The 72,089-nt window shown below is 40.1% G+C and overlaps 1 protein-coding gene across 1 annotated transcript; it reads left to right on the top strand.

The window, feature by feature from the left end:
• The first annotated feature begins 21,591 nt into the window (after positions 1 to 21,591).
• chodl.L (chondrolectin L homeolog) lies at positions 21,592 to 69,731 on the top strand. The gene is made up of 7 exons (XM_018245969.2): positions 21,592 to 21,941; positions 55,238 to 55,550; positions 57,579 to 57,736; positions 63,206 to 63,253; positions 63,606 to 63,692; positions 64,053 to 64,155; positions 69,216 to 69,731. The coding sequence occupies exons 1-7, from the start codon at positions 21,851 to 21,853 to the stop codon at positions 69,298 to 69,300; spliced, it is 885 nt and encodes a 294-aa protein (XP_018101458.1). The 5' UTR covers positions 21,592 to 21,850; the 3' UTR covers positions 69,301 to 69,731.
• Positions 69,732 to 72,089: the final 2,358 nt, after the last annotated feature.

Below are 72,089 nucleotides of genomic sequence, written 5' to 3'. Positions count from 1 at the left end.
AGAGCATTTATAATGGGCACTAATAGGCATAACCTCTAATCCTCTTGCACTTGCATCTGAGGTCTCAGTAACTTATCCCTTTAATGACAGAAAAGGAAAAATGTAGCCATATGTTCATCCTCCGCTATTCTAGGACAAAAGTGTTATTTTTTAAATGGCAAATTGACATCCATTTCAACTCTAGAGCACAAGCCCCCCAGCTCCCTCCTCAACCACATCACTGCCGATCCTACAGTCCTAACCCAGTGCTTATTGGATAGAAACTTTAATATCTGTAAGTGTGAGCAGATGTACTAACAGCAGATGTAATGTATTTCTATTCATTATTTAGTCAACTTGTGATCGTGGAGCTAGAGAGAACATAATGTAACAGACTGGGCTAAACTGCCCGCTGCTGATTTATACATTTCTGACAATTTTACGCCGATCAAGCTCCCATCCAAGTGGGCCGAGCAGAAACAAATATAATGGGAGCTAAATCTATGTTGCAGAAGCAGGGAAACTTGGCAGGTATTTAATGTACAGTATGAAACGGTTTATGTTGAGGATATTTGGAAATGTTTTTTTATTGTCCATGGTGAAAGGCAGCGATTGCTAATGAGTACATATTGTTGCACTGGGGAAGTATTACATTGTTTTATTCATTTTTTTGTTTAAAGCACTTTTCTGGGTTTGTAATTTGTTTTTGCCATTAAGTGTTTTAGCCGTGATTTGTACTGTATTTCCTGTAAACAGACAAGAAGATGTTGTTCAGCTCCAGACCTTTCTGCCTCCTGTTTAGAGTTACGCCACTAACTAATTGCCGCCCAGGCTAATTATTCACGCCACTGTCTTCAGCCTTTGTGCCCGAGACGTTCCCCCATTCTGATAGCAGATGATAAAACCATATAATAAAGAGCTTTAGTGACCCATCTAACAGAGAGGCCTTGCAGCAAATTGCAGGAACGAGCAGAATCGTTCTTGAATCTAGTTAAAAACTCTTGCTCGGATAGAGGGATCTAGAGCGGCGGTTTAATTGAACTTCTCCGGTATGATAACCAGTTCAGTAAATCTGGAATGAGGCCACTTAGTAATTTCACATAGTTCATTGATCAGCTGTCAGATGCTAATGATATCCAGTCAGTACAGTGCAGAGTCAGACAGAAAGCAAGCACTTACAGTTAAAAGCTCTATATCCTTCTGCCAATTACTCAACTATTCTCTCCTCTGCTTAGTTTAAGTGAGGGAGAAAAAAAAAAAAAACTCATTGCACCTAATCTCTCCAATACTTGGCGCATTCGTTTTTTACCTTAATACATCCATCGGAATGAACTATGAATTGTGAAATTTATACAAGATATAAAAAAGAGAAAAAAAAGATTCTGATGTTGCATTTTTATCATGCACTTAAAAAGAACTAAAGCCTATAAATAAAGAATGCACCAGATCCGCTATCTTTCATGAAACCAAAGTCCAAACTGTAATACAGGCCAGGACTGGCAATCTGTGGGTTCTGGCAAATGCCAGAGGGGCTGCTATAAGGTCCCATAGAAAGTCAGTATTTAGTGGGCTGGTGGGGGATGATTGGGCCTCTGTGTACCTGAAATGCCAGGGCCTATTTTAATTCTCAGTCCGGACCTGCTGTAATATACGTATACAAATTAGGATAATGAAGGGTTAAAAATGTGCACAGACAAAAAAGATTTTCCTTGTTCACATGACACAAATCACATGATTTTAAAGGAGTATGAAAGCTCCAATAGATGGGGGGTGCCAAATGTTAGGTTACCACCCAGGTATTGTAATAACTTACCTGATACTTGTATACTTAAATTAATTGCGCAAGGTGTCTCTCCAATTTGAAATGGCCTAATTGGAGGTGTCCACATATACTTTCCAATATCTCAACAAACCAGATGGGACTTATCTTCTGTCTGCGCACTTAGGTTCCCAAAGTAGGGGAGCAGGGGGGAGCAGGGTATCCCAAATAACTCCGTGTCAGCGCTGTGCCTCGACAGCTGTTTCGCCACTCAACGTGGCTTTGTCAAGAGGAGTCCTCTTTACAAGTGGTTATTTGGGGTTAAAGGGATCCCTAAACCCAGCGCAGCGCTGTTTATTTATTCATTTTAAATGGTTTTAAGTATCTGTGGCATGGTAGTTAATAAATATTGCCTTTTATCTTTATTCCTTAATACGATTATGCGTGTATTTTGTAATAAGTGGGCCCAAACTATTGGGGGATAAGTCCCATCTGGTTTGTTGAGAACTTACCTGATACCTCCCCCCCGGTTCTCTTGTTAGCCCAAAACTGCACATGCTCGTGCACATGCTCGGGGCACTATCGAGCAAACAACTTAAAAGCCAGACTTCAACAAAAAAGCCAGCTTTTCCGCTCTACTGTGCGTGTGTTGGCTGCTGAATTCAGAAGAAGGATGGAAGGAAGGAAGGAAGGAAAGAACAGGATTGATAGGGCCCCCAGGCTGGTGCAGTTTTTTGGAGGACAGGCCTTGGGTATCAGGTAAGTCATTACAATCCTTCATGGGTGCCCTCATTTTTGGCACTCCCATCAATTGGAGCTTTCATTCTCCTTGGATTTGGTCCAGCTAGACCCTTTGATTCAGCCGAATCCTGCTGACCAAATCCCCAATTGAATCCTGGATTCAATGAATCCCTTCTAAAAATTAAGTCACAGTCCAGAAATTTATTTTATATATCGAACTTACTGTAGCAGTCCAGAGGTTCAGCAGTCCTATAATAGTAATGTATAGCAGGCCTTACAGTGGATCTTGTTAGTCCATCTTTTGAGTGTCAGTGGCACTGCACATGCTCAGTGTGCTCTGAGCTGCTGTTAAGAAGCTAAGCTTAGGGGTCATGGGATAAAAATCAAGCAGCAAATGAGGCTTCTCTGTCATGGAAGCTTGTGGGTGCTCTAAAATGGATGCAATGGAGAAATAATATTGCTGTAATTCATTAAAGGGGTTGTTCACCTTCCAAACACTTTTTCAGTTCAGTTGTTCAAAGATTGTTCGCCAGAACCGTTTTTCCAAAATCTAAGATTAGAGGTTAATGTTCCTGTCTCTGATGTTTCATTTTGGCAGCTCAGTTATTCAGGTGAAGATTCTGAACTGTTACAGTTTTGCAACATTTAGGGTCAGTGCTGTTTCTTCTTTGGGTGACTAATCTCCCCGAACTGCCTTCCCGCTGGCTAGAATGTAAATTGCCAGTGGGATGGCAGTCGCATCTCTTCGGCTTGCCGAAGTTTCCTTGTGATGCAACTTCGGGCGACTTCGGAAAACTTAGCGCTCCGAGTGCCATCCCGCTGGTGATTTAGATTCTAGCTGGCGGGAAGGCAGTTTGGGGAGATTTCCCTTTGAAATTGGGGAGTCCTGGAGGTCCTGTTACCTTGAAACTGGGGGTAGCTTCACAGTTCCCACTGCGGGCTGCATCACTAGTCACACCAGACTTGTGGCAAGTTAATCAAATGCAAACACAGAAGTAAAGGACCCCTCATTGATAATGCTAAATAGAACATGCAAGCAATTTGCAAAATACGAGCAACGTTGCTTCATTTTTTAAGCATCAGGTGCATTAGCGGCAGATACAATTTGTACTTTGCACATTGAACTTGCACCCTTAAGCTTTAACATATCTAGCCCACCCCTTTGCCATGCTTTACTTCTCCTTTAAATGAGGTTCATGTGTGTTGGCTCTTTCACTTCACAAGAGAGAATAAAGATATTCTATTTTGCAACACTTAGAAATTACAAAGCACTGCATATCCCTCTGGCTATAACACTCTAGTTACATTTAATCACATTAAGACAAAAATTTTGTGGTTTCTTATCTAATATTTGTAAATCAAACGAAAGCTAAATGAATGTATGTGTATCCTAATAAGCAGCAAATTACTCTGATCAAAGCAAACGCATGCTTGGGTTAACTCTTGTTCTTTGTGTTTACTAATGTGCAAATATACTAAAGTCCAATGTAACTGGCACTTATCCTCTTAGGTAGAAGCAAAGTGATCAAATATCTTCCTATTCATTAAAATGAGATACACATTGTGTACAGATACCCTGGCGGGCAGAGAAAAACGCTGATATTTCGGGAGATTAGTAGCCCAATCGACAAACCACTTCTTTGGGCGACTAATCTCCCCACACTGGCTAGACTGTAAATCGCTGCCAGGATGCCATTAGGAATGCTTCGTTTTCCAAAGTCGCCCGAAGGTAAAGCGATCCGAGTGCCATCCCACCAGCGATCTACATTCTAGCTGGCAGAAAGGCAGTTCGGGGAGATTAGTCACCCGATGAAGAAGCGATTTGTAGCTGGGCGACTAATCTCCCGAAATTGCAGCATGTGTCTCTGCCCTAAGAGGGGATCCGAGGGAACAAGTTAAATTCCATAAAATACACAAGTTAGTCAACAACGTCCATTCTACTGTCCTCATCTGTATGTTTCAGGGCACTTGCTGCTAACAATCTCAGTAGACTGCATTGTGAATTTCATTATGAAGCATCTGTACTTGAATCAGGCAAAAAGGATTCCCAATGTAAGATTTGTCAAGAGGAGATTAACTCCTAGTATAAAATATGAGGTGTTTGAAGGGTGGTTGATAGATAACTTTGTTGATTTCTAACCCAATCCAAAAAAAGACTTGTATAATAGAACCTCTCAGGATACTCAGACAGGATCTCAGGACTGGATTCCACTCAGGAGACTTGGTCATGGAAAAGAGCTCAAACACACAGCACAGGGTAGAGGAGGAGGAAGGCTTAACTAGCCCCTTAACTGGGCAACTGCCTACAGCTGGATCCCAATAACGTCAGGTGTCAACCAGCTGAAACAGAGGCGGAGAAAGGCCATTGACAAAACCACCAGGTTAAAACCACACTTTCTCCTGTCTCCCAGCTTGGAGAAGCAGCCACACCAGGTCCCTGGTTCTAGACCAGAGAGTTCCTGACACACACTATAAGTTAAAATTATATATTTTCTAGTTGTTCTATTTATTGACAGAGCAGGAACTTCATAATGGAGTGCATGAAGTAATGATTCCTAGACTGTCTAGCCAAAAGTCTTGTGAAACAAACACTGGAGATGGAATTCCTGCCATTAAGGGATTATATCAAGTTTATTTTGGTCTTTTAAGAACATCTGCTAACTGTACAAAGCCCAATAAAATATATAAAATACATTTACTCTATAAACATTTTTTACTCCATTGTTTCAGGAATCAGAACCAGGACTGCCAAGAACACAAACAACCAGACAGATACTGAATTCTATAGAATCTCCTGCATCTGATCCAGGCTGGGATTTGTGGAAAAGCCACGATGGCCCAGGCCTAGGGCAGCAGGATTTTAGGGGGTGGCATTCTCCCCAACCACATATCAATATAAATAACAACTTAACTGTTACAATGTACATGCACATGTTGAGGTAGAAACTTGACCCTTCCTCAGGTGGGAAGTGAATTGAGGCATGGGCATGCTTCCACCTAAACCTGTCTGTACAACTACTTCTGCTGAATAAAGCTCATGAGTTGTCAGGTCTACTGAATGTTCCTGGTGTTTGTTGTTCAACAACAAAATGCCCACTGGAATATAAGCATCTCTTATTGTTCCTCGTCATAGCTTCATAGCTTGATTTGGTGTCTTACATGTTCCTGAACTGTAGTTAAAATGAAGAGGACATTGTCGCTGCATCTCATGAATGTGGCACCTCTAGAATTTATTTCATACGTTACCATGAGTTCCTGCATTGGCAGTTTTTCAAAGTTCAATGAGTTCTCCTTAAAATTATAGGGACCCCTAAAAATAGCTACTGTATATTGTGATAGGAATGCAGTCGTAGACGCAACCAGGGATTCTTTACAGCTTTGAATTTGGAACATGCCCAATACACTGTACATAGATCAGCAGTCCCTAACCTTTTATATACATGAGCCACATTCAAATGTAAAATGAGTTGGGGAGCAACACAAGCATGAAAAAAAGTTCCTGTGGGTGCTAAATACAGGCTGTGATTGGTTATTTGAAGGCCTTTAAATGGACAGGCAGCCTACATGAGGTTCTGTTTGGATGAACAATTGTTTTTTATACAACCAAGCCAGGAATTAGAACTAAGCACCTGCTCTGAGGCCACTGGGAGCAACATTCAACGAGTTGGTGATGAATATGTTACTCACAAGCACCTTGTTGGGGATAACTGACATAGATGAACACTCCCAACATATTGTACATAGAAAACTGAACTGAAAACTAATGGACTAAGGTAGTAGAGGAGGATTTCCCTGGTCTTGTAACCCATAGCAACACATAAGTAAGATGTTTGCTTTCAAACAGGAGGCCAATAAATGCTACTGCTGGTTGTTTTGAGTTGATACATCTGGAGAAAATCTACCCCCAATGATGTTTTATTTCAATGAACCTGCGCTTAATATGAACAGGGCAAAAGCTATGGCAGTACGTCATGGTCCCTCTGTACATGTGTATAGTGAGATATTCAGATGCCTGTTACTAATTCTATTGTACACATACCATTGAGTCCTGGAAAGCAGGTCAGGGGTACTTCTTAAATGGCCAAAAAATGGAGGCTATTTTATATGCAAAACAAAATCTATATGCTGTAAACATTGCCAGCTCTCCATTTGCCTTAAAGGTTCCTTGAAATGGAAGAACAGTGCGAGGGGTGGAGGTTGTGACACTTATTAGCAACAATGATCTCCCGCACGCCTCTTTATTGACTTGTTATGTCTTTAACTATAATGAATCACTGCAATGAATCACAAAGGACAAACACATGGACGGGATGCCTTGCATCCACATCTCTTTCATTAATAACAGATGGGCACTCACAGGGAATGTGTCTCTTGGCTTGTTATTGGATGGATGCTGCACATTATGTTAGGTGTGTGTGTGTGCATCTACTCCTCTCCCATTTAAAATATAAAGGGAAAGTAAGATGGCTTTTAATTACTACAAATTTTCTAAATGTAGCTTTCCATTTTCGATGGCAGTTTATGATGATCTTACCTGTGCATACCTTACTTTTTTCTAATTTTTGCAGCGTGGTCTATAAAAGCACATTTATGCACATAAGGGCTCACATTCTGGCACACTGGTAGCAGCCTCCAGGAGGTATGTTGTAGCTCTAACTTTTCTATTTAGATGGCCTTGAACATCTGGACCATGTTTTATAAGACCTGTGCAGCCCTACCTACACAAATAGCCTTCACATTCTTACAGTAGGGCACACTTATCACACAATGGGTCAGATTGAATTCAATGAGAAAAAGTTTTATCCCGTGAAAACTCATGGACAGGATTCAATTTGAGATGCGATTCAAGAAAAACATCTCACTGTTTATCATGTGAAAACTCTTTTGCCGTCTATGGGAAAAAAAACTGAAACTGAATTAGGAGAAAAGTTTTTTCTCCTCTAATTGAATGTCATCCATGAGTTTTCACATGATAAACCATGAGATAACATTTTCTCACTGAATTTAATCTGGCCTATTTTATCCCGTGGTTCCTAACTGGAGTGTAAGCATTAATGCTCCAGGGCAGTCCATATGACCTGATTTTGCTAGTCCCACCCAAGCATTACTACAATGTAGTTTGCTCCAGTAAGGATGGTGGAGCATTGAGTTAATGTTGTCCTGGCAGGCCCAAATTTACACATTGGGTGCCCATAGACTGGCACCACTCATCATACCTCCCTTCCCCTTCCCAGGCCACTTTCCTGTCCCCTTGTGCTCACACACGGACACATGCACAAGTCCTATATGGCACACAGGAGATTTAAAGAGCTACCTAATCTCCCACATGTCTCAAGTGTTTAGAATGCATTCAAATGCCTTTGTGGCTTTCCCACAAATCCAATCCTGGTCTCAGAAAATTAATTTTCAAGCCAACAGCTCTTCAGCCGCAGCATATTTGTAGTTCAACAGCTGCTAGAGGGTTGATAAGGGAAAGCCCTAAGTAAATATTGTCACACCCATCTGACCACTACAGGTCACATCATTCCAGCACCTAATCCAGAAGCCCAAAATAGCGAGCCTGGGACAGGTGGAGCGGAAGGGGCACATGACTGAGGGGAGAGTAGAGGAAATAAAGGAGTTGTGGGGACAGGCATTATGGGAATTGTAGTAGGGAGTAAAGGGGGCTGGGCTTAACCTTTAAATAAGGGTAAAAGTGCGGGAAATCACCTTACCTGTAGTGGGCACAGGAGAGTCAACGTCATGGCGCAGGCGTCCGGTTCCGAGGTGCTGGAGGGGCTCAGGTTGGCGCTATCGGGCCACGATGGGGAGCGGATTCGACGGGAGCTGTTGTCCCTGCTCGGCCCCTCGCAGGGGAGGGCTGCACCGGAGGCAGAGGCGGGAGCCGGTCGGAGGAGGCCGCAACGCAGGGCCAGGCCGCCTGAACGCCTTAGCCCTGACGGTGGGAGTGGGAGACGGCGGCGGAGCTTATCCCCTGCAGCGGGGACGTCCAATCTGCAGGAGCCGCGGAGTGAGGGGAGACGGAGCGCACGTGTGCGCGCTGGCAGGCAAGTGGCGTGTGGGGAGACTGGGCCTCAGGCGGTGCGGCGGAGCAGCAGGGGGAGGCGCACGTCCGTGCGATCCGGCGGCCGGGTGGGGACTGCGGCCTCGGGCCCCGGTGCTTCAGGTAAGGCACCGGCAGGCTCCGGGGGCGGGGCCGGGACAAGGGACGGGACCCAGGGGCCTCAGGCAGCCATGGCTCAACGGAGCATGGTGCGCAGGCAGGCTCAGCTGGACGCTGGCGGCACCCCCTTGGGGGGGGTAGGAGCAAGGGAGGCAGAAGGGGTCGGCAGGGCTGCTGCAGGTTCTGTTGTGGCTAGGACTGGAGTGGCAGCCGCGGGTTCGGTGTCCGTGGAGGAGCTGACGGATGCCACTGGGGGCACTGTAGGGGCTGAGGTGCCTGTCCGGATGGACTCAGCGGAGCAGGGGGACCTTGGTGGGTGCCCCTCACCTGGGGGGGTATGGGACAGGAGCAGGTCCTCTTCAGTCCGGGTGGCAGGGGGGGATACTTCCCATGGCCGAGATGATTCGGGTGATCGGTGGAGGGAGTCGCGGAGCGTGAGGAGGGGGCGCACCAGGTCCAGGAGTAGGGCACGCAGTGGCTCCAGGGATTGGGGGAGGATGTCTGTCGGAAGGCGGAGGCGGGGTCACAGGCCGGAGTACGAGAGGGGTGGGCGCTCCCCCGTACATATGCGTGCCACTTCTTCTTGTCGCTTCTCTCCTCCTAGGTCATCAAGTCGGCAGGAGGGGCGGCGTTCCTCTCGCGAACCTCGGTCCAGGAGTCGGGATCACGGGCCGGCGCGGAGGCCAGAGCCGGGGAATGTCGGATCTGGTGGAGCGACGGCCCCGCGTGGTGATGCAGTGCGTGGGTCAGGCGGTGAGTGCTCCAGTGGTGCCAGGGGTATGAGGGACGCCCAGGGGTTGTTGCAGGGATTGCAGGAGCTTTTGAGTAGTTGGGAGGCGGGGGGTTCCCAGGCAGGCGTATCCCGGGCGTGGGTGCAGGGAGCAACGGAGCGGCTGCCGGACTCACAGATAGGGTCTGCCCCCGCAGCAGGTGGCCCGTTAGCGGGGGCACCGGTTGAGGCGGCGGTTGTAGTGGCGACTCCGGAGGGCGTCGGGTTGCGGCAGGATAAGGTGGGGGGTGATCAGCCGGTACCCGGGTCGGTTCCTGAGGCAGCCCGACAGGGGGCTTATGTTTCGTTTACGGGTCCTTTGGGGGCGCATGTTAAAAAGGAAGTGAAGGAGAAGATCTGGAAGGGGGAGTTTGTGGAGATTTTCTCCCTTCTCCCCCTGGAGGAGTCGGTTGAGTTAAAGGAGGATGACAAAAAAGATGGGAAAAAGGAGGAGGAGGAGCGGAGCAAGAGGTATAGGAAGCTTCCGAAGACTTTCGGAAATTGGCTTCGGGCTTTCTGCATCTTAGCCAGCGTGATCGGGGAAAAGCACCCTGAGCATTGCTCGTCCCTGTTTAGTTATGTAGATGGGATTTGGGAGGCCTTCAGGGTATATGGGGGTTTGGCGTGGTGGCGCTATGATGAACAGTTTCGCCAGCGGTTAGCGGCCAACCCGGGGATGCGATGGGATCAGCTTGACATGCCTCTCTGGTTGCGGTTGATGACGGCACAAAAGACGACCCCCTTTCAGAGAGGCGCCGGGGGGACACTGCAGGGGTCCTCTCCGGCGGGGTACAAACCTGGTTACTGTTGGCAGTTTAATGAGGGACAGTGCAAGTGGGGTGGCTCTTGTAGATTCAAGCATGAGTGTTCCGGTTGTGGGGGTGCACACGCCTACGCCAGATGTTTCAGGAGAGGGAAAGCCGGATTTAAGCCAGGCGAGGCTAGCAAAGGGGAGGACGCCGGTGAACCTCGCCGCGATGCGGCCGTGGTTAGATCGGTACGGTAGGAAAGGGGATGCGGAGCTACTGCGGCAGGGGTTCGGTGAGGGGTTTCGGATTCCATTCCAATCTAGGGCGCGGGGGGAGGTCCATGGGAATCTCCGGTCGGTAGCTGGCAATTTAGAGATAGTGCGTCAGAAATTACATAAGGAGGTGGAGCTTGGCCGGATGGCCGGCCCATTTGCAGCCTCCCCTTTGGCGGACCTGAGAGTGTCGCCATTGGGGGTGGTTCCTAAGAAGGAGCCGGGGAAGTTCCGCTTGATTCATCATTTATCTTACCCCAAAGGCATGTCGGTGAATGATGATATTGACCCGGAACTTTGCTCGGTTTCGTACACGTCCTTTGATCAGGCTGTGGCGGTGGTCAAAAAGGCAGGGTGGGGGGCGTGGTTGGCTAAGGCAGACATAGAATCGGCGTTCCGATTGTTGCCCATTCACCCGGATTGCCATCACTTACTGGGATGTGCGTTTGAGGGTTTTTATTATGTTGATCTGTGTCTGCCTATGGGATGCTCGATTTCGTGCGCTTACTTTGAGAAGTTTAGTTCGTTCTTGGAGTGGGTGGTGCGGCACCGAGCGAGCTCTGACGGTTTAGTACACTATCTCGACGATTTTCTGTGCGTCGGTCCGGCCAATTCTGACGAGTGTTTCCATATTCTAGATACTCTTCAGGAAGTGACTGGGGAGTTTGGGGTCCCATTAGCGCCTGAAAAAACGGTGGGCCCGGTGACCTGCCTCTGTTTCCTTGGTTTGGAGATTGACACAATGGCGGGCGAATGTAGGCTACCTCCGGATAAGTTGACTGACTTGACTACTTGTGTGTGCCATTTGGCACGGAAGCGCAAGGCGACGGTTAGGGAGGTTCAGTCCTTGTTGGGCAAGCTCAATTTTGCTTGCCGAGTGATCGTGATGGGCAGAGTTTTTTGTCGCAGGCTGGGCAAGCTGTTGGCGGGCGCAGTGGCCCCCCACCATCACATCAGGTTGCCCCGGGAGGTGAGGGATGACTTGCGGATTTGGCGGCGGTTCTTGGGCACGTTTAATGGGAAGTTGATGTTCCCTGAGGAGGAGGTGACCTGTCAGGAACTGCAGCTCTTCACGGATGCAGCGGGTGGCTGTGGTTTCGGTGCCTATTTAGGAGGTAAATGGTGTGCTGAACCGTGGCCCACGGAGTGGCGGGAACTGGGTTTGACGAAGAATTTATGTTTCTTAGAGATGTTCCCAATTGTGATTGCTCTATTTCTGTGGGGGGACGTGCTGGCCAACAGGAGGGTGATTTTTACCACGGACAATATGGGAGTAGTGCAAGCTATTAACAGGCAGTCGGCTTCCTCGATTGAGGTGGTGCGACTTTTGAGGATTCTGGTGTTGCGCTGCTTACAGTTAAATGTGGGTTTCCGGGCGGTTCACCTTGAAGGGGTGAGAAATGAGATTGCAGATGCTTTGTCTCGATTCCAGTGGGACCGCTTTCGACGCTTGGCTTCGGGAGCGGACAGAGAAGGCCATCCTTTCCCAGCGGGTCTCTGGGCCATCGGGACGACAGGATTGGAGGGTTGGTGAGATCCTCGGTGGCGGAATCGACTTGGGCCTCATATGGTAAGGTCTGGGAGGAGTGGCAGCAGTTAATCGATTGGGCCGGGAGAGCGGAATACCCACAGGGTGGACAGGATTTAATGTTGTGGTGGGTGTACTGGATGGCGGAACGGGGTAAGTCGACAGCCCAGATCGAGAAAAGCATGTCGGCGCTGGCCTTTCTGTTCAAATTGAAGGGGGGGGGAGGATTTCACTAAAAGTTTCGTCATCAGACAAGCGGTAAAGGGGTTGAAGAAGGGGCGCACAAGGCAGGACACTCGTAGACCTGTGACAGTGGGGTTGCTGGAGAGTTTAGTGCAGGTTTTGGGGGACATTTGTTTTTCGCTCTACGAAGTGACTTTGTTCAGGGCCGCTTTTGTCCTGGCATTTTTTGGTGCCTTCAGGGTGGGAGAGTTGGTGAGTCATAGCAAAAAGGTACCTGGGGGGCTTCAATTGGGGGACGTGGAACTTGGGGATGACAGGGTGGATATATGGCTCAGACGGTCCAAAACGGATCAGGCAGGAAACGGTAAGAAAATTGTTTTGTATGCATTACGTGGGGGGTCTGTTTGCCCATGGTTTCACTTGCGTCAGTGGTTGGCATCCCGTACTGAGCGTCCGGGTCCATTGTTGATCCATGAGGATGGCACACCACTGACCAGGTACCAGTTCATAAGGATTTTCCGGCTGGGATTAGGGAGGTTGAACAGGCTCCCGCTTGAGTATTGTTCTCATTCTTTTCGGATCGGGGCAGCCACGGAGGCAGCACGACTTGGGTTAAGTGATGGGGTGGTCAAACGGATTGGCCGGTGGGAGTCGAAAAGGTTTCAGTGCTACATAAGGCCAAAATTGGTGTAAACAGGGTTGATTATGTGGGGTGGCGGAATTTTTGATTAAAGGTGGGATGTTGTTTTGTTCACATGTGTGGTTGTGGTTTGTTATTTCTTAAGGTGGATGTCTACAAGTCTGGATTCTTGGACATTCCTTTGTGCGCTGGGCGGAACGGAGAGCTGCAGTTCGGAAGCGGGGTCGGCAGCTGGGTTTTCCGGACCGTTTGGTCGAAGTTAAGTGGTTTGGCTTCCCTGGCTTGTTGTGGCCTGGTGTATTTGATAAAGTGGTAAGTTTGTCGGCAACGGAAACGCACCCCCACGTATTGGTTGTGCATGTGGGTGGTAATGACATGGGCATAATGTGCCAGAGGGATTTGGTGAGGCAGATGAAAATTGATATCGACAAGATTCGGTCATTGTTTGTGGGAGTGGTAATTGTATGGTCGGAAATGATACCCAGGTTGGTGTGGAGATGGGCACGGGATCATTCGGCTATGGAACGGAGTTGGAGAAAACTTAACCAGTTACTTAGTGTTTTTATCAGGAGGTCAGGTGGGGTGGTTGTACGGCACAAGGATTTGGAGCGGGCTGTGCCGGGGCATTACAGACGGGATGGTGTACATTTGTCTGATGTTGGGCTTGATTTGTTTAATCTTGGAGTGGGTGATGGTGTGGAAAGGGCCGCTTTTTTGGTGTCTGGGGTAGCGCGGCCTGCATAAGAGGTCATGCATGCAGCGCAGTGGCATAGTGGGGCTGCCCTACTGGGTAGCCAAAAAGGGGGCTGGAAGGTAAAGTGAGGTTGGTTGGTTAGGCCTGGGGCGAGGCTCAGGGGGCAAGGAGGCAACGAAAGTGAGAAAGCAGGTGACAGAGTCTTAGCCTTAGGCTGGTTAATGGGGTTTTGACTAAGAGGGGTTTGGGAAGTTATGGTAAACATTGTTAAATGTTATGTGCAGCCTTCAGCGGCTATTGTTTTTTACCACAAAATGTCAAAGTGTTATACAGTATTATTTTATGCTGGTATGTTTTTGGGAGTTAAATTGAATAAGTGAATGAAAATGTTCTTTAATAAACAAGCTGCGGCCTTTTTCACCAAAAGTTCTGTGAGTGGAGTGTATTTGTGGGTGTAAGGGATTTGCATCAGAATCGAAGCATACTCTAGTCAATGGTATGTCAAGATATCTCAGATATTTAGAACACACCCAAAATATTTGTATCCAATAAATGTTTTTCAGTCACAATAAATTCTAATTGTATAGTTCTGTTTGTTTCATATATTATTACAAATGGGTGCCTTTATGGCATTTTTACAGTTTAAGGAGGGATTCCTGCATAGGAATGAGCATCATCATGGAGAAGATATCTGGACAGTTCCAAAGTTGGGCAGCTTGTATGAGTCAGCTTTGACTTACTGACACCTGCCTTCAAAAGATCAATAGACTTTGCCCTGTTGGTGTCAATAAATATGCAGGACAGATAGATAAGAGACTTGCAGTATCAGTTGTTATCATTGATAACTGAGCAGGGCCACTATAGGGGGCTACAGAGCGTCCTGCAGTGACAAAGGGGGACCAGAGATGGAAAGTATTACAGGTCACAAAAAACAAAAGAGGCTTGCTGGGATTGTCAGGGTTTGAATGGTGGGCATAATTGGGTGTGGCCAGGTTGGATCAGGGGTGTGCCCATGCAGTGGAGGGGTATTTTGTCATTAGAGCCCCATTTTACTTCTTGATAGAATAAACATTGATGGGTAAAAGATAAATATATATATATATATATATATATATATATATATATATATATATATATATATATATATATATATAGATATATATATATATATATATATATACATATATACAGCCATCAATACATCCCCTTCAGATGCCTTTTTATTTTTTCTTTATGTTACTTTTACTTTCCCTTTATTTTCCATTTTGGATTATATGGGGTTGTTCATTTTATCACCAGATTGTCTATATTATAATTTCCCATGTACTCTCCTGTTCTACCTTTGTTTCCCTTCTTTTTATTGAAAAAACAAAGATAAAATATTATCACGATTGCGATCAAACAGCAGGTACCATAGATTGACGCACGACACACGTCCCCTTAAAAACCTCTCAAATCAATATATCACTGGAGGCAAATCCGACCGCTGTACAGACTGTGTCAATATTTCTCCATTTAAATCACTGACATCTGTTTGCTATTAAGTGTAAAAGCTAAAGACAGCTGGAATGAAAACAAACCAGAAATAACGGGAAAAAGTGGGTTGAATTACTCTGGTAGAATCGTTTTGTTGCTAGAATAAAGTACAAGCACTTTCCTGTTCATATAATACAAAGTAATCATGCTGGGTTTATTGGGGAAGATGAGGTCAGGAAAGGGGTCAGAAAATTACCTTTTTAAATAAAATTCTAAAATAAAACTGTTATGTAATTAGGGAAATATTAGCCTGGGACTCTTTTGGCACAAGTCTGGTGCTGTGGGAACCCCAGAATGGAGGTAGTTCCAGGGTTCCCCAGCAATGGCTCTCAGCTTTGAGGATATGCAAGGAGCATGGGTGGACACCAGTACAGGTCTGGGACCTGTTATCCATAATTCTCAGGACTTGGGGCTTTCTGGATAAGGAATCTTTCTATAATTTGGATCCACATACCTTAAATCAGTCATTGCCAGCCAGTAGCTCACGAGGAACATGTTGCTCTCCGACCCCTTGGCTGTTGCTCCCTGTGACCTCAAAGAAGGTTATTTTTAAATGCCTGGTTTGGGGGCATGTTTTGGTTGCATAAAAACCATGTGTTCTGCCAAACAGAGCTGAACAGGCTGTCCATATTGGGGCTACGGAATGGCCAATCACAGCCCTTATTTTACACCACAGAGAAACATTTTTCATGCTTGTGTTGCTCCCGACTCCTTTTACATGTGGATGTGGCTCACGGGTAGAAAAGATTGGGGACCCCTGCCTTAAATCTACAAAAAAATCAGTTAAGCGTGAATCAATCCTAGTAGGATTGTTTTGCCCGCAATAATGATTAATTGAATCTTGGTTTGGATCAAGTACGGTAAATAATTAAAAACATTTTGAATTACTTTCAAGAATTCTGAGATTTCTGGATAACAGGTTTCCAGATAACAGACACCATACTTGTAGTTGTAAAAGTAAAAGTAGATAGACACCTGACTCTCCACAACTCTGCTTTTGGCCATTGGCGGATTTGTGTTTTGAGAAACTGCTGTAAATTTTTGAAACTGTTTTGCAAAAATTTTGCAGGGAAAAAACACCCATTAACTTAAATGCATTTGGAGTAAAAAAAAAAAAAAAATGAAATAAAAGACTTTTATGGAGTTGGAGTGAGAAAAAACGTTCATCGGCTTTTATGCATTTGGAGTGAGAAAAAAACTTGAGAAAAAAGCCCATTCACTTGCAATGCAATTGGAGTAACAAAAAAGTTGCGTCAACAAAAAAGTCGGCCATAGACTCTAATGCGTTTTGCTAAATATTTCACAAGTTTCATCAACTTTCCAGCAGTTTCACAAATTTTTAACCAAATGGGACAGATTCATTCATAACTAATGGTTGGTGGTATTTGCTTCCATTTTTATGGACCCTGATGTTGGGGATATGCCCATAATATTGAATCTTGTGGCCGGCTATTATTTGTTTTTATTCCAAAAGAGTTCTGTTAATTGTACCTGTATCTGGGACCTGTTATCCAGAATGCTTGGGACCTTGGGCTCTCCAAATAATGGGTCTTTACATAATTTGAATCTTCATACCTTTAGTCTACTAAAAAATAATTTAAACATTAAATAAACCCAACAGGATTGTTTTGCCTCCAATAAGGATTAATTATATCTTGGTTGGGATCAAGTACAAGCTACTGTTTTATTATTACAGAGAAAAAGGAAATCATTTTTAAAAATGTGAATTTTTTGATTTAAACATAGTCTATGGGTGATGGGCTTCCCGTAATTTGGAGCTTTCTGGATGGAATCCGTACATGTAATAATGTGCAGCCCATAATGCCAGGGGCTACTACTGCTCATATGACTTGGGTGTCTAATTGTGAATATCAGTGAGGTTTGCTCTGCAACAGTCAAATACTTCCACATGGTGTTAAATGCTAGCACATGGTCTGTGGTTGGAGTAAGTAGAGCAAATGCCAGAACAGTAGACAATGCTGATCACAAACAGTGACCTATGCACTGCAAACCCTGACTTCATCAGTACACCTGTGACTCCATTCAGACTTTACCTCTTTGGGGAATGGCTCCCAGTGTCACATATAATTTGCCACCTCCACCACATAAAGCTCAAATATTCTTGAGTTGTCGTACACTGAACTACAACACCGAGCAAATCCAGTCTGATGGGGGATGCTGGGATTGGTAATTGATCACAGCTGAGAAGTGAGGTCTTCACGTCTGTACACTACACTACAAACACCTCGTTTATGCATTATACAGTATGTAGTATTTAGGCAAAAGATAGAATTTCAAGGCAATGCTCTTGATATCCGGGAGAAATGAAAGAAGTGAAACAAGTGCAGACAAGTAATGTATCTCTCTCTGTATATATTCATCAAGTTAAAACAATTCTTATACATTGACGGCACTTTATTTCTCTTGTGTGACTCAAAACGGAATTCACAGTTATAGAGATCTGCATATTTATAACACTCCAGACCATATGAATGACGCATTTTTTTTCTGCAGACAAGTTTTGTCTGAGGTTCTACCCGCATGGCTGGGGTGTAAATACCTGTCCTGATGTTTTAAGTCTCAGAATGTCTACAGCAGTAACTTTATGGATCCATACAGCCAATAGTAGGCACCTTTTAAAACCTATGGGTCCCTACAATTTAATAGCCTGTAGATGTCCAGGCAGGGTCAGTGGGACACCAAAGAAAAACCCAGTGAATCCAGTCTTTTTGGGTCCCTCTACTCCCACCAAACCTGGTCACCCCACCACCTCCGCTGGGAAATTTCGGTGACAGCTTTCTCCCCCTTGAGATCATATGTGCCAGGAGGATGTACATAATGTGAGCTTGTGACTGGCATGCGGGCCCCTGAGGAGACTGCCCCAGTGGGCCCAGAACACCTCAGTTTGCAACTGTGTCCAGGGTATATGAGAATAACAAGGTACATCATACAGTATCTCCCCAGCAATTACTGAGTTTTAACTCCCAATAGCTCATTGATATATTTATATTATGCTGCATAACAGGGAAGCACCAAATACAGGAGTACGGTAGTTTTTTTCAGGGTTCTGACAAATGAGAAGGTTAGGAGCAGTTAATATCCGGTAGAGTGAGCCCATATGCAGGGAATCTGCGAACCGGTGTATCCAGGGGAACCGCTCTGGCCGCGGCTTACAAACAATTCAGAAATTTGGAAACAGACTTCACCGGATGAGATGATAACGACTTGGAAACCAGCGTATTAAAATTGTAGATACTTTATTAAACATCACTCTAAAATCACATGCGGGCAGGGGATATGTGCTCGAAGCGTTTCGTGACTATTGTGTCACTTCATCAGAAGCAAAGGGTATATGAGAATAACAATGTACATCATACAGTATCTCCCCAGCAATTACTGAGTTTTAACTCCCAATAGCTGGTAGATATATTTATATTATGCTGCATAAAAGGGAAGCACCAAATACAGGATTTCATTTAGGATTGACTGGGAGTAGTTTTTTTTCAGGGTTCAGACAAATGAGACAGTGATATCAGTACATGGTTTGACCATAATCCCCTTGACAAAGGCTATTTGCCGAAACGTTGGGGCTATTCTCATTTTGGCAGGTGTATTCGCTCCTTGTAGTCTTCTTTTCTGCCTTGCTTGTACCTTAAGGGTGGTATGTATATTAGCATCATGTGAAATGTTTCTTGTTTTTGTTAACATTATGCCTCTTGTTTGGTTGTTCTTTTTAACTAGTAAAACATATTTCAATCTTACCACCTGAGTCTAAAGATTCGTGTTTGAGTGTGCAGACCTGATTTCTTGTATTGACCATAAGGCTTGCCAGATGAGCGACATTCAGGCTATGTGCCAAATATAATAACCAGCAGCCAAGTGTCAAGCCTATTGAAGCCTGGGAACCCCATTGCTACTACAGCCCAGAACGTGGAGGTTATTCCAGACAATTACACAGTGGGATGTGACAATTGGCACAGCAGACTTGTTCCAAATAAATGTCATTCTTATGCTGTTTTAGCGCCGTACTGGAAGTGATGCAGCCAATTCAAGGCTGAAAAAAAAGAGAAAGGCACAGGATACACAGCAGATAACAGATAAGCGTTGTAGTGTATAATGGGATCCTTCAGACCCTATCTGTTATCTACTGTGTATCCTGATCTTGAATGGCTGCCCCCATGACTACACAGCAACTTGTTCATATAAACTATAGTTGTGTTTCTGAAGCAAACACACATTAGTTTTACTATTGCAAGGCAACACCGCATTATATTGTCATTCCTTAAAAACACGTTCATTTTTTGGTGTTACTGTTTCTTTAAATCCAAAAATTGCACACTTCGCTGCATTCAGACATGACCCTTTTTTTTGTTTCCACAACTAGGGCAAATGATTTACCATGGAAGTGGCTTTCTCTCTGAGAACTGAAAGGGGCAAGTGCTTCTGGACTAGTGGTGGCTGAGGGGCAAAAGAAGAAGATTGCTCAGTTTCAGTACAATAGACAATTGCATAATTAGCATAATTCACCATCTAAACCACCATACAGTAATTCCAGTATGTCCAGTTTGGTGCCCATTTCTAGGAGAAAAAACAAACCCGCATTGAAATCCATGTGCAAAATGCCTCCACAGGTAGGTGTAAATGATATGAATCCCCTACACCCATAGCTAGGGCTGTCTCCTGGTCAGTATTTCACTGGCCTAGCTGATAAAATAACAGGCAAGGCAGGGGCTGGTATTACACCTCCAAAGCGCCCCAATCCCCTCTCCCTAATCTGACTCTATTACCTCAACACATCTGTAAACCCTGGATCACAGATCTCTGCCTGCTTTGCTCACTTACATCACAGCCCCACCCCTTTCATCTCGAATCTGCTTCCTTTAAGGGGAACTTTTGCGGAAATTAAAATGTAATATAAGCTTTATCATACTGAAATAAGAAACTTTCTAAATACAATCAATTAAAAATTCTGTACTGTTTCTGAAATAATCAAGTTTTTCTTCGCTATCCCTGTCTCAGCATCTGTTTCCCTTCATTCTCTCTCTTCATGCAGGCGTTAGGTGTCAGATGATCCATTATATCTTATAGGGGGCTCCTTTTGCCTAGAAGATGTATTAAAGCTCACTCTATTAAAATCACCAGACATCATGTCTCTCTACATGCAGAATTTGTGCAAAAGGCAGTTATTTTGTTAGATTTTGTTTGTACTGGAATCAGTTATTTGAGTGAGCTCTAATTCATCTGCTAGGAAAGGAAGCCCCCTCCCCTATAAGATCTAACTGTCAATGAATATCTGACACCCAACTCCTGCATGAAGAGAGAATGAAGGAAAACAGATGTGGAGAGAGAGAAATAGTGAACATAAACTTAATTATTTCAGAAACAATGCAGAATATTTGAATGATTGTATTTAAAAAGTTTCTTATTTCAATAAGTTGAAGCTTATATTATATTTTCATTTTTGGGATAGTTCCCCTTTAAAGTCAAGGCTATGCCCTCTGCCAGCAGCTCTGCTCCTTCCCCTTACGTTATTGGTCGGTACTGACCTGGCAAAAAGGTGGCAACCCTACCTATAGAACTGTGCATTGCCCTTCATTAAGTGCAGGGCAGGTAGTAAATTGCAAAAACTAGGCACAAACTGACTTGTTTTTTGCACTTTTACATCCTGCCCCATATTTTGCACCTTGGGCAGGATGGCAGTTGTGGATGCCAGTTGTTAAGTACACGACTGCATCCAACAGTGCTTTGCTCTGCACTCTGCAAGGTGGGGGTGCAGCTATTCCCCAAATGCAAGTGTTCAGAAAAGAGGCATTGACTTTGCTCCTTAGTCCACTTGCACTTGCACACAAGGCATACGTTCAGGTATGGGATCTATTATCCAGAAGGCTCAGGACCTGTTTTTTTCCCAGATAAGGGATTTTTCTGTAATTCTGATCTCCGTAAAAGTCTATTATTAAATTATTTTAAACATTAAATAAATCCAATAGGCTGGTTTTGCCTCTAATAAGGCAGCATTATAGAGTACCAAGCAAATTATACTATTTAGGTATAATAGTTATTTTTCTTCTACGGTCGCCACTGTTTCCAAAAATACATAATTACCAACATATTTTTTTCCAACCCCACGTCCCATGTTCTGCCTTTATGTTAAATGTGTTTCCCTATCAAATCTCTCGACTCGGAAGCATCCAAAGACTGCGCATCCTATACTGTAATTAATATTGTGCGCTGGGCTCGAATGTAGCAAAGTGTGTTATTACATTGATTACTTTTGCTAATCTGCCTGCCAAGTGAAAGAGGCATTGCAGTCTCACAGCAGGGAATCATTTTCTAAAGCAAAAAAAAAATATATATATATATATATATATATATATATATATTTTTTATACAGTATATATATAAAAGACACTGGAAAAATAACTTCACTTTTGACAACCTGTTCCTGTTTTATAGTGTGTGTGCCTGTGCCAAATGTATAGTTTGCAGTGACCTGTCACTGGTCCGTTACAAAAAGCAGGAGCCGTGGGATTGGCTGCCTGGGAGTGCAGAAGGGAAGAAATCAATAGCTTTGGGATGGAGCTAGTTATAGTAGAATACTTCAAGCACTCTGAAGCATCGCTCATTAAGAGAGATCAGCCGGTGCCTTAACATGACTTACAAAGGCAAAGGGAAATAAGCAAAGGGAGGAGACGATATGTGTGAAAACCAGACGTCCTTTCAGTCCTAACAGGTTTTGGAGTCAGGACTTTGCTACTTTACTTCTTTTACTTTATTTTTTGAAGTTTTTTTTTGGTTTGTTTCATTGGGAGTCTGCTAAAGCTTAAAGCTACAGCTACAATGTTTCTGGTGCTGCACTCCAACATGCTTGTTGCGCTCCTTGGTGCCATCCTATGGGGGCACAGCAGTTATGCCCTTCGCGTTGTGAGCGGTGAGTATAAATATATATACAGTATATGTTTTGTATATTATACAGTATATGTTTTTCATATGCATACACATCTGGGGGTTATCTTGCAAGCATCTGTGCCAATGTGATTTCCAGGGCAACATAATCCCCAATGCTGCCCAAAAAGTGCAGTACTACAAAAGTTATCAAATACAGTTCCTGCTAGTTTGTAAAGGGTTAAAGGCAAACTGTGTGGCCAGACAGGAATGAACCGTAAACGCTTCCTTTTTACCCAATTTCTCGTGTCAATTTTGCAGAGGAGAGGATGATGCTATGCTTTGATTTATAGCAAATATTGCAGTTAGAGAAGAGATTTGAAGACTTTGAACAAGTACCTAATTCTTGGGGTAGTTTTGCATAAAATGGTAACTTTGCTATCAAGTGAATTGGGAAAGGGGGGATCCATTTATTGGGTTACGGAGCTGATCAGCATTGCACTGCCCGTAATAAAGACAGTTTGTAGCACGCTGGATTGCTGACCGTGAGTTAAGGTCTATGATTGGCTAAAGAACGTCATCAATGCATTATGGGAAGAGCATGGCTCACGGTTTGAAAGAATCAGTGCAGACTGGGAAGATGATTTTAGGATATAGTGTAGTGTATAGTGTCATTTTAGTGTATATTCACTCAATACTCTATTTAGCCTTAAACACTGCAACCCCCCCCCCCAGGAGCTGGGAAAAGGGAGCATGGGGGATAAAATTAAGGCTTAAAACAATTGAGCCACCAAAGGTTGCCTATCCCTGTTGGAATCATCTTGTTTTTACCAATTAGAGATTAAAATCCCCTCTCCCCATATGCTGCTGTTCCATTACAGAATGCTGAGCCTTTATTTCCTGCTGTGAAACTGAAATGTCAGCATTTAAAAATGTATTCAATATAATCCATTGCTAAGTTCATTGTGGTCAATGGAGTCACCATTTCTAACGATGGGTCACAGAAGCCTGTCTTAGTGTTGTATTGTCACTGTTGAGGTGTTTGCACTCACATTAAAAAGATACCAGCATTAAAAATTCTGGAAATAAAATCGGAGCAAATTCTTTAACAAGAAACTTATAAAAACGAGATCATATAGAAGTAAAGAACATAGTGATAGAGACTCATTCACACACGGGTCATTTATCAACAATGGGAAAATTTGCACTCGTTGCAACCAGTTCAGACAGTTTCAACTATGAAAGCAACAATTTGATTGGTTGCCAGGTGCAAATTTGCCGAGCCCCTTTATATATATATATCTGAAATGTAGCAGCATTAATGGTGTTTTATTATCGTGCACAAACCTAAAATAGTCTACTGGCATATTGTTCCTCACCACTGCGCTATGAATATGGAAGCTCCGTGGAAAAGTTAATGCAATTAATTCATCTTATATTTGCATTGATGCTGGCAAATTAGAAGGCACATGTATTCAATTAAGGCAAACCACTAAGGATGAGGAAGGAAGGCTACCTAACGAGGTACAGAAATCTAAACAGATTTAATTAAAAGGAGCATAATGAAGCAAATCTATAGGCCGATGTGAAATCTAATTGTAAAACTGGCCAGCCTTTTGTTGCCATCTCTATAATTTATAGCGGAGGTTTGGTAGGTTGACCGCACTTAAAAAAGTGTGGAACTGTTGGGATATTGCCTCTGTACCAAAAATGTGGTCAGATAAAACTTTATGATGATGTGTGGTCCTATGTGCTGCCCATATTCATCACTCTCTTAGCTTCAATACTTTACCAATAAATGCCGCAGAAGTTCATAATGGACACGGAAAGCCTCATTGTGGGATATCTGATGGACAATATACAGTGGGATAATGGGTAGATCAAAGGATCCATATTATTTTCTGCTCCACGTGTATCTTTGGATAATGGGTAGATCAAATGATCCATGTTGTGTTTTATACTATTTTCTGTTCCACATGTTTCTCAGAACAAGGAACTCCAGAGATCTTCAAGGAAGCATGTGTCCTCAGTTCTCTAGTTTCTTAAGTGATCAAGTTAAACTTAAGACTACGACATATTCAATTAGAACTGGCTGCAATTCATATTGGGGAGTATGCTAAAGGAGCGGCCAAACCCAGCATGCATTTTGCCTACGCTCATATATACGTGGGTGTGACTGCAACATCTGCAACAGGTCTACTTTGCTCCATGAGCTTTCATCGCCTTGTTCCACTCCTTTTTTTAAGAACCCTATAAAGAAAGTTATACCACAAAACACTTTTTGTGCATACTGATGGATGCAACCTAAATTCTGTTCCTGGTGAATCTCACTTGGTGTCCCAGCCTTGCTGAACCTTCATGTTGTCTCCTTGCCTACAAAAGTAAACCTTCAAAAGTGCCTGCAATTGGATATGACCAAGGGAATTATCCCCCTTTACTGCAATTGTGTGAGGGTGCAATACAAGGTTTTGGGATGACACAAACCTTCCTTTATCTGGTAGTGATGGGAGACTGGTACAATCCCTAAACATTGTGTTGCATCCATACAAAAGTCCTATTAATGGGATTTTTACGTGAGCCTATGCAGTTGTAGCAGCTCGCATTTTATAGATGAACTAGGTGAGACCATTGTTGGAGCCCCTTGTAGTTCTACTACTGATATATAATTTACAGGTGTCCCTGTGTATACCTTGTTTCCGTAGCTGAAAACCCTTCTTCTGCCCTGCACCCACCCTTACTCCACCTTCATCATATAATCATGGTCATACCTGGGTTACCTAGTAGAGGTTCTTGTTTGCTTGTAGTCATTCCTTCATAAGTTAGAGATAACCCACCTTAAGCCCATGTCTTCTGTGCTTTTTATGGTGAAGTCAGCAAAAGTTCTGGTAACAATGTGGAGTTAGAAACACTTGCACCCTGTATTCAGATTATTAATATATATATAATTCATATACCAGGTACCGTACTATCCTAAACTTTTTGTTGGGCTTGTTATAAGAACTTGTTGGGTATTACTGCAGTCTGGCTCCTTAGCCTAAACATATTTTGAGCAACTGTTCATTTTATGCTGATTCTTTCACTGCAGAACTACAGCCAAGCTGAATAAATATATTGTTAATGATATCCACAGTGCACTTTGCTGCTCAATAATTTGTTGGCTGAAATGACTGTCGAAATAATGCTGATGCCTTGTGACACCCTCGCCCCCGCTGAGATGAAAGATAGTTGCGGCTATTGAGTTTAGTGGAGGGAGGCTGGTGTTAGCACAAAAAGCATATGGGTTAAGTAGTGCACTGCAATGCATCTGATGGGCAGCTAGCAATTACAGTAACTGTATAATATAGCATAGGGGTTTTATGGCCAAAATACTTTTTCGTAAATTTTAATGATATATTGCATGTTTCCCAAAAGAAATGGGACAGCCATGGTCAACATTAGTCTTCATTGTTTTGTAGAAGTGAAGTAGTATAATTACTTTTAGAATGATGCTGCACTGAAATCAACATTTCATGGACAACAGCATATTATCTATCTATCTATCTATCTATCTATCTATCTATCTATCTATCTATCTATCATCTATCTTCTATCTATCTATCATCTATCTATCTATTATCTATCTAGCTACCATCTATATATCATCTATCTATAAATCTATCTATCTATCTATCTATCTATCTATCTATCTATCTATCTATCTATCTATCTATCATCTATCTATCTATCTATCTATCTATCTATCTATCTATCTATCATCTATCTCTCTATCTATCTATCTATCTATCTATCTATCTATCTATCTATCTATCTATCTATCTTCTATTATCTATCTATCTATCTATCTATCTATCTATCTATCTATCTATCTATCATCTATCTATCTATCTATCTATCTATCTATCTATCTATCTATCATCTATCTATCTATCTATCTATCTATCTATCTATCTATCGATCTATCGATCTATCTATCTATCATCTATCTATTATCTATCTATCTGTCTATCTTTCACAGTTTAATCTTGCAGGAACATCGTACAGTTTTCCTTAACATGTTGTCTATCTATCTATCTATCTATCCATCCATCCATCTATCTATCTATCTATCTATCTATCTATCTATCTATCTATCTATCATCTATCGATATAGCTATCATATTTGAATCTTGCAGTAATATCATACAGTTTCCTAACACGGTTATAAAGGCGAGACATAACTAATCCCAGACAGATGTTCCTACACAATTGTCTGCCTTACAGTTTGTATGATCTAGACAGATATATCGGGGGCCAAAACACTTTCAATGGGCACGGTTTATGCCAGTTTGGCTTTATGTATGGGAACTGTTCTGAAATGAGCTTGAGTGAATGAATCATACACTGTACGTGGTTGAGCTGCCATATGCAATTTCACAGTTGATTTTCCATCAGAACACAAAAACATCATTATAATAGCATTGTGTAATGCAACAGTTATTAGACCTTAAATAAACTCCAAATTCAACAAGGCTGTTTAGTAAAATATTAAACTTCTAGCGCCTAGCTCCAGGATGCCTCCAGTTAACCACTGCTTCACTCTGTCATAAAGGCTTTTTTCGGACAGGGCACTCTTTACTTTTTGTATTGGTTATTGGTTGTTTTTGTATGTTTAAGTTACAGTATACACCCACTTATTGTGCAACACAAGAATATGTTGGGGATCTGCAACCCGGAAACCCGTTATCCAGAATGATCCGTGTTACAGGGAGGCCATCTTTCATTGACCACATTTTAATCAAATGAATAAACATTTTGAAAATGATTTCCCTTTTGTCTGTAATAATAAAACAGTATATTGTATTTGAACCTAACTAAGATAAAATTAATCCTTATTGGAGGAAAAACAAGCATAGTGGGATTAATTTTTTTAAAATGTTTTTTTAGTAGAGTTAAGGTATCCAGATCCAAATTACAGAAAGATGCCTTTATTCAGGAAACCCCAGTTCCCAAGCATTCTGGTTATCAAGTCCCATACCTGTACATGTTATTATTAATAATAATAATAATAATATTAACGTTTCAACCACCTGGATCTGTTTATTTTATATAAATATAGTGATCGCTTTCTTAAAAACCTCTTTCCCCACACATCCCAACTCAGAAAATATTGTATGTGTTATCTCAATCATGTAAAATCTTTAAAGCAAGTTTATTCACATTCCATCACCCCTGACAGAATGTGTTTCTAAGAGAAACAATGTTGGTTGAATAAGCAAATACAGTAAGTGAGTTTGAAAGATTTGCCGGCTTTATTTAATAGCAAGTAAAGCACAGGGGCCCATATGAAATATGATCATTAGCTCTACTTCCAGATGAGTAGCTCAGCAGTTTTGTGAAAAATTTCACCGCAATTCTATGAGTGGTGAAAAAAATGTGCTCATCACTAATACTATATACAGAAATGGCTGTTGGATTTTTATGGTGCAAGCTGTCCTTGAAGGACCAACCTTTGGACAGGGCCGGTTAGCTGATTACAAGTTTACAGATATAGGCAAATATTTCTGTATTAAGAATATCTAGGGAAGACAATTAGTGTTCAAAATCTCATCCTCAGTTAACACTTAAGTGGGCTATCTGGGGTGTCTAGAAAGGATAATGGCATTGATTCCAAATATTACCCTAAGTGGCCTTGAGCTTTAGTCCCCCGTATCATTGCTCCAGGTCACCAGAGAGGACCTTCATACAGTTTGAAAACCACTGATCTAGAGCTACTATTTCCTAATGCAGTGCCGGGGGAAGAATAAAAACAAACCCCCAATAAATAATTTGCAGGTAGCCACTATGTACCCTTAAAGCAAAACAATGTTATCAATATTGGCCATGTAGTCTGGTTCATCAATTGGTCCAGAGCCCTGGTTCTTTTTGCCTTCCAAAATCCATTCCCTGAAGACCACCTGGTTCTGATCCCCACTTACTTTTGTTACAGCAGCACTGAACCCCCTCGAGCCATGCCCGAAACTAGAAGCATCAACATAATAAGATGGCAAGAATGCTTTTTATTGACAAACAAATGCCATTATTTGTGTGGAGCTAACAGCAGGAATACTTAAGACAATGAATGGCCAAGCTATTATTGTAACTAACAGGATCTTATCTTAAGTGACCATGGGATATTTATGCTCTGTTACTGTATTGAACTCCGGAAGCAATAATGGTGCATACAGTCTTCACAGTGAAGCAACAACGCAGCCAAACTGACCTTAGCTTAGATACTTCTGGTTTCTTTCGTGCACCCTGCTCCATGAGTACAAAAACATAACAGCATAAACACAAATCTCATATATATATATATAATATAATATTTATGACCCAAGACTGATGAAACAAGTGCTTGACCTATTAAGTGATTTCTTACTTCTTAAATAACTTCATCAATTTCTTATTCATCCAACAAAGGAATAGGGAATGTTAATCAGAACTTGTCATTACACGCTATACTAATCCAAAGTCAGCACTTTCAGCAGATAAGGTGGTCTATACAATCATCCCAAAGATGACTTTTATTGAACGCCCATATAAGGAATAACCTTTAAAAATGCTGACTGCTTTTGTGTGGAATCTCAAACACATGAATCACTGTTCTCTTTTATGTTATTTGCCATTACATTTACTTAACCTGATTAATGAAAAGCAGCACATTACATAATAATTTGTTGTTTGTACCAGACTGACGCTAGTTTTTATTGTGGTGTAAGCAGATAAAAGGCCAGATCTTGCTGTTCTGAGGGGAAGGGGTGGGGGTAGCAATATGTTTGGTTTGAGACCTAAACATTTCACCATAACCTTCTGGAAGTCTTAGTACAAATCAGGAAAATGTGCTTATTTTGCCTTGCTTTGTCACCTATAGCAACCAATAAAAACTTAGCATTCTTCATCAGGCAGGAGGCCTCAATAGAAACATAAGGCAGGAGGTTTCAGTAGGAGCATCAGGCAGGAGGCTTCAATAGGACCATCAGGCAGGAGGCTTTAGTAGGAACATCAGGCAGGAGGTTTCAGTATGAACATCAGGCAGGAGGCCTCGGAAAGGAAATGCTCAATTGCTCATGTATTTTAAGCACCTTAGTGTGTTAGGGACCCTGTGACTGAGGACGTGTAGTTAGTTTAAGTCTAGCTTCTCTCATAGAGTGCTCAAGGAGTGTGATATAGCCATGGTCAGCTAATATACTACACCATGAAGGGACAGTGTGGGGTTAGTTCCCACAGCAGGCATAGGGACTCCAATGCATAGGGACTCAGGACAAAGTACATTCACTCTGAGGCACCCCTGAATTACACAGTACAATGAGGCTGAACACTTGTGGTAAGATTAAGCTATGATGGCAACTGTAATATCCCTACATCATGTATTTTTGGCCTGATATTGATCAGGGAAACCCATCAGAACACCCCCTACACGGGCAGATAAGATGCTGAATCGGTCTAAATACCAATATCAGCAGCTTTAATCTGGCCATGTTTGGCCACCCTTAGATATATTAAAGCTATGCCAGTGTACTACTTAAAGTATCATTATTTTATTTTGTTTTCTCAATAAATCTGTTGTTTAAAGGGATACTGTCATCGGAAAACATGTTTTTTTCAAAACGCATCAGTTAATAGTGCTACTCCAGTAGAATTCTGCACTGAAATCCATTTCTCAAAAGAGCAAACAGATTTTTTTATATTCAATTTTGAAATCTGACATGGGGCTAGACATTTTGTCAATTTCCCAGCTGCCCCTGGTCATGTGACTTGTGCCTGCACTTTAGGAGAGAAATGCTTTCTGGCAGGCTGCTGTTTTTCCTTCTCAATGTAACTGAATGTGTCTCAGTGGGACATGGGTTTTTACTATTGAGTGTTGTTCTTAGATCTACCAGGCAGCTGTTATCTTGTGTTAGGGAGATGATATCTGGTTACCTTCCCATTGTTCTTTTGTTTGGCTGCTGGGGGAAAAAGGGAGGGGGGTGATATCACTCCAACTTGCAGTACAGCAGTAAAGAGTGATTGAAGTTTATCAGAGCACAAGTCACATGACTTGGGGCAGCTAGGAAATTGACAATATGTCTAGCCCCATCTCAGATTTCAAAATTGAATATAAAAAAATCTGTTTGCTCTTTTGAGAAATGTATTCCAGTGCAGAATTCTGCTGGAGCAGCACTATTAACTGATTCCTTTTGAAAAAATTTTTTTTCCCATGACAGTATCCCTTTAAGAACCACTGGTGTCCACAAGTTGTTTTGAAGGAAGAATTTTAGAATCATTTTTGTAGACCCTCTACCTCCACTATTCTACAAGGGCCCAGCTCCAAGAGAGAGAAGGTCACTTGTAGCAGTGCTTTAGAGCATTAGAATATACTATGATCCCTCTATAAATGTATACTCTAGCATCTGCCATCTCAATGAACTGATTCCTAGAAATCCGTCTTAGAAAATATAACAAAGTTACCTTGAAAAATTTTTTTTTGCAATATCTACAGTCTGTATGTGCACACAGGTTTGTTCCAGCTGTGATGGAGGTCTGGTGGGTAGTTGTTTTGAATGGCTGTTTAATGCATCATTTATACTTGTCAAGAACAAAGAACAGAGCCAGAGCACAAATCCTGCATCAAATGGAGATGAATGTACAGTTTGTTTATCCATATGATGCTTTAGACAGAAAATGTCCTTAATTATTATTACTTAGCGAATGATCATAAGAGATGTCCAACCTGATGTCCTCAGCTCATGCAGAACCAGACTTTAAAACATCCCATTAATAACTGAAGCATAAGCCGTTCTTGCAAGGTATTCTCATTTGTGGTCCTGTGTCTGGGCTTTGTCTTGGGAACGTTTTTGGGAATAATACATTCCAAGGATTTTTTGCAAATTGCTTCATATTATAATCAGAAGGAATTGCTGTGAGTATGAACAAGGTTATTAGTGAGATATTGACCCCCCTACAGTATTTATCCTCAATCGGGTTAATCTAATGAAAGCAGCCGCAGCAATGATCATTACAAATACTCAACAAAATTCAAATGAACAATTCTTGTTTTTCGTCTCTTTCTGCAAAATAATTCAATTAGTGGAGAATTCAGTCTCGTATGACATCAACTTGCAGTCCGATCTATAGAGCAGACTTGGAAAAACAAACCCTCCCGGTGATTAAAATACCTTGATCAGTCCAGAATCGTTACAGTGATCACATGACAAGCAGTGCGTTTGATTGGGGGCATGACCAAGACTTCTGGACCCAACTATTTTCTGGTTCTTTCTAGGCATAAAGGACCCATTGCCCAAAACATTGAAGTTTTTTTGCCCTTACCATGTAAAAAATATGAGAAGCACATATTCCTTCAGTCATCTAGTCGTCTTCAACAACAATAATAATAATCATGGCATACTTCTTTCAAAGATTTAGCCCTGATGTACATGGAAGGGAAGTTACTGGTCGTAGATACTTTCTCTGAAACAACAGTTCTAGTGAACAAGCTGCAAAGAAAATATGCAGTCTATTCATTCCAGCTGGGCCTTGCAGCTGCTTTGGTGTTTAATCATTATTAAGCTAAGGTAGAAGACTACAGACAGCCACAACAGAATCATTCCTGAATCCCATTGCCCAGTCGGTATGACAGTAGAGTTTAATTAAAGCCTACTGTGCAAGGACGATGTGCAGTATACAAGTCTCTTGCTGTGAATTGTGCAGTTGCTGAAAGCATCAGAGATATTCAGAGAAGAAGGAACAGCGTGAATGTGCACCTGCTTTATTCAAAGATCTCATTGTAGTTTCTGGAAGCAATCTGCAGATGAATCCTGACTCTCAACAGCTGTTTTTATAATGCAAACCTCACCACTTTCCCCAATGACAGTTACATTGGAAACAGTTCTGATAATGCAAGCCAAAGGTATAGTCATAATCAGGTCTGGACTGAGAATCAAAATAGGCCCTGGCATTTCAGGTACCCAGAGGCCCCAACAGGCCACCCAGAGGCCCAAACAGCCCACTAAATAGTTAGTGTCTATGGCATCTTACAGCAAACCCATTGGCATTTGCCAGAACCCTCAGATTGCCAGTCCGGGCCTGTTCATAATAATAGTAAGCCACCATACCCCTGTTGTAAAATATAAGCATATACAGAGACACAGAGGGAAGCTCTTCTATTATGTATTTATATTTATTTATTAAAATGTAAAATTTCTATAGAGACTGTCATTCATCCAGGTCATGATATACAATATCTAGTAGAGTTAAGTCTAAAGCAACTGGACATTTTCCTGATAAAAAAAACATCAGAAAACTCAAAAAGTGCAGTTGCTTTAGACTTAACTCTACTGGGTACTGTTATTAAAATGTATTTCCATAATTCATGAGTCACGTAACAACACTAAGTAGCTATTATAACTGATGGCATCACTAAGCATAATTTATAAAGATATAATTAGAAAAAGCAGGGCAAGGTGCAAAGTGAGAAAATGGGTGCAAACTGGTGTGTTTTTAAAGAAAAGTCACAGATGTTTGAGCTTCAAAATGAAACACAAAGACCAATTTCTGTCCAGTGAATAAAGCCCTGCGGGTGTTTGGCAGCACTGTATTCATAAGGAGCAGGTAGGAGGAGGAGGTTCACCCAACCCAACCCAAATCTTGATTGCCATTCATGGGAGTGCAGTGTACAAAACAGTGCACAAATCAGCATACAACAACATAACTACAAAAAAATCTTCAGAGGGGCCGAGCATGCTCCCAGCATCTAGCCCTCTTGTAGGGTCCCATTTTATTATGCAGGAGGCCTTCCCCATTACACAAATCAAAACAGGTCTTTATGTTGTGCTGTAGACCAACGCTAAGCACTTCATAGCTTCATAGATCCGCTGTCTAATACAAACTAAATAACATGTTGTCGATTGCTGACTGTGCCCCAAAGCATAGGCACATTTTGGATATTCATGCAAAAATAAAAGAACATATCCAGTACCTAAGTGTAAGTATTACATTATTATGGATGCTCTCTGGATCCCAGAATTGACTGTAATGTTTACATCTTACAGTTTTACAACTGAAATACCATAGAGTTTGTTAAATACCAGCTTTTTTTTTTTAAAGCTGAAGACTATATTCAGCAAACCATTCATTTACTCAAATCGTAAATTACAGTTCTGTATATTTTTTTGTTGCCAAGATTAACAGCCATAGCGTTTGTACAATAACAATCATTTGTGTCCCTCGTGCAGTTGCTTTTCCTCACTTAAATTACACAGACTGAAATCTGGATTTGAGCACAGCCATGTCTGAGCTGGCAAAGCAAATCTGCTGATTCCTCCCTGGACTGCGCTGCCGTCCAATGACATCATAAAGAACTGGAAGTGATGATAAAGCATTTTGTAGAGATGCAATTACTTTAAGTATATATTGGGCAAAGAAAGATGCAAGCTAATCCTGTTATCCACCATTTAACAAGCAGTGTATTAATCATAGCCATTATCCCTTAATGACTGCTATTTACTGCATTGTTTTCATTTTCTTACCCCAGTGGTTATATTAATGGGTTAATGCAATTTCCCGCTTTAGCATTTTATTATTGTGCAGTATAATACAGGTGGACTGGGGTGTCTGTTATATTTAAGCATGCACGAGAGACGTTCTCTTGTAAGGTAACCAGACAGACATTGATTATTATATATTATCTCTTGTATGATTTTCAAGCCTGTCCCTTGGAGCTTACAATCTAAAGTCGGTATATTAGGTACGTTGAATTTGATAGGCTTATGAGTACTGCACTAGAACTTCCTCTTACAACCATTTATGGATAAAGGTGGACAGAATGGTTGAAAATGAGATACTGATGGTAAATGGTAGTAATTGAGACTGTGGGTGTTTGTTATTTCTCCTAGTTTCTGATATGAAGGCTCTTTTATGAATCCAGCTCTCTGTGCAAAGTGCAATTTGTGGCTGCAGTTTGTCATTCGTTTTTACCTATAATGCAGCATTTTTTCCCCTAGGTTTACAGTTTCATTGTTGGTACACACTAAAAGGGGCCTGTCACCCAGAAATAAAAATCTGTATAATAAAAGTGGTTTTCAAATTAAGCATGAAACTCAAATTCTTTTTTTATTCAAAAATCCATACCCATTATAAATGGTGATCGGCTAATTTGTCCTGTTTTGCCAAAAAAAATTGAAAATTTCCTGTGAAATTTGCAAAACGGTGAAAAATGTGTGAAATGCATTGAAGTCGATGGGTGTCAAAATTATTTTAACGCGCGTCAATTTCGACGCCGCGACAATTTCGACACCGCAACAATTTTTATGTGAGCCTGATTTGTCCAAATGCATTAAAGTTAATGGGCGTCCAAAGAATTTTGACTATTTTGACTGACCGCGCCCACATTTTTTTGACTCTTTTTTTTTTGATTTTTCGCTCCGGCAAAATGTGGAAATTCACCATGAATTCGCACCTGGGAATTTATTCACCTATCACTAATTCTAAACTCATTTGAAAATCTCAGCTGTCGATCATATATATATTGCCTGCTATGATGTAGATATGAATGAATTTTGGGGCAGCTGTAGCATCAATATTGAGAAAGTCATTAAAAAGAAAACAACTGGCACGTGTTTTCCAATGAACAGCACAAAGTCTCAGAGGCTTCATGTGAGGCTGGAAAGCCTCAATCTTGATGCAGGGCCTCTTTAAGAAAAGAGAAAATAAATCTCCATTCATGGTGGAGATTGAGGCTCACAGCACCACCACTACCTGGCCAAATACCCTGTATCCTGTATGGCAGGAAGTATTATTTTCTAATCCAATGAGATGGTTGAGTTAATGGTGAGAGATAATTATCAGGAGCCACTGGGTTCTGTAAATGTCGCAAAGAAGAAATTTGCCAAACACAGGAGGCTAGTGTAGCGGGGAAATCCCCTGCACGTTTATTTAGTCATATGATGTAATGTTTCGGGGGCGTGCCCCTTCTTCAGATTTCTTACAGCAGGGATTCCAATGGGTGCATTTCCTAGGTTTTACATTTCTTTCTCTATTATAAGGGACAGTGTACCCCAGATGCAAATTATATGGATATTAGAAGTCACTGAGGGGTTCTGTGACCATTTAAAGGCACAAGGCTGCAGGCTGAGTTATACAGGGAACTCTGAGTATCACTCATGTATTATAAGGGATAATGTACCCCCTACTGTAAATGATAAGGATATTAGAAGTCACTGAGGGGTTGTTCTGTGACCATATAAAGGCACAAGGCTGCAGGCTGAGTTATACAGGGAACTCTGAGTATCACTCATGTACTATAAGGTATAATGCACCCCCTACGGTAATTGATGAGGATATTAGAAGTCACTGAGGGTTTCTGTAACCATATTAAGGCACAAGGCTGCAGGCTAAGTTATACAGTAAACTCTGAACAGACAGCCTCACCCACTACAATCTCAATTTTTTGATCATATGGAACTTATTAAATAAGGCGATATCCATACTTTTTGCCCTGATGGGATCAAAAGCTGTAAGAGATCCCTGCTCCATATTAAGAAGCTTCTGAGAAGCCTGGGTCACTCACCTGCAGTACATGTATGACATAGAGTTCATTCTGAACCTTATACATGGGCATTGTTGGCATTCATATGCCTCAGACATGATTGGCTCAAAATGTATTGATTAAAATCAATCAATCAATTCTACAATTGTTCATGATAATTTGGCCACTAAAGCTGGTGTGCTATTGGATAATCAGTTGCGGCTCAGCAGAGTGGAGTGGACGGCAGCTCCTGTACTTATACATACATCAATATATCACAAAGGAAAATATATAAAAGGAAATATATAAAATAATAAACTCAACCTATAAAGTGGCATGTGTTCTCCTTAACCTCCCCAACATGTCCTTTGATTTCTAAGAAACTGCCCGTTATGAGTGTATTGATTGTGACTCTGGAGACTCAGTGTTGATTTCACTTCTACCTTAGTATGATCTAACATCGAAGCTAATAACACAGTAAGAGATCTTAAACAGCTCAACTGCCTCTCAATATATTATCCATCCATTTCCTTCAGATTCTCGTATCGATCGCAAGGGACTATTTTCTGTGCCGTCGGTGACACTCAATATCAGCTACAGCTTCTGCCCTATATTTATTCACTATATTATGTGGATGTAAGTTGCCTCTCCCCCTCTTCTGTTCCTTTTGCACCCATATATATGAGGGGCCTCTTGGCATTAAAGGGTTTGTTCACCTTTGGATCAGCTTTTATTATGATGTAGAAAGGGATATTCTGAGACAATTTGCACATGGTTTTAATTTTTTATTATTTGTGGTTTTTGAGTTATTTAGCTTTTTTATTCAGCAGCTCTCCAGTTTGTAATTTCAGCAATCTGTTGCTAGGGTCCAAATTCCTCTAGTAACTGTGCATTGATTTGGTATAAGAGACTGGAATGTGAATAGGAGAGGCCTGAATAGAGAGACGAGTAATAAAAAGCAATAACAATACATTTGTAGCCTTACTGAGCATTTGTTTTTAGATGGGGTCAGTGACCCCCATTTAAAAGCTGGAAAGAGTCAGAAGAAGAAGACAAACAATTCAAAAACTATAACAAAAAATGAAGGCCAATTTAAAAAATGCTTAAAGGGATCTAGCAGAATTCTGCACTGAAATCCATTTCTCAAAAGAGCAAACAGATTTTGTTATATTCAATTTTGAAATCTGACATGGGGCTACACATTTTGTCAATTTCCCAGCTGCCCTGGTCATGTGACTTGTGCCTGCACTTTAGGAGAGAAATGCTTTCTGTCAGGCTGCTGTTTTTCCTTCTCAATGTAACTGAATGTGTCTCAGTGAGACATGGGTTTTTACTATTGAGTGTTACAGGCAGCTGTTATCTGGTGTTAGGGAGCTGTTATCTGGTTACCTTCCCATTGTTCTTTTGTTTGGCTGCTGGGGGGATGGAGGAAAGGGAGGGAGGTGATATCACTCCAACTTGCAGTACAGCAGTAAAGAGTGATTGAAGTTTATCAGAGCACAAGTCACATGACTTGGGGCAGCTGGGAAATTGACAATATGTCTAGCCCCATGTCAGATTTCAAAACTGAATATAAAAAAACCTGTTTGCTCTTTTGAGAAATGGATTTCAGTGCAGATATCTGCTGGAGCAGCACTATTAACTGATTCATTTTGGAAAAAAAATGTTTTTCCCATGACAGTATCCCTTTAAAATTAGCCATTCTATAACATACTAAAAGTTAACTTAAAGGTGAACCACCCCTTTACCATAGAGTTTATTCTGTTCATGACTTGCTGGTGACCCTCATTAAAACTTTGGCCTTTTTGGAAGTCGACTCCTGTTCTTTTCCAAATCAGCTCATTTATCTCTGTTATTATTATTATTACATCATGTCTCAAGATATCACATTTCCGTGCTTGAAAATAAGTGCCATGTCTACTGAATTCACTTAGTTAATGTTATTGCAGGTGTGTCACTGGTGTAAATATCGGATTAATGGCCTGTAGTGTTTCCCTGTAACGTAATGGACTGGAAGTTTTACAGACAGTAGTAATGACTGGTGATTAAAGTACAGCTGCTTATAACATTGCTGATAATTCCATCTATAGCTGGTGCAGGCGTTTTAAATGTATCTGACCTACAGGTGATGTGTTTCCAGAATAGATGTGCTTAAACCTGCATTTCTCTGATTTGCATCTAGATTCACCCTGGCCTGTTATTTAAGTAAAATGAGAATTATTATCAACCTAATAAGATTCAGATGGAAACTAGGAATAATGAGGAGAGGGGAAAACAGTGCTTCCAGGGTCGGACCTGCTCCCCCAGCTGCCCCATTAAAAGCAGTTGTGTGTTGTGGCGGCATTCGCGCATGCTCACAGCACGTCTTTCACGCGTGCATGCATGCAACAAGGCCTGGAGTTTCGAGGTTAGGAGGGGGGCCCTGTTTTGCAGCCCCGGTGGGTCCCCAAGGCTCCAGTCAGACCCTGAGTGCACCAAAGTGTAAGCTGCATCCGCTGGACTGAATAAGGTGATGGAAGTAAAATACAGAGTCTACAGATATACAGGTATGGGATTCGTTATCCGGAAACCAGTTATCCAGAAAACTCTGAATTATGGAAAGGCAGTCTCCCATAGACTCCATTTTATCAAAATAATCCAAATGTTTAAAAATGATTTCCTTTTTCTCTGTAATAATAAACCAGTAGCTTGTACTTGATCCCAACTAAGATATAATTAATCCTTATTGGAGGCAAAACCAGCCTATTGGGTTTATTTAATGTTAATGGTAATGTTTCTAGTAGACCTAAGGTATGAAGATCCCAATTAGGAAAAGATCTGTTATCTGGAAAACCCCAGCATTCTGGATAACAGGTCCCAAACCAGCACAAGAGCTCTGGAGCCAACATATTACCTTGTGTGTAATTTGCATTGTTTTTGCACTATGCACATTGCATGTACGTTAGTAAATAACACCTTATTAATACAAATTAAGACACTCTTGGCACACAATTTTTAGCTAACAACTCAATACAAATGCAGGTATTGGTACTGATGGAAGTTCTCTATATACCTCTATATACAAGTCAATTGTTTCTTTCATGTCATTCCAATGCAGAGCTCCAGATATAAAACATAAAGGAGAAATACTAAATGTCTCCTTCCTTTTCAAAGGCTTTCTGACATTTATAGAAACTGAAGCTGGTACCACTGGATATAATATACAAATTAAAAAGAATCTTTTTCACCTTGTGTATCTAGTTTGGATTTGATAGAAAAGACCTACTGTAGGACGCAATGCAACACAAGCCCTTTCTGCAAAAATGTTGGTGACATTTTCATCATTTCGCCGAGTGTTACAGTTTGTTCCTTGATATTACTGTAGCGCTATAGTAAATTGAGTGCACCTTACTCTACTATAAGATTCACTCCCAGTACATATGCTCCGAATGAGACCTTAAAACCTTAGGGAGTGAGCCTTCGCAGCGATATAGAAGCAGGGTGTAGTGCAACTGTAACTGTATTCAGGGTGCAAATAATTGGGTGCCAGTGGTTCTTATAACTTAACCATAGATCAAATTTATTGAGCACAATATACAATCCTCAGTGGAGTGTACATAAAGAGAACATTGCAGGATCATACAATACATTGAATAGGCAGTACTCACAGCACCTTTGGTCAGTATGATTCTCCTCAGAGATAGGAACAATACATGCAGCTTGGAGGAGGTACACCCAGCTTTCAGCCTTTTCCCAAAGTGGAACCAGAGGGGAATACTCTACCCTAGGTCTGTACCCCAAGTGGGACATACACTAAGATTCGTAGTTGCGCCAGGCGTAACTTCGCCGCACTTCACCAGGCGTAGTTTCGCCAGTGCTCCGCAAATTCACTAAAATCCAAAGTTGCGCTCAGGGGTAGCGTAAGGTTGCGAAGTTGCGCTAGTGTTGATTCGCTAAGCGAAGCGAAGTTACGCTAGCGATGGTTAATTTGCATACAGCGCCAAAATCAAATTTCAATGGAGGACTATGTAGCAGCACTACAAATGCCTGGGAAACCTTCAAAACATCAAAAAAAAAAAATTTGCCCTACACATGTGCCCACTGTATAGTTAAGTTGCCATGAGTTAGGAAATGTAGGGGGGAAGGAGGGGAGCCCCAAAAATTTTTTAGATCTTTTTCATCCTATTACCCATAATATAGAAAAAACGCCAGCGTTTTTTGGGACTTAGAAAATTTTTTAACTTTTTTTGAAGAAATCCCTATCTACTCTATTGCGCTTCGCCTGGTCTGAGGTGGCGAAGGAAGTCTAGCGTAAAAGGTAGCGTTCAGAACAATGCGCGTGTTAGCGAAGTTGCGTAGTTACGTCCGTTGCGCAAATTCGCCAGGCGTAAGGGTGCTAAGTTACACTAGCGAAGTTACGCCAGCGCCCGGTAGTGAATTCGCGAAGTAACGAAAATGCCCAACGCTAGCGAATTGACGCTAGTGTTAGGCGCTTCGGCGCATAGTGAATTTGCCCCTTAGTCCCTACTTCTGGGCAATTAGTACCCTGGGATCTTAATCCCACTACAAGCTACAACCCTCGTAGGACCCTCAAACTGCTCAGCTAAATATCCTGACTGTCTGTCACTCCTGGAGTGACCTATAAAGGTGAGTAGCCTATTACTAGACCTGACATGTCTAGGTTCCACTCGAGCTCTGCCTCCTGCTCAGGCAAGAGCCAGCACAAGATGGACACTGAAAGCATGGCTTCAGAGTCTTTTATACTCTAGCACAGTGCCATCTGCTGGTCACTGTGAGGAAACAGCAAGGGGCATAGTTTAAAGCAGGAATAGGAAACAGTTACCCCTCCCAACTGTATTTTAGGACACAGTTAAATGTCTATAACACTAGGGAAACTGCCTGCTAAATAATACTGGGGATGGCTATCCTACACATCCCTACATTACCAATAACGGAGGGATTTGCCCTGTACATTAATTGGGCCACAGATGTGACCTACAATATTATCAACACTCAAGTCTATCTCTTATCTCTTTTATAGTCTGTATATACAGAGCTCGATGTATTTACCTACAAATAGTTGGTCATGCAATTATTTCAACTTGGGCATGTGTGTCACCTTGGTGTAGGGAATTTGAGCAGTTCTGGTGCCCCATCCTACCCTATCAGATCACAATCAGTCTTTCCAATGCATATTCATGGGATACCCTGGGGGTGAGGAAATGAGAGGAACTGTAGCAACTACTACAGCAATTTCTGGCCACTCTGATCACCCACTTTAACTCCAATAATGTACTTACTACAAATTTGCAGCAAGCTGGGCTTCTACTTAATGACTTAGGATATGAAGTTGGCTACCAGTGTACCCTCTTCAGTTACATGCTCTCCAAAAGCACAAAAGTAGACTTACAGTATGAAAAACTCACTAGGCAGAATTGTATGCAATATTTGCAGTCCAATATTAGTTTATATTCCCTCCAAGATTTCCATTTCAGGAGACTGATGTAATCCAGCAAATGTGGTTCTGCGGCACAAAGCAACTTTCCTAACTGTGCCAAATGGTGGGGGACGTGGGAGGAAAGACAATAACAGCAATGCATGCTGCCAATGTGGGTCTCAGGAAGGCAGTCTGTGAGCACAGCTCAAGTGAGTTTCCTGGAGTTGAAGAAATGAAGTGCCGACAGACCAAGTTCGCAGCGAAAGTCGGGCAGATGTTGATCGGGCAGGGTAAAAAATTCAGTCGGATCAAGGTTGCATCTATTCGTTGATGTGTTACCCCGATCCGACCGCCAATTTGGTCTCCATTCCGATCCGATAGTTGGGCCCTTGTAGCCAGTATCAGAATTCATGAATTTTGCAAAACAGGAGAAATTTGCCCATCACTAGTGATGTGCAAATTTATTCGCCAGGCGCGAATTAGCGGTGAATTTGCGCGATTCGCGGCCAGCGAATAAATTCGCGAAACGCCCGCGAAAATTTGCGTCAAAAATTCACCGGCGTCAAAAAATTTTTTTCCGAAAAAACGGATTCCGGCGTCTAAAACGGGCACCGGCGTTAAAAACGTCGCCGGCGTCAAAAAACGGGCGACGTTTCGCAAATTTTTCGGCGTTTCGCGAATATCGCGCGAAATTTGCGAATATCGAAACGAAACGGCGCAAATTCCCCCATCACTACCGATCACTACACACCACCACTTCAACTGCACGTTAAAACTTCATACAGCATTCACAAAGGCCAGCAACTCCGGGAGTATTGTGCAAAACTAAAGCATTACATTTGTGTGAGCATATTCAGCCAACGTGAAGTTTTGGACAACTCTCTCTCTCTCTCTCTCTCTCTTTCTCTCTCTCTCTGCATTTATTCAGTGTTTAATCAGAATTAAATAAACCCAGAAGCATCAGCTGCTCTGACAGATGGGCCTCATATTCTGCTTGATGATTTTCCACCAACCCTAAACTTAGCTTCTCAACAGCTGCCCAGAGCACACTGAGCATGTGCAGTGCCACTGACACTCAGAAAATGGCCTAACAAGATCTAAACAACTTTGGAGGCCTGCATCATTACTGTTATAGGGCTGCTGAACCTCTGGGCCAGTTCTGTAAGTTATTTATAGAAAATGCAGCATTTCCAGGCCTTTTTATTTTAGGCTTTAGTTCTCCTTTGACTTCATACACAAAAGAAGTCTTTCATTGTAGAAAAGTGTTTTCTCTGTCAGGTTCTATTCCCCCCACTCCACTTTTTATTTTATTTCATATTTTTCCAGCTGCTTTCAAGATTCACCGAATGCACCTGAGTTCATGTGTATCAATCAAAAAGCATCACAGCTAAACCCTACAAGGATTATTTGTCTACTTTTTGATCCACCTGTTATATTATAGTGCTGTTCTTCAGAGATACTTTGTTAATTCAGCCTCCTTTGCTTATTTAGGGGGTTGTCAAAGAAGGTTTATTCACTCCAGGGCTGGAAATCTGTAAATGTTGCATAGATTCAGCAATATTGTATTTGATGGGGTCTAGTTGTAGAGTGCATGCTAATGGCATACCCACAGGCTTGCCCCCAGGACCCAATGTACAAGCTGATTTCTACATTTCACTTTCTTTTTCATGGATTTTTTAACATCTTAGTAAAACAGTCTGGGTTTATCACTTATGTAAATGATCGTACGCAGAGTCCATTAACTTGCTTCCAAGGTGATTAGTCACAGATGTATTCAGTTCTATACTAATGTAGTGTTACACATTAAATTTCATGAGATCACATACAAGCAACTTGAAGAAGGCAGATTTCTCCCCCAGCATATGGTATCTTATCAACCTGAATCATTGCTTCCCTCTCTGGTTTTATACACAATAACCTCTGGGGTCCATCGCAACAGGACCAAGAAGGTCTTTTGTGCAACTAGGCTTTTTTTTGGTTCCCAAAGTGTAAATGAAGTTTTACATAATAAGATATCAGCTATTGAGCTCATAATGGCTGTAACATTAAATAATACAGGTATGAGACCTGTTATCCAGAATGCTCGGGACCTGGGATTTTCGGGAAAACGATCTTTCCGTAATTTGAGTCTTCATACCTTAAGTCTACTAGAAAATCATGTAAACATTATATTTCTGTAATTCAGAGCTTTCTGGATATTGGGTTTCCAGATAAAGGATCCCATACCTGTACTATGAAACATATATCTTGTAATCTAATATTCCATTATAATTTTCCAGGGGGACATACATTTTCACTTGTTGTAGTTTCCCAGCATTCCATGTTAGGTGGGTGAAAATGAATAACAGATACAAGGGAATTCTCAGCCGTATTAATCCTGTTAGTTTACAGAAGAGAGAATACCAATTATTCTCCTATGGCCAGCAAGCCAAGTTGTAGAAGTATGTCTTTACGGTGGAAAGAAGCAATGAGCCAAACATAGAACTATTAATGTTACAGACTTCTGGAACATGCTCCTTATGGCCAAGATACAGTGCATGGCGAGTCACCAAAAGAAATTATTTTCCCCTTACTTCCTCTGTTGGATCCTGCACTACAAAAATGCACTCATTCTCCTGTCTTCTCTGGCATATCCATAGGTTACCAGTGGCCCAAAACCATAATTGGTACATAGTCCCCTCTGTGGTCACCACACACCAATCTCCTATTTGAGGCAAGGGCTATAGAGTAATCTGGGTTATCTATGACTAACCAAGAACAGCCTAGTAGTGATGGGCGAATTTATTCGGCAGTCTGCAATTCGCGGCGAATTTGCGTGATTTGCCGCCGGCGAATAAATTCGCCAAATGGCCGCGAAAATTCGCCGGCGTAAAAAAAATGAACGCCAGCATCTGTTTTTTTGGACGCCGGCGCATTTTCCAAAAAAACGGACACTGGCATCAAAAACGAGACGCCGGCACCGTTTCGCGAATTCGGCGCAAATTAGTCCATCACTACAGCCTACTAGTGATGGGCGAATTTATTCGACAGGCGCGAATTCGCGGCGAATTTGCGTGATTCGCTGCCATCGAATAAATTCGTGAAACACCCGCGAAAATTTGCCCGAAAAAATTCGCAGGCGTAAAAAAAAAACGGACGCCGGCGTCAAAAACGGGCGCCGGCGTCAAAAAACGGGCGCCATTTTGCGAATTCACCCATCACTACAGCCTTCCCCACCTCGACCTGGGCCAAGAAAGCACTTACACAAAACACGTCTATACTGTCACCATATCTTCCTTAGGCCAATACCAATGAGTCCTTCTTATACAGTTTATACTTCTGGTCCTGGAACCTCACCATTCTAGTTACTTTCAAAAATGGTGGCAATTCTTAGGGGTTGCTTCTATCTATCTATCTATCATCTATCTATCTATCTAACTAACAGGCCTGGATTTGTGGGACCTGGGTCTAGGGGGGCAAATTTCAGGATCAGCATGCCTCCCGCTAGCCACATCTGAAATGGGGACTGGGTGGGAAATTTTGACAGTTGTTTGAATCTCCTGTCCACCCAGTCTCCAGTGCCTTTGATCGGAAAACAGCACTGGGGGAGCAGTGAAGAGTAGGTGAGGGAGATGTGAGTTGGAGATGTGTGTGTGAGTGGTGGGGGGATGGTGGGGTGTTCTTCCCTGCTGAACTACGGTTCCCTGCATTCTTTGGCTGGAGTATACCGTGAGTCCAGCAACATTTGAGTGGAGCAATATTGCTATGGAAGGTTCATGTCTTCTTTTAAAATACAACAGAGAGAAAAAAATTTGGGGCCCGGCCAAATATTAGAATGAATAGTAAATCTGCAATGACTAAGGTTTTGGCTATAAAGGCTGTGTCATACCGTATATCAAATTTAAGAAATAAGGAAAGGTACCGCCAGGGATATTTGGCAACATCTAAGCAATAGCATTTTTTTCTTATTAGTGGCGGACGATCATTTCTCTTACTGTATTAACAATACTTGGCACAAAATGTGCTGATAAGATTAAATGAATTCCCCTATGAAATGCGGCTGAATCATGTCAGATTCAGTGGACATCAGGAAATGCATAACACGAAATCAGTAGCTGATTGAGCATTCATGAAAATACTTGATATCATTTATATTTTTATTTAAAGGGCACCCTCGCCTTCATTTTTATTTTTTATACGTTTTCCCTATGTTTTTGCCCAATGGGAAGATTAGGATATGGTTGCATGGTTATTTTCTTTGCCTGCCTTTCCTTAGGGGTTAAAGTGGGTTCTGTTACAGATTCAGTCTCGCTAGTGCTGCCATAATCCATAATTCCTTTACAATTGGTAACATGGGGCATGGTCTAATTTTACTCTGGGTGTACTCTTGGAAATATCTTTCCAATATGCAAATACACTTATTTTTTCATTGCCTGTACCAGCTTGGCATTCCTTAAAACAAAGCAGAATCCAATGTACTGTACAATTTTTAGGAGGCCCCTTAACATAAATGAACAGAATAATAATGACAGAATCAATATAAATTTAGGAATACAAATAGCCATGTGTATCTGTAGCTGCAACGAGGCCGCTCATTTGGCACTGTTATTTATGGAAGAGCTTTTTACATTATTAACTAATTAAATTAAATGTATTTACGGTGCCTGCCATCTGAGAGTGAATCACAGTGACATCAGTCATTCCTGGCTTGTCTGAAACCACATTACTCATTAAGATGGGATATTTAATCAGGCATTATCATTATAGCATTATGGCTCATAAAAATGCTTCTTTCTTCTTTTGGGAAATGTTATATATATCAATATTAGTACTGCTGTTTTCCAGTAAAAACCATGCTTTTCTTTCTTTTTTTTTTACTTGAAGTTCTGTAACTAAACTGTTGTAAAGGCAATAAATTGCTAATAGTTTAACTGTTACTACAAGGCTTTAGCTGACAGTAGTTAAGTAGATGGAGGGTAGACAGTTGGAACATGTTGGCATGTTAACATTTTCATATAAAGAGAGAAGCAATGGCCCTTTCTCTTTTGCAGCCACTTTTCAACTCCTTTACCTGGTGAATGCTATAGAATGCTCAGTTTGGCGTTTCCCAGCAACCCCAGTGCCAGTATCTTCTGTATACATAAATGTTACATTTCTTTGAATGGAGAGCAACTGCAGGTAGAGAACTGGGCCATCTACATACAGGTGGTCCATCAACCAGCAGTTGGCAAAAACAGAATAAAAGAAGCTGAAGCAGCTCCTGGAAAAGCAGTAGGAGTAAGGTCATTTGGGATGGGGTTGTTGTTGTAGGATAACAGGAGTTGTAGGCTATTTTAGATATTATCTATACTATAAATTGAGATAATACAATCTGGGAAGGGACTATGATTGTGGTATAGCAGGTATAGTAGGAAGATTTGGTACCTATGGTAAAAGTATCTGGGAAGGGAATGTGGCTGTGGTATGGCAGGTATAGTAGGGAGAGATGGTGTCCCTCTGGGAAGGGAGTGTGACTGTGGGATAGCAGGTATAGTAGGGAGAGATGGTGCCTATAGTAACAGTGGATAATAGTCTCTGGGAAGGGAGTGTGACTGTGGGATAGCAGGTATAGTAGGGAGAGATGGTGCCTATAGTAACAGTGGATAATAGTCTCTGGGAAGGGAGTGTGACTGTGGGATAGCAGGTATAGTAGGGAGAGATGGTGCCTATAGTAACAGTGGATAATAGTCTCTGGGAAGGGAGTGTGACTGTGGTATGGCAGGTATAGTAGGGAGAGATGGTGCCTATAGTAACAGTGGATAATAGTCTCTGGGAAGGGAGTGTGACTGTGGGATAGCAGGTATAGTAGGGAGAGATGGTGCCTATAGTAACAGTGGGATAATAGTCTCTGGGAAGGGAGTGTGACTGTGGGATAGCAGGTATAGTTGGGAGAGATGGTGCCTATAGTAACAGTGGATAATAGTCTCTGGGAAGGGAGTGTGACTGTGGGATAGCAGGTATAGTAGGGAGAGATGGTGCCTATAGTAACAGTGGATAATAGTCTCTGGGAAGGGAGTGTGACTGTGGGATAGCAGGTATAGTAGGGAGAGATGGTGCCTATAGTAACAGTGGATAATAGTCTCTGGGAAGGGAGTGTGACTGTGGTATGGCAGGTATAGTAGGGAGAGATGGTGCCTATAGTAACAGTGGATAATAGTCTCTGGGAAGGGAGTGTGACTGTGGGATAGCAGGTATAGTAGGGAGAGATAGTGCCTATAGTAACAGTGGATAATAGTCTCTGGGAAGGGAGTGAGACTGTGGGATAGCAGGTATAGTAGGATGAGATGGACAAATCCATTCTAGTTATACAAGGGGCAATAATCTCTCACATTTTTGTTGCACATATGGCTTAGTACCTGGAATTATTTTATAAATTGCCCAGTGCAGCAGCCAATAACAATATGACGGGATGTTAAAAATAAGACATAAATTAGAATTTTATACATTTATTGATTTTGGAAATATATAGCTTTACTTTTGCTAAATAAATGGAGAAGGTAAAAGTTGGTATGAGAACAGATAATCCACTTTATATGTGATGGCTCAGTGGCCATCATCAGCACATACAGATTATAAGCCCCAATAGCAGTGCATCTTATGCTTAATTACATTTATGGACGGCACAACCTATAATCTCGCTATCTGCCTCTGCACTCCTATTTATCTAGCCTTCCAGGACCTGCTTTAATAGCATTTAAAGCTTAGACAGCATGCCTTATGCATCCCACACTGGCTCCTAAAATGCTTAAGATGGTTAATACCTTACAGTAGTTACTATAAAAAGGCAGTAAGGCTCTGGTAATTGCTAGAGTTTCAGCTTAAATAACCATGACTGTACACTTCCTTCCCTTCCTCATTTTTGATTAACCACAAGTTCGAGAAATTGTCAAAAGTCCTGCAATATAACTTGAAAATCAATCACTGCATTATAAAAAAAACCCAGTCCATCTGATCAATACTACAACAAAATCTTTTTACAAAAACCCTAGTAATTAATGCTTATTTCATTTGCAATGTAGCCAGTGCTACCTATATCTGAGCTGATATATGTACAAACTATTTCTTACTGGTAGTGAACAAGGGCATATTACAGTAATAATGAGAAAAAGAAGACTCTCCTTTCATGTTTCCTCCTTTTCTGCAAGGGTAATTGTTGAATCTAAAGACCCTAGGAGTAACTTAGAAGGGTCTCTACCAACTGTGACACCCATAAATGCTAATACAGAGCCTTTCCATCAAAACAATGGTTCCCTATTTGAATCTCCAGACCAGGGGCGACCCTGGCCCCTCCGCCGCCTGAGGCAGCAGCAGTTGCTGCTGCCCCCCCTCCCCCGGAAATTCGCTCTTAAAGTACCAGGAGCAGCATTTTTGCTGCCCCTGGTACCTAGTGGGGCGCTGCCGCCTGAGGCGACAGCCTCAACTCGCCTCATTGGCGAAGCACCCCTGCTCCAGACACTGGCCAAAAACTGCACATTAGGTCCAACACTAAGCCAATGGTAAACCAGCAGTCCATTTCCCTAAATTCCTTGTGCAAGCTACAAGGACATTAGTGAATGGGGAAGCTACAGTAAATAGATCAACGGATAATTTTCTACTGGTGTCCCGTATGAGAAGACTGAAGAGATACTGATACAGGTATGGTATTTATTATCTAGAAACCCATTATCCAAAAATCTCTGAATTACGGAAAAAATCCATCTCCCATAGACTCCATTTTATCCAGTTAATTCAATTTTAAAAGAAAATTATTTCCTTTTTCTCTGTAATAATAAAACAGTAGCTTGTACTTGATCCCAACTAAGATATCATCAATCCTTATTGGAAGCAAAACCAGCCTATTGGGTTTATTTAATGTAAACATAATTTTCTAGAAGAATTAAGGCATGATCTTGAAACCCCCAAGCATTGTGGATAACAGGTTCCATACCGGTACCTCCTAGAACGAGAGATGAGCAAAACAATTGGCTGGGTTACAAGCAGAAGGTCCATTTTCAGGTAACTTTTCAGTGATCCCTATAATATACAATTAGCCAAAATGGAAAAGAAAGCAAAATATTTTCTTCTGCTTTCTCTGGTGAGTTTAGCAATATTTTATCTGTATCTAAAAAACATTCTACTGGAGGCTATAAATAATATATAACAGAGCATATCAACACACATATGTATCTTTTATGTTCATTTATATCCATTTATATCCTTCCAGTTAAACTGCATTAAGGTGAGGTCATCGCAAGGATCTAGAAGTAGTTAAATGATGCTTTCATGTATCATGTCTAACCCCATTTTTATATAGAAGAGTATGTTATGAGCCTAAGGAGACACTTACTCATCCTTCCTAGAGTTGTAAAGCCTGTTATCCACAATAATCCCCAAATCATGGACAGGGAAAGGCTATCTCACTCAGGGGTGCCAATATGTTAGTTGGAGAAATGTATTGCTGATCCATCGCAGTAGTACATAGGGAAAGAAGCTGTGTAGATATATTATAGGGTAAAAATGTGGTTGTTTATTTATTAGACTATGCTACTGGGGTTAGAGAGCCTGTTAGAGAGCCTGTGCTGACCAATACAAGAAATACTGGGGTATAATATGTGCTGATTCATTTAAATGGGTTGTCCACCTTTTACTATAACGTAGAGAGTGATATTCTGAGACAATTTGCAATTGATTTTCATTTTTTATTATTTCTGGTTTTTGAGTTATTTAGTTTTTTATTCAGTAGCTCTCCAGCTTGCATTGTCAACAATCTGTTGAATTACCCTAACAGCCATGCATTGATTTGAATAGGGTACTAGAATATAATTAGGAGAGGGCCTGAATATAAAGATAAGTAATACAAATTAGCAATAGCAATACAGAGCATTTGTTTTTTGGTTGGGGAAAGTGACCTCCAATTGAAATCTGGAAAGAGTCAGAAGAAGAAGGCAAAACATGCAAATACTATAAAAAAAGAAAAAATGGAGGCTAATTGAAAAGGTGAACCACCCCTTGTTTGGGATATCAGCAGTACTGGTCCATTACAGGGGTCTGATGGAAGGGAAAGAGGACTCTTAGGGGGTTATTTATTAAGGTCCGAATTTATCTCAGTATTTCTAAAATCCAACACAGAGCAGCTCAGAATTCAGAAAGTTCAGGAAAAAAAAATAGGTGTCACGTTCGGCACCCTATATCGAGAACCCAAGATAAGCTCCCTGGTCTCGGCTCTCACTTCTGCCTTTAACTGAAGGGAGGAGCCCTCGGCTAATTGAATGCCACCAGGCCTTAACAGAGAGAGGAGCAAAGCTAACGGTTCTGGATGATCAAAGGGGCACGATTGTCTCACCAGGATACTGGAAGGAAGAACACCACCAGGAACAGGCAGGCCCGGCCGGCAAAAGCAGAGAATCATCAGACAGGCCAGAATCAGGATTGAAGAATGTAGAAGAAATGAACTTGTGCGGCGCACACGCCCTAAGGAGAGCCGGAACCAGGAAGGGAGCAGTGCAGCAGCGGGCGTCTATGCCAGGGACGCGGCGTTGGACCCCGCTGCTGCCCAGTAGACCACCTGGTAACTTCATTACAATAGGGTCGGGCAAAACTCCCTGAAACTTTGAATCAGAGTTTTCTGAGTTTTTTGCACCAAGACCCCAAAATCATCGGATATCGGTACGGACATCAGTTCCAGGGTTTTGGATTCTGAGTTTTTAGACCATCGGACTTTAATAAAAAAAATGTTTGTTTTTTGCTCCAAAAACTACAAATTATTCGAAGCTCTGATATTCGGAGCTTATAAATAACCCCCTAAAAGTGCTGTGGCTACTGTGGCTGCTTGTTGTGATTTTAGTGACAGATCTTTAGTGTATGACCAGAATGGTGGGGGAAACTTGGCAAATTTCTGTCATTTCAAGCATTCTTCTACTTAGCAAAATGTAACAAGTCCATTGTGCAGTGAATTTGCATGGTGCCTAAAAGAAGAAGAAGATGAATTCAGACCAGAGTTCCATGATCTGTATATGGTCATAATGAACTTATCTTATCCTTACATTTTACAAATATTAGCAAATCTGAAATAAATGAGAAAAACAGAAATACAAGGCAACTAAATTGGTCAATTGAAATACTGTATCATGGAGAAAAGGTTTTTTAACAAGTCAATATACAGTATTAAATACTTTTTATGGTGTGATACCAAAGGTACTGTATTTGCTGCTCAGGCATTTTTTGGGGTCACATGAAAACTGGACTCGGTTTCTTAAAGTCTTGCAGTTTTGTGAAAATCAGGAATTAATTCAATAAACCTAAGATTCTATCCAAAGAAAAAAACAGTAGCTCTTGATGGAGAGCCTAAGCAACCCCTATTATACATGCACTCTATTTTGAATTTAAAACATCATTGCATATTTATAACTAGAAATCTCCAGTCACGTATCCTGAGTACAGTATATTACACCCATTAAGTGTGGTGATTTGGAACAGTCTTTTCCAACCCATAGGCAGTTTGCCAGGCAACCTAATTACGGCCCGTCACAGTGGAGCTTTTATGACGTTGGTGTTAATAATAATGATACACAAGGTGCTAGAATATATTGCAATTAAACTTCACACTAGAAACCATATGGTTTAATTAGTCTTTTACATCACATTTCTGAAGCTCTGCAATGCCCCTTCTCCCAATACTTCTGATGCGCTGAAGATAGGAATTGGGAACAAGGATAATAAAATAGACAGTATTCTATGGCTGGGTGGCTTAGACATTAATTTAATTGTAAATCTTGATGTCAGGGTTGACATGCGTTTTCTTTCGAACAATTGGAAGTTTAATCTTTGCATAAATGTCCAAGATACTCAAAACTTGTGTACAGGTATGAGATCCATAATCTGGAAACCCATTATCCAGAAAGCATCTAATTACAAGATGGCTATCTCTTTCAGACTCCGTTTTAATCAAATAATTTAAATGTACAAAAATTATTTCTTTTTTTTTTTTCTGTACAAAATAAAACAGTACACAAATATAATTGTCTCAAAATACAAATCTCTACATCATACTAAGGGGCCTATTTAGCAACAGTCTCATTTTAATGGTTTTAGTGAATTTTGAATCCACAACCAAATTCTTAGGGGCAGATTTATCAAAGGTCGAGGTCAATTTTTGAATGAATTTTGAGCTATTTTTTTGTGTACTTTGACTAGGGAATAATCAGAATATCGCAATTTATCATATACTGTCTCTTTAAAAATTCAACTTCGACCATTCGCCATCTAAAACCTGCTGAATTGCTGTTTTAGCCATTGGGGGACCCCCTACAACCAATTTGGAGTCAATTGGTTTTGGGAAAAACTTTGATCGAATGCACTATTCCTTCGATTCATACGATTCTAATTTGGCTGAATACGAACCTATTTGATTGAAAACGGACCTATTTGACCAAAAAAAAACTTCAACTTTGGTTAGTCTTTTTGAATTCTAATTTCAACGTTTTTTCAATTCGAAATTCGACCCTTGATAAATATGCCCCTTAAGCTTTAAAAAATCTGAGTGAAAAAATTATGAGTGGAAATTACGCAGAACACTGCGCTAAGAAATACCAAATACCTCGAAAACCTCAAAAAATTCGAGTTTTTCTAAGAATTCTTAGTGAAAAAAAAACCTCAGAAAACCTCTAAAAGTCCAAATTGATTTAGAGCAGTCCAAAAAGAACAGTGCAGCTCCCTTTGACTTCTATAGGACCTCGACAACTTTTACCTGCCAAAGTTTTGTCTTAGTGGTTTTTACACTTACAATGACAAACAATAATTAGAAAACCACAACTTTTTATTTGTGGATTCATGGAAAAAAAGATGAACAACCCATTTATAATAAGCTGCTGCATTTATGAATTGCTGTGATAGCACCTCTGTTTCTAAAATGCTCCCATTTAAGTTTTAGCATTCTTTCAATGTACTTCATGGTTTTTGCTTCTTTACTTACTGAACATAAATTTCTCTTGACTGTCTTATGTGATTTTTTTTTTCTCTATCAGAGCCGGAGCTCTTACTTTGTTTGGAATCCATCTCTGTAACATTCAATCACCAATGCTGGACATTTGTTCTGCAGTATATTACAGATGGCTGTCCAGTGTCCATCAAATGAAATCAATGAGCTTCTTCCAAATGCTAAATCATTTTATAGACAGAACGTATCAATTTCAAATATCCTCTTGGGAATTAGTGTGTTTAGTGCATTATTTATTGGTTTCTGCAAATGTTAAAAGTTGACCCAAAATCTTCTTCTGATTTTTATACGACTTGATATATACATTTTCTGTGTTCCTGTATCACTATGAAAGTCTGTGTTGTGCATGACCATGTACTTTTTTATTTAATGATCTCATTGTAACAAATGGATATTTTTCCTTGCTCCTATTTTCGAGAGCATGGTCAAATGTCGAACATCACATTTTTTGAAGGGATTATACTTTTTCTATTAAGAGGAAAATGCAAAATGGAAGCACTTTGTGTAGATAAAGCAAATCATATGACACTGTGGGGGGTCTGATTGGCAATACAAATTCAAGCTTTTAAACTGTAAAATCCAAATTTTTAGTGGAAAAAAAAACTCAAATATTTTGAAATTTATCATACCCCGAGGATGGAAAAAGTCAGAATCCGAAAATCCAGCATCTCAGACCTACAGAGGTTGTATATAATTCAACAGGAGAGGTCCCTATCATATTTGAAATTCTCTGTGGTCTGGGCTGGAATTAACCCCAAAATCTGTCTATTTCTGACTTTTCGAGCAAAAATCCGAAAAATTCTGTCTTTTCAGTAAAAAAGGCAGAAAAAATCGCATGATACAGAAAACAACTCAATTGTAACAACAAATTGTACAATTTTGCTCAATTCTATTCGGGTTTGTCCCCGATCATGTTTTTTTACTAATACATAAGCTCCAGTCGTGGATTCTAGTTTGGTTGGACTTTTCATTAAAAAAAATCAGATAAATTTGGACTTTGATAAATAAGGCCCCCAAGTAGAAATGTGATCTCACTGCTGCAGATAAACCTCATGAAATCAGTTCATCATATTGTCCAAAAATGTGTGTATTTGTAAGTTTGCTATATAATCCTGGACTTATTCATACATGATGTTGAAGTAAAGTTACACCATTTGATGTTCTTACCACGAATGGAATGGTTGGTAGGCAGCAGAGGCACCTTCCTAGGGTCAGAGTAGGGAGTGGGTACAATTCTGAGATAGACAGTGAGTTGGTGGGTAGTGATGGGCGAATATCCCCCGTTTCGCTTCACCGAAAAATTAGCAAATTTCCCCCAAAATTCGCGAAACGGTGAAAAATTTGGAAAACGGGAAGTTCACGAAAAATTCTTGAAAGTTGGCCGTTTTCACAAAAATTTGAGAAATTCTGACGTTTTCACAAAAAATTAGTGAAAATCATAAGTTTTCGTGCAATATCAAGCAATTCAAACCTTTTCACAGAAAAATCGAGCATTTCGAACGGTTTCACGTAAATATCGTGAAAATCTGAAATTGCCGCAGCTGAATTTTCACCGGCAAATTTTTGTGAGAGATTCGCTAATTTATTAGTAGGCGGCGAAACAAGGGAATTCTCCGCAAATTTGTGCAGGGCGAATTTATTCGCCCATCACATTGGTGGGCGGTATCCAGTGGGCAGTGGGGGTTGTTGACAAATATTACTTGGCCTGGCTCTGGTTCTGACTCCTTAATACAGCACATTGGGTTCATGGTTGTGAAGAATAGCTGACTCTCCAGCCAGGTCTGTTCAGTTGGACAAATTCTGAATCAATAACCCAGGACCCGAATTGGCATATTTTAATGCTAGTATCCATAGCCAAATTTGCCTACCATGTGCCCATTCAACTGCCGGCGCAAACGGGCAAGTAGCTCTGTACCCAGTTATCCTATTTGTAATTCTTTAGCAATACCACAGCTTTCAGGATTATATAGCAGTCTGGCTTCATCTTTAACTTATTGCTACAGTATTGCTTAGTTGCTTTAGTCTATACAGGTATGGGACCTGTTATCCAGAATGCTCAGGACCTGGGGTTTTCCAGAGAACGGATCTAATTAACATTAACATTAAATAAAAACTATAGGCTGGCTTTGCTTCTAGCGAGAATTAATTATATCTTAGTTTGAATCAAATACCAGGTTCCGTTTTATTATTACAGAGAAAAAGGAAATCATTTTTAAAAATTTGCATTATTTGGATAAAATGGAGTCTTTGGGAGACGGCCATACTATAATTCAGTGTTTCGTTAACGTGTTTCTGGATAATGATTTTCCGGTTTAAAGATCCTATACCTGTACAAACAAAAAGTGTTTTTCTTTTTTAAATGTTACTCACCTAAACAATAGTATCTCATTTTTATTCTTTTGCACATTTTTACTGCAGGTCAAAAAATTTGCTACGCAGATTATAAACATCCCTGCTACAAGATTGCTTACTTTCAAGATTTATCAAGACGTGTTAATTTTCACGACGCACGCCAAGCTTGTGAAATCGATGGAGGGAGCCTTCTAAGTATCGAAAGTGAAGGGGAACAAAAACTTATTGAAAGAATGTTACAGAATCTCACAAATTCTGGCACCGGTGTGTCTGATGGAGACTTCTGGATTGGACTCTGGAGGAATCTAGAAGCAATGGCTTCATCAGGGGCTTGTCCCGATCTCTATAGATGGTCTGATGAAAGCACCTCACACTTTAGGTAATCAAGAACAGTAAAATATAACAATGTATAATTAAATTCACTGTATAATTTAATAAAATTCTGAAATTAATTGAGATGGAACATAAAATGCCATGTCATTTACTCAAATTAAATGATACCAATAGTTTTGTGTTTGGCTGGACTTTTGCTTCAATTACACATTTATTTAAGGCAAGGAATGCATAGATATAAAATGTAATCAAATTAACAAAGTGATATTTTATTAACCCAATAATGGAAGTTAATAGAAACATTACAAACCTTCTTTAAAGCGAGTTATTGGAGATACTGAACCTGCATGAAATTGAAGTAATCACAAGTTATAGAGAAAATACATTTACGGTAATGGAAAAAAAGGTTTGATACAGGGCCAAAATTAAGATATCTTAATGCTTAGGCATCTAAAATTACAATAGTTCTGGAATGAAAATGAAAGAGGTATCTCCTGCCCTGAGAAGGTGGCACCTCCATGGACCTCAGAGTGCAGTGGTTGTCAGACTTTTTGCATTCAAGCTCCTCTTTGGAAGTCCAACCTTTAGTCAGGGCCTCCATTAGCTCAAAACATTGGTGTATCAGTTGTTATAGTTCCAAGAATATCTAAGACAGATCATTATACAGAGAATGAGCTAGTTTTGGCATTGAAGTCGATGCTACAAAGTATATTATTGAATTCTGATGCAGAATGTACCTATCTCTGAGCTGCCATGTTATGTGAATCTGGAATAGATACTAATTAGCCTTGTATTGTGGCTGTTATATTAACTGTATATTGTATGTCATTATCTCAGGTAAGTGACAGCAGTCTAGAGCATGTGCTATGAATCAGCAGAAAAGGATACTTTTTTTGGGGGGGGGAGCAACTGGGGGCACCTTCAGAGACATGGATTATATTTGTCTGGGTTGGTAAATAAGCACAAAAACATAATAGGGGTCATTTATTTATCGTACCAGTCATGGGTTGGCAAATTTCCTCACCTAAATTAAAGGTACATACAGTATGTCAATATGTGTTTGCATTGTATAACTGAACTCTGAGCCACTTCCTTCATAGTTACATAGACAATTTGTTACATAGTTAAGTGGTGTGTCCATCAAGGTCAGTTTCGGACTGGCCCACCGGGATACCAGGAAAACTCCCGGTAGGCCCAGATGTCAGTGGGCCCTCCTGCTTCTAAACATTTGGCCTATTTCATGGTCATTTCTGTATTTCATTAAGTGGCATAATAATGGAAAAAGAGTATAGTATGTAGAGATAAAAGACTTGGAGAATAAAGAGGTTGAGTGAGGAAAGGGGGAATAATAGTTTGGAAAGTGGGCCCAAAACCTAAGGTTTAGCATCCCAGTGCGACACTGATCAAGGTCAACCCCTCCAAATTGCCTCCTGTTCTGAAAGTACATTTGATGAAAGAGCTGTGAGAAGGTCACCACTTGAACCAGACAGTAGCTCCAGGGTCTCAACAACAGCCTAAAACAGCATAAAACACATGTCAATCGCACGCCACTGGAAATGATGCCAAATTAGAACATTTTGTACAATGGCATCAGATTTCATTTGAAGTGCAAGCACACTTGAGTCATTGGCCGGAAACAGGTCAGATGTATCTCGCCCTGCAGTTACACTTTAAATCATGGGGAAAATGCTGAATTGTGGGTACAGACATGCCAATTCTACTTGAAATTGTACTTAGCCCAATGCATTGTGGCAGGTAAATTACCCCCCCCCTACTGTGTAGCACTTATAGCCTACTTCTTTGCTAAGCTATCAGAATGGTGAGCAGATCCTATAAACCCTTATTAAACTTTAGAAAAAAATGATTGGGCATTATTAATAATATATCCAAATCTACAAACATTAATCAAACCAGATCCACTAAGAAGAAAGGAACGGTAGAAATGATGATGAAACACAGAATGAAACCAAGCTGGTATGAAATAAAAGACCTCTTATACCTCTTTTCTCTGTAGCATGACGTTACCCATCTGACAGGAGAGTAATATCGCTAATTCATTCCCTTTCTCTGATAGAAATTGGTATGCGGATGAGCCGTCGTGCGGAAGTGAAGCGTGTGTAGTAATGTATCACCAACCGACGGCAAACCCTGGCATTGGGGGGCCCTACCTTTATCAGTGGAACGATGACAGATGTAACATGAAGCACAATTTCATTTGCAAATATGCTCCAGGTAGGTCATACGGATCCCCGCTGAACGCTCAACTGTCTATAGAGACTATAAAACAACAGCAACTGTGTCAGATAAAATAAATGTTTTTATAGGGGCTGTAAATGAAGCAAATTCAAAGCGCCATATGTTTAACTGTAACCCCCTCCCGTCTACAAACTATTAAAATACATATTTTTCATCAGGGAAAGATATATTCCATCACATTATTGCAATATTAATTTGTTGGTTCAGAGATTTTCTGAGAGAGAGGTTTAAAGCAGCAGCAAAAGGCATTTTCATTTTTAACTCTGAGTTGACTATTTTTTGAAACAAGTTTCATTTTGCAGGCAAAGCTTGGTTGTGCCTGCAGAGTGGGTTGTTAGTATACAAAATTGTTGGACAAATGAGGGAATTAATGTTAATAATAATAATGGTTAAACATGTTCTTCTAGCATTCTATGTAATGCAGCAGTACCCTGAGAGTGTCAAATTTAGTTGTCATTATGTAATTTTTTGTGATATATGTGCTATTGTGAAGCAGCTATATAGCCAGGAAATTCAAATTACATTTTTACAACACCATCCCTTCTGAGTAATTATATTTGATTAACCTGTCCTTAATCAGACTATCCAATAACCAACAGAGTACCAAGAAATGAATGGAATACTTTGGTGGTTGGTAGCAATTATTGCAAAATTGTTTGTCTTTGTTATCATCAACCAATTGGATTCAACATCTTCAAATTGGTTTCATATGTTTTATGATTTCCCATGAATAAACAAATACTTTATTCAATAATTATTATTATCATTATATGGAGAAGACACATTGACTGTGTCCCTAGCCTTTTTACCTTTGAAGAGACGAGAATCAACTAATTTCTGCATCAAATACTCAGACTGCCCATCAACCATAACTGAAGGAGGGGGAGAATGCTGACGAACTGTTCAGGCAGGCTTTAACAAAGAAACATGGAAAACATTATGAATTTAAAGTTCAGGAGGAAGTTCAAGACAAAGACTAGAAAAAGGGCAATGAACTTTGGTTCTAAGTTAGCAGAAGGAACTTTCAAAGGAATATGTTTAGAGAACAACCAGACTCTATTGCCAACCTGATCCATCTCCAAGCCTTTTTGAGAAATAATGTACCCTAAAAATTAACAGAGGATACATTGAAAATCCTTTTCTCTAATTTAACATATAACGATTATACCTCTTGAACATGGCAGCAATGTTCTGCAAGATTAGAAAAAACATTTAAAATGTCATCTAAATATACTATTAAGTAGAGATCCAAGAGATCAAGAAATATATAATTAACAAATTTGTGGAAGATGGCTGGTGTGTTACAAAGACCAAAGCTATACTAGGTACTCATAGTGAATAGTCTTCCATTCATCCCCTTCTCTGATCTGAATTAAATTACATGTCCCCCTAAGATCAAGCTTAGTAAAAATGGAGGCCCTTTAACTTTATCAAAAAGTTCAGGGATCAAAGGAAGGTGGTATCGATTCTTTATGGTGATTTTATTCAACCCTCTATAATCAATACATACCATCTTTCTTATTTAAGAACTCAGCACCAGCAGGAGAAGTAGAAGGCCTTATGAAGCCCCTGTCAATATTTTCCTTTGTATACTTCTCTATGACCTGGGTTTAAGGGAGAAAGAGAGAGGTTATGTAATATAGGTGGAGAGGACCCTGGAACCAGATCAATAGCTCAATCAGAGTGCCTATATGGAGGAAGTGTCTCAGTAGCTCTTTCTGAAAAAACATCAGAAAAAGCTGAGTAGCAGGTAGGTAACCCCTCAAGAGAAGTAGTGGCTACAATATGGAGAACCTCTGAACCAGAATTCTTATAGCCCACCCCTGATAACTCAATGAGAGGATTGTGGGCCAGTAACCATGGGAGGCCTAGTACTACTGGGGAACCTGTACAGTTAATGATATGGAAGTATAACTGCTCTGCATGAGTGGCACCTATGGTCATAGTGATAGTACCAGACTTGGAAGTCACTAACTCACAGCCCAATGGACTCCCATCAATGGCTAAGAGTTTGACCAGAGGAACTAAAGAACGAATGGGAATACCCAATCTGTGGGCAAAATTAGTATCCAAGAAATTACCAGCTGTCCCAGAATCGAGAAAAGCCGTAACTTAATACTGCCATTCTACCAACTCAAGAGAAGTAGCCCAAAGAAGACTTTAAGACTTAAGGCTTTGAAATTTCACGGCTTCTGAGGGCAGGTGTTGCAAAAATGACCGTTAATTCCACAAAACAAACATAACCCATTGGAATTCCTACGAGCTTTCTTCTATGGGGGAAATCAAATGGAGCCTGAATTGGATTTATTATTAGAATTATTATTATTAACATGTATTTATATAGCGCTAGAATCAGACTATCCTATCAATCTGAATTAAGAGGTGCATTAAGGCATCAAGATAGGTCGGAACTGGATAATTAATTAAGCTGTCAGAACTCAGAAAGCCCCACTCTAAATTGACTATGAAAACCTTTAAAATTCCAGCCCACAAATACTGTCCAACAACGAAATTCCGTGCAATATACTTTGACTTCCTTCCCTTCTGCCCTGTTTCAGTTTACGAATAGCTGATTCTGCAGAGGCAGTATGGTCAGGAGTAGGGGCTGGGTCAGAAGGGGGCACACTATAGGCTCAAATCTGGGGATCACTCTGAAATAGCGTAGTAATAGTAATAATCCTGCTCAGTGGGAAAGGAAGGGGTAAAACACTGAGGTTGGGTTTACATGCCTCTTGATACACAAAAAATGTTACCCTAATCACCAGTGAACTTATCAGGGGAAGGGATATTGGGTTCCACTGGAGCCAAACTCACTGGAACTGGATATTGATTATCCAGTGGCACAGAAGCAGGGAAGATACAGCTGGTTGTTGACTTGCATCCAGCCTAGTGGAGAGTCCTTGCAAACACTGGACCATCTGGTCTTGTTTTGCTTTTTGTTCCCCAAGACACTGAAGAAGGCTGGATAGGATTGATTCAGAGGTGATAGGAGAAGCAGCAACAGCAGCACCTTCAGCGTCTATTTCGGGCCCAACATATAATGTCACACACAGTCTCCCAAAACCCAGAACAAGGGCCAAGTTTCCGGTTGTGGCTCAAACTTCAGCTCACTTCGAGAGGAGCCCTCCACTATTCGAAAGCCACCAGGTCTTAAAGTGAGAGAACCAGGGAACAGGTTCTGGGCAGGCAGGGGAACCAGAGCATACACAGAAGATAAAAGGAAGAAGCAGAGGGTAAACAGAGAACAGGCCAAGGTCAACACAGAAATAGCATCCAGGAACTTTTAAAACAGAACCTACATTGGGCAATTGAAAACAGGCAATGTCCAAGAAGATCATGCTGCATCCCTAACATTTAGCAAGGTCTTTTGCAGCATTTCACATAAAAGTGGGGAACACTTTACATCAATTTCAGCCATTTTAGCTGAAGTTAGTTCTGAATTACATAAAAAAGCATAAAGATCAGATCCATAAAAATCCATATTTTCTTTGTCAGTGTATTACCCACACCTCAGTGCACTGTATCTTTAACACAGCGAATATATATCCCATTGGTCTATTTTTCTGTTGTTGATCACTCAGCACATGATATGATACTGTAATATATTGTGTATCTACACCCTATGTTCATAGTTTTCTATATATTGTGTTGGTAGGGAAACATTCTGTGTTGTGTTCTAGGATAAAAACAGAAACAATAATTTTTTTTCATGATGTCGGCAAATTAGTCGATCATGGCTAAAATAGAATCAAGGGGATTTACTACAAAGTTTGTATTCGCATACATCTCTGTATCTTGAGAAATAGAACTGGCGAGTTCTTGGCTAGGTCAAGGTAATGGTCACACCTCCCACGCAAAGGCTACTAATGGAAGGGGATGTAATAACCATATTGTAGTGAATGTGGAAAATCAATATGTCTAACAATGGTATTCTCATCAAATGCATCCTTGCTTGCACTTGGCTTGGAGATTCAGTTTACTCAACTAAAAAGCTCTTTTGGCTGTACAGTTAGTAATGTTTTTGAACTAGATTGGCCAGAGTCCTAAATCTTTTTTCAGACAGCGTGGCCACTGCATTATGAAAAGTAAAGTAAATGAATAATTTTAATGACATCACTTCACTTAAAAACATCTATATTTTAATCAAACAGCCATTTCACCAGTTCAGGATACCATATTGGTTAGACTGCAATTTCAAGTCTGTGCAACAATTTCACCACCATGCTTTACAGTTGGTATCAGGTTCTTTCCATAAACGGCTGGTTTTTGTTTTTACTAAACAAGTCTACAAGTGCTCTGTGGCAAACAAAAAAACAACAACTCTATCTTTGCCTTGTCTGTAAAGAGCACAGTGTTCCAGAAGTCCTGGACTTTTCCTGGTTGTTTAAGAGCAAACATTAGTCTTCCCCTAATGTTCTTTCTGGACAACACAGTTTTCCTCTTGGCTCGCCTCTCATGTAGATCTAATTGTGTAATGGCAGATCCATTCACTTTGACATCAGTAGTGCCAGTTAATCATGTGATTAAATTAGGGTTTTTTTTTAAAGACTTCTGTTCAGATGGCTTTGTTGAGTTGGTGAAAAAAAATTTTTTTCCATCATATTAACACAAGGAAAATACACTATTATTTTTAGATCACCTTGGATTTGAGGGCAATTAATACATTATTGAGTTCCAAATGTGTAAAAATGTATGTGACTCAAGATAAATCTGGCTGTTTTTTTATTTGCAATCGTGTTTTTTATGCTATGTTTTTTTCCAAGGTGAGCTTTTGCAAATTGGAAATTAATAGACTTGCCCCATAGCATGACCTATTGATATCAATGGGGCAAATTCATTCAGTAAAAGAATTCTTGCCTGATAATGCTGTACAGGTATTAAACCTGTTATCCAAAGTGCATGGGGCCTGGGGTTTTCCGGATAACAGATCTTTCTGTAATTTGGATCTTCGTAAGTCCAGTAGAAAATCAGGTAAAACATTAAAAAAAAACAATAGGCTGGTTTTGCTTCCAATAAGGATTAATTATATCTTAGTTTGTATCAAATAGAACGTACTGTTTTAATAATACAGGGAAAATAGAAATAATGTTTAAACATTTTGATGATTTGGATAAAATTGAGTCTATGGGAAACAGCCTTTCCATAAAACAGAGCTTTCTGGATAACAGGATTTCCGGATAGTATATCTCATTGCCGTTTTACACACCTTTTTTTAGAGGTATAGCAATGAATACATTTTACAATAAGATCTTTGATTTACCTTAACTTATTTCCAAAATCATGGACCACTTACAAACTGAAGGTTATTATTGATGTGAGGCTATTCTTTGCTATGTGTTCTTTTTTTTGTAAAAACATGATTAATGTAAGAGAAATATAAGAGCACCTGTTCTGTTTAGCTAATTGAGTTCTACACATCTTAGGCTATTTTTTTTTTCCTTTCAGAAAATATCCTAGAGAAAGAATTAGGAGACAGAGCAAATCCAGAATATGGTAAGAAACTCAAAACTTCAAGTTTAAAATATTCGGTCATTCATCAGGCGCAAGGAAAAACACAATTATAAGAGACAAGTTTATGGCAGACTATAAATATGTAAAGGTAATCTAGTAGAAGACGGTATATTTGTGCGTGGTTCTGAAATGTGCCTTTATGTCTGTCTGTAATTCAATTTCCAGATGTAACACAATAGTACCTAAAGGTCCCGCTGGATTTAGTTTTTTTCACAGTTAGATTATTGTGACAACTGAAAATGTCCAGACATTGGATGACAAAAATGTAAAACCAAAACATATGTGGGTGAATTTCAAAAACAGTCACATCACGGAAATCTCATGTCGTTTGCAGACTCCTTTCCCAGCGTGGTTACGGAAAAGATCTTTGTAACAGGCAAGCCCAGAGAAGACCCATCCCATGTGGTGGTTGCAGAAACAGGTAATTTGTTTTTATTAACCTGAAACAGCTCAGCTAAAATTCATTTTGTGTGGGTGAAGCGGTTACTTCATTTTCCAATAAAGCTACTGCATGCAATAAATATATCCTTTATACGCCTGTCAGGCTGAAGAAAAGCATCAGTGGGTTCTGTATATCAAATCAGTAATTACACTTATAATAGCAGTAGATCATTTATAAATTATCAATAGCTTTAAAAGCTGGGACAGACTTAATGCAGTTAGATGTTTTTTTTAAAGCAAACTAAAATTAGATAAGTGAAGCAAGAAGACTTATTAAATACTTAATTGCGTAGAAAACTCAATTACACAAATTCTCTTGTCTTGCTTTTTCTTTTTTTAGGTATAATGCCAAATTTAATTTACGTAATTATCCCCACCATACCTCTACTTCTGCTGATACTGGTTGCTTTTGGAACATGTTGCTTTCAGATGGTACATAAAAGGTAAGGCTGGTATTTTTGATTTGTACAAGGAAACTATTAAGTCAAGAGGACTTGATGGAATCTATTATCAAATAAATGCAAATACAAATACAGAAAAACATATATATATATATATATATATATATATATATATATATATATATATATATATATATATATATATATGGGTGTAGAGACCCCAGGTCCATCACCTTCGGACACAATCTGGGCAAAATATGTAACATAGATAAAATCAGCTTTGTATCACACTAACCAATTTTGGCGATTGGCTCGGGTGCCATGCCCCAAACCTGTAGCTTGAGTTAAATTCACAACCAGAAAAAACGAACACGCACTCCAGGAGCCAGCCGATGAAGTAAAAATTAAGTTAATTTTCATAATGCTAAAAGTTACACTTCCTAACGCGTTTCGTATCCAACGATACGTAATCATAGTTCCGAGATTATGAGATTATATTGCATCAAAGTAGATTTGTATAAGTTTAGTTAACCAATAACCAACAACAGGCGCAAATTTGCGGCAAATTCCCATGTATCGTCACCTGCATATAAATTCATGAAATTGACGAGAAATTCACTTCAATTATTTTTGATGCCAGCAACTATTTTGATGCTGGCGACAATTAAACACAGGCCCATTGACTTTAATGAAATTGGACAAAATAGGCGGTGTCTATTGGTGTCGCTGGTGTTGGAATTGTCGCCGGCATCGATTCTGAAAAATTTGTGTTTCGTTAATTTTTTGCCGTTTCAAATTCCATATTATTCATTTTTTGTGTGTGTGTGTGAGTTAATGCTCATTACATTTTAAAACTATGGGTTGCCAATAAGTACATGGGAGGCACAGCCAATATACCACACATTTTCAATACACATAATGCAATCAGCCAAGTATGAGATTATTTTGGATACATTCTTTTCTTTTCCGGTGTTAGGAATAGGAATGGACACTTTTTAAATTAACCTTTTAATGACTTATATAGGACACACCTGCGGGACACACACATCTGAACTATTCCTCTGCAGGCCGATTGTTTCGATTTTAGTACAATTTGGCGACACATGCGGGTCCCTAATATTTTTGATGTTGGCGAGTGCAGAGGACCTTTTGTCTTTGTCTATATGGATTTTGTGGTCTCGCCCTTATTGCACCCCCCCTTAATGGCTTAACATTTTTTAGCCGTGAGCACTACTATCCATTTTTTGCTATAGACACACGTGGTTGACCAAATTATACCAATTTAACAGTTCTGGTAGAATCTGTTTTGAGAGTTAGGTCCATGCAGCCAATACTGATAATTGTAAAATTAACGGGAAAAGTTAATTGGCTTAACCTTCTAAGTCATTCTTTTGACTGGTTTGGGATATGAAATAAGAAATCCTGAAAGCAGGATTTGTTATTTATTTTGATATTTATTGAAGCAAGCTTTCCAGTTTGAATTGATACCTAACATTTCTATAAAAGTTTGAATGTCTGGGACATCTGCTCTTTAGTGTTCTCTTTAAATTTGTATCCTTTATTTATACATAGTTTTTAATTTTATGTCTGGAACATTCTCTGAAACCAGCTCCATGACTTTATCCAATGGGAATCATCCTTCAAAGGGTAGTACATATTACTATTTGTATACTTTTGATAAAGCAGCAAATTATGTCTGATTTCAGAGGTGAAAGAGGCAAATTACCACCAGAAATTCAAATGAATCTCTATATTTTAGTACAGATACATTCCTTAGTACAGTATAATGCAGGAGCTCTTCACTAAAACTAAATAGACCTCCATCATCTAATCTGCCATATTTCTTATTCTCTCACCCAATTGACATTGTCATTGCACTGTTCCAAATAATATTAATTCATAAAGTTCTTCACATATTGGTTCCAGATCAGCTGTTTTGCCCCTATATTGACTGCACTAGTAATTTAATACATTTAGTTGAATTGACAAAATCACTTATTTCCCCTTTCCCCTTTAAAAGTTCAAGGTTTCTATTGCATCCACCTTCTCAGTTGTCTCTGCTGAATGCCTTTTAAAATGAAACTACCTTGCTAAATCAATCAATCCTCTCACTTTTGTTTAACTGCATTAAATTAACAAGCTATTTCAGTTTGTTGGAAATCTAGCATTTTCAGCTCTGATAATTTGCTTGATTTTTTCTATATATATTGGAATATAAACCATTGGGGCTTAGAAAGGAAACTTTTTTCAGAGAAATTAAGAAAAACCCACGACTACTGTCAGTATCTTCAACAATTAAGTCAAGTATAACAAATGTGTTCTATGAGTCTACTGTTCATCAGTAATACAAAGACTGTGGTGTAGGGTAACGATCTGTAAAACCACGATATAGAAAGAAGATAAAAGTAGTACTTCTGCCAATTAATCTATGGTCATGTTAAAATACAGTTATATTACTTGTCTCAAATGGAAGAGCGATACTCAGTGAAGCAAGTTCTGATGGAGAACTTAGTTAATAAATACCATAAGTTTAACTTTTAGTTATACATTATATACTTGAATCACTTTGTGGAGGTTTTAAAGAGAATAAAATCTGATAATACTGTCCCTCGTCTGATGCTAGGCACCTTTTTGTGATCAGGAGTCACCAGGTTACAGCAAGAAACCCCACCTACTTATTAGCAGCTGGCCAACAAGGGAAGGGGGTAAACAGCGGGAATTTTTCATCTTAGACTTACATTTTATACCCATGCTATACTGCTTTATATTATTGTAAAAACCTGTAAAAAAAAAACCTCATGCAACATATAGGGGCCCATTTACTTAGCTCGAGTGAAAGAATAGAGGAAAAATAGTTCGGATTTCTAATGTTTTTTTTGGCTACTTCGACCATCAAATGGGCTACTTCGACCTTCGACTACGACCTTCGACTTCGAATCGACTATTCGAACTAAAAATCGTTTGACTAATCGGTAGTCGAAGTACTGTCTCTTTAAAAAATTCTTCGACCCCTAGTTCGCCACCTAAAACCTACCGAGGCCAATGTTATGGGGAAGGTCCCCATAGGCTTCCTAACAATTTTCTGATTGAAGAAATATCCTTCGATCGATGGATTACAATCCTTTGAATTGTTCGATACGAAGGATTTAATAGTTCGATCGAACTATTATTCCTTCAATCATTAGATCGTAGGAATAGCGGTAAATCCTTTGACTTCAATATTCGAAGTCGAAGGATTTTACTTTGATGGTCGAATATCGAGGGTTAATTAACCCTCGATATTCGACCCTAGGTAAATGTGCCCCATATAGTCATTATTCAATGTAAATGCCAAGTCATATCTTGACCACTGCAGCCATCAATCAACTAACCTTCAATTTTATTTGCTCTACTGCAGAAGATAATGGATGGTTCATCCACGATAACCAAATGCTACTTTTCCTCTTTTCTAGTCAACTCACCAATCCCCATTACCTTAATACAATTCAAAATAATAATACGACAGGGGTCCTTTATCTGGAAACCAGTTATCCAAAAATCTCTGAATTACAGGAAGACAATCTCCCATAGACTCCCTTTTTATTGAATATTTCATATTTTCCAAATTTTTCATTTTTTTTACTCTGTAAAAATAAAATAGTACCGTGAATGAATGGGTTTACTTAATGTTTAAATGATTTTAGCAGACAAAGTATGGTATTACAAATTATGTAAAGATCCCTCATTCAGCCAGGACCCTAGCATTTTAGGTAACAGGTCCAATAACTGTACTACTAAGCTTTTAAGAAGCTCACAATATTTCTCTTCTTGTTTCTTCACACCTCCCAAATCATCAATAGCTTCCCCTTACAGAATCTTACTTTTCTCTCCAGAAAACCACCCTAACTCTATGGGGCAAATTTATCAAGGGTTGAATAGAAAATTTGAATTTTTTAATTAAAATTTTTAGTTTATTTTAGTGTAATTCAACAAGGGAATAGTCTAAATTCAATTCAAGTTTAAAAAAAAATCAAAATTTATCATGTATTGTGCTTTTAAGAATTCAAATTTGACTATTAGCCATCTAAAACCTGCTGAATTGGTGTTTTAGTCTATGGGGGACCTCCTACAATCAATTTGGAGTAGTTTTTTTTGGTGAAAAAACTCAAATCAAATTCGATTTGAGTTTGCAGGTCGATCCTATTAAACTGAATTTAAATAATTCAAATTTTTTAATAAATTTTGATTGGTTAGGTTTTTTTAAATTTCAAGTTTATGGGAGTTTTTATAAACTTGATAAATATGCCCCTATAACTGTTATCTTTTCTACCCTAAAAATTACAAAATGTTGGGATAGTTTTTCAAGGATTCTTGCATTGTAGAATGAAAAATATTATTAACAATACGATATAAAGAGATCAATAAGAAGTATTGAGGATCCCATATTGGATCCAGGATTGGCATGTTTTAAACACCTGAACATCGTTTTTAATGTGGCCTCCCTTATTTTTATTATTTGTTAAACTCAAGTCAAGACCTGGCACTAGATTCTCAGACTAACTACATTATGTTTAAATTTAAATGGCTAGTTCACCTTCCAAATACTTTTTCCAGTTCAGTGGTTTTCAAAAAGCACACGAGAAATAATTACAGAAAGAAATTGCACTTGTTTGCTTCTTCAATTGTTATTAACATTTTGAAATTTAACATACAGTACATAACTGCATGGCAGAGAATCGATAAAGATACATCATCAGAGTCTCTACCTAGGTCAGAAAAACTAAACACTCCACTATACAGTATCTTCTTTTCTAAAGGTCAGAAACAATATAAACCAACCAGAAGATAACTGTGTCCATAACTCAGCTCTCCATAAATTTAATTTATTTTAAAAAATTCATAAATAAATGCTCCCTGACCTGATGTTATTGTCTCAACTAACTCATATTACCAAGGCTTGATGCAAAGTGTCTCCAGCTTTTAGCTTTTGACCAATCAGATCTCCTGTTGGTTATCCAAGATGTTCCATTAATCTGTTTGTAGACTGGTGTTGTATTCTACTAATTTATTTATCTTAATCTTGTTTACATTTATTCCTTCTTCTTCTTCTCTAAATTATGCAGCAAAGATCGGTCAAAAACAAGCCCAACCCAATCGACTCTGTGGATTTCTAAGACTCCAAGAAATGAGATCAATATGGAGGTTTAGCTCTGACTTATTTCCAACAATGCAAATTAAATGTATCACAATTTATTTTCTGGATCACTAAATTTCAGAGCTTCAGCTTGGAATGACTTGCAATCTCAGCATCAGCATTCAGTTCAGCAAGAAGAACTAACGGCTCCCCCTTGAGGCACATTCTAAGAACTCTTTTTATAATCCTCATGTTTGATTCATAGATAAACAAAAATATGTGTCTTGCTACATTAAAGGAAACAAACTATATTCGGTTTGCTAGAAGGAACTCTTGATGGACAATTTCTCTTACAATTTATATCAAAAAATATTATGTATGTTTCACGTTGTTTGCAATACGAATGGAAGATTTTGTTTTTCTCCTGCAATGTACTTTTTGATGTACTTTGAATGGTATTGCAATGGTTATGTATTGTTAAATACTAATTTATCTTTGCATAAAATTTGATAGAAAAGGTTTGTTTTATCATATTTCAAAGGGGGGATCATTTTCCTCAGCTAAACTTCTGGCATATATATATTCAGATATCAGTGTCTGAAGTTCATCTGAATAGATTTCAGTACATCAGAAATTTATAACAAAGTAAACCTTATATATACAGGTACAATAAATCTATTTCAAAACATGGCAAACAAATACACAGTTCATAGCAACTAGATTAACTTGCCCTTTGATCTGAATCCCTAGAGAATCAATTGAACACTGCCATCTCCTCTGCAATTGAAGTAAGGACATTTTGGGATTTCTAGTTATCCTTGAGACTCATGGCGGCCTACTTATCAACAAACTCTAAAACTACGAAATTCATTAGATTTTTAAAAAAATTCAAATAGAAAATGTACTGTGCTCAAAAAAATATGAATCAAAAACCACTAAAAATACGAGTTTTTCAGACTCTAGTAAAAATAATTAGTGATGGGCGAATAAATTTGCGAAACACCCGTGAAAATTCGCGGCAAAAACGCCCATCACTAAAAATAATATGAAAACTTCTAAAAGTCCAAACTGATTTAAAGCAGTCTAAAAGGATCAGCGCCTCCCCCCTTATTGTATAAGTGGTTTCTGGGGTTTTTACACTTAATAAATCTCAAATGTTCAGAGATTTTTTTGAAAATTAAGAAAACCCACACATTTTTAGAGATTTGTGGGAAAAAAAACGAAATTTGATTGTTAGTAATTGACTCCCTAAGTGAAGGAAAAACATGCTGTAATTACCAAAAAATATTTAAATTTTACCAAGTTTTCCTTAAAAGCTGGGTTAGCCTACAACAGAAACAATGCCCCCTAGCCCACTACATGTGGGTGTGTGCAGTTAATGATTTTATAGGTAGCAAGGAACAAAAACAGAAGAGGTAATTAGAGTGTTAAAGAGAGAAGGGGGACATAGTGAGGTTTTTTTGCTTTTAATCTTCTGTCCTTGCTCACTCCTTCGGCCTCTGTTTTTTCCTTCTTCCCTATACTTTCTTGTTTTTCCTTGCTCATTCTTTTACATCCAGGATCGGACTGGCACAGTTGGGAGCCCACCATGTTCCGAACTTTGGGGGCCCCCATGCGTATAAGCCAGTGTGCCGATCACATGCTCGAACAGTGGGCACTGCAAATATTTTTATTTAGGTTTGGCCAATTGGGCAATGGGTCTGGGCTGGTGGCAGCCCATGAGGCCTGGGGCCCATCTGTTTTTTTTTCGGATTTCCCGACGGCTCAGTCTGACCCTGCTTACATCTATCGTACACTCATGAAATGTAGAATTATTGGCCAGTTTGAACATGCAACCCCACTGGTATCAGTGCTCATCCCCATCGCATGTTTCTTCTCATGCCCACATAGGGATTGCACTCCACAGTTTGGGAACAACTAGTATAAAGCCTCTCTGTTGCAAAATAAGCATAAAGCAAGGTGGCACAGACCACACTCCGGAAAGCCTCCACGTGAAATTCTCTATTCATTTCCCCCCTCCAATAATTATGGCTTTAAGGTCCCACCTTGATCCACTGATTTTATGAGGGTGTTAATACATGCACTATTTGGGGGAGAATATAATTTTTTAACTGTACTTTTAATACATTTTTTTAATTTATATTAAATATATCTCTGTTGACTAAATACAAAACAAGTTCACAAATTTGAAATGAAGGCATGATTTACATTTCATTATCTCCTGCATCTATAATGCTTTTGTGGGGCAGATACTGTAAGTAAATGAGCTGGAGGTCAGGCAGGACCAAGACTCCCGTTAGAACCACAGTGCAACCCCAGGAACCCTATCTATTCAGTATAACATCAGGAATATTAGGTGAGATAATAAGATATTCTTGTGCGGCTTCAGTTATCATTCTACGAAACATTCTAAATCTAAGTATGTGGGACAAAAGGTCAGCTATTTACACTGCAGGAGAAGCATTTCAACGAAAAGCAATGTCAAGGATTCATCACAGTTTAGAGAAGCTGTGGAATTCTCTGCCTCATAATGACTTTCAGGAGTAACAAACTGATTCAAGAATATATTCAGCTTGTCGACTGCAAAGAACTGTGGAAGGTGTCTTTGCCTTTATCTGGATCAGCTACGCTGAGTGGTACATTATGCACTGAATCTCACAACCAAATGTCTTTTTTTAAACTTACATTAATTATGTTGCTATGGGATAGTGAAATAACATCTAACCCATAAATGCAGTAAGAGAAGCAGGGCACTCATAATATGAAAAAATAGAAAATATTTATTTACATAGTATCCAACGCATTTCAACCCCCCAAGAGAGGTGTAAATGAATAAAAAAGAAAATATTTATTGCATATGAAA

The sequence above is a fragment of the Xenopus laevis genome, chromosome 2L (genome assembly GCF_017654675.1).
Source record: "Xenopus laevis strain J_2021 chromosome 2L, Xenopus_laevis_v10.1, whole genome shotgun sequence".
Taxonomy (NCBI): domain Eukaryota; kingdom Metazoa; phylum Chordata; class Amphibia; order Anura; family Pipidae; genus Xenopus; species Xenopus laevis.
Note: the sequence above shows the minus strand (reverse complement) of the source record. Positions and strands in the feature narration are given on the sequence as shown.

Bases quoted from the DNA above. Each gene is read 5' to 3' on its own strand.
- chodl.L (XM_018245969.2), top strand. From the start codon at position 21,851: ATGTTTCTGGTGCTGCACTCCAACATGCTTGTTGCGCTCCTTGGTGCC. The intron at 55,551-57,578 runs GTAATCAAGAAC...TTTCTCTGATAG, and splicing joins GAAAGCACCTCACACTTTAG to AAATTGGTATGCGGATGAGC. The intron at 57,737-63,205 runs GTAGGTCATACG...TTTTCCTTTCAG, and splicing joins CATTTGCAAATATGCTCCAG to AAAATATCCTAGAGAAAGAA.